A 65,524-nucleotide genomic window follows, 5' to 3' on the forward strand; every position below is an offset into this window, starting at 1 on the left:
TTGAGACTAAAAAGTAAAATACGTAAGCCCCAAAAGAATAGGTATAATCAAACTTACGTCTTCGGGTAATATCTATATATATGCAAGACCATATCTCGAGTGCAGACGCCATATCGAGGAACTTCTTTCTTCATCTAATTCCGAACTGAAAAAATTGAGATTTTTTATAAGAATTACTTGAGTAGAATGAAATATGCGAGTAAATGTTTATTGTTGCCTTACACATCGCTCTTTTGTTCAATGAAATTGTTAGAATTGTGAATCGTCTCCGATGAGTGACGACGATTGGCTTTTGCCATAGATGATAGATATTGTAATGGTAATACTATACATATACCATAGACGTGCCACGCGCCTGTCATCTTTCATCATTCTGTAATATCACGGAGACACATAACAGACCACTCCAGAGCATTTCTTTTATTTAAACAGTATTTAAATTAAATAAAGAATAAAATAGTAAGCCAAAGTAATTTCGTTTCGTGTTTTTATTTGTTGTAGTGTTGCGAAGTGCGCATTCATAACACAATAAGTAAGACCTTTAAAAAAGAATGTTATTGAGGTGAAATTTCTGGCTGGCTGTACCAAATTTGATATTGTTTATATTCAAAAAATACCAATGATATCAAGTGACTATCCATTCGAATTCAAGCACCTTCAATTTCCCATCAAACACTGTTTCGAGATAACCATTAACAAGGCTTAAGGCCAAACATTAAGAATTACTAGCATCGATAGTATACAGATCTTTGCTTCACTCATGTCTAATTTTATATTGAATGTTCTCGAGTAAGCTAGGAAAAAAATGTATTTATATATATGCTCCTTACCAAAGAACGGATAATATAGTCGACCAAGAAATATTATTATAGTTTACTGATATAAAATATAGTATATTATGTCTTTTATAAATTTTCGTAAGTCCATTAGAAATAAGTAATAACCTAACCTATTAACTTGTATGGCAAAACAACGTTTGCCGGGTCAGTTAGCAGATAATATAAATATATCATTATAACATGATAAATCCATAGACATTTTATACTTACTTAGCATTCGGTTTATTTATAAATCATAATATGTTCTTTTACAGAAATCTTTGTGATCAGATATTCAGATGTAATTTTTAAAATTTAAAATTTGTATTTAAAATTTCAAAGGATCATGAGATCCAAATATAATAGGTGTATAATATATTAATATAGTAGTACAAATATGACAGTTATAAAAACTGATGATAATAATAATAATAATAATGATACAATGATACAGGCTACAGCATTAATAAATAATAATAAAATGAATACGTAAAATATATCAATTTTTGCTATTGACTCGCGTCCCGCGTTAGACCTTGGTAGAGATGATGACGGGGTAATGTTATAGACTAACGTCCTTAACCCGCCTTAAAGGTAATTACGGGGTGACAATATGCGTATAAACCAGGTAGGTACAGGTTATACAAAATATAAGGGGGATGCGAAGCGTTTAGAGATGATAAGCAATTTTCGATTAATATAATATTGTAAACGAGTCTATTGATCCTGAGAAATACTGTGATGATATTAAGTCACGCTTATGATTAATCATTCGTTGGTGTATAGTCATCTCGAATACCACATAATAGATATTTGACTATACACATTGCGACGTCCAGGATGCGCACTCAGGAAAGTCGTATCGTGGCGTGGGCCGTTAGTATTTCCCGGTACGATAGTCGGCGGACACAGCATCCGTGGGAACTACACTCGTATCAAGAGGGCTGGCAGAAATAGAGGGTACCTAGGCCTATATAGGAGACCCCCGAATAGCCCATATTCAGATGTGATTTGACCAGATGAGCCAGAGCACCTTTAAGCTAATCAGTCTTTTAATTGTATTATTTTGGACTTGGAATAATATCGAACAGTTTATTATTTGGACTTAGAAAAATATTAGATTCAACTCGATATTTTTCTGAACACTCTGAATAACTATTTGTGACAAGTATTCTAGCACAAATTTATTTAATTCACAGTTTCAAATTAAACATTTGTTTTCTTTTATTAAATAATAATAAATACTACCTACCTCATACCTTAGCGTTGCATATTAATTAAATACACCTCATCCTATTCCTCTCAACGACACCTGTAGTCACCAGACCACTACATTATGTTAGCTAATGTCCTAATGACATCATTCTGTTAATACGTGAGGCTAAAATAAAATTTGTTTTTTAATAAAAAAAACTTTTATTTTTGCAAGTAATAAACGATCAGTATCAAGGTTAGGTTAGGCACAATTGCTAGACACAATGAGAATATGTGGTAAAAGTTAACAGGTCATGGAATTTCGTTGAAAGAAGCCCCATTGATAACACTTATTTTGGTTAGCTAGATAATTAAATTAATTTAAGAGACCGCGACACCACTCACGATTCAAATGTCAAAAAAAAGGTTTTTCTATTTCAGTTTGTTGTAAGCCAAATTGAAACAAACATTATTCTATAAGGGTTGAATTTTTGAAATGCATTCGGCCCCCAGAGCGGTATTTCCTATACAATTAAGGGGTATTTAACTTTTTTAGTAATTAAATTACAATACCAACTATTAACTATATAGGTATATCTACTGGTCTAAAACTCGACTACCAGGATTTAAATACAAAAATGTGATCTGGGTAACCTATTGATCCATTCTAAAATAGAAGTTTAACCTACCAATAATACCACATAGTAAAATAATTAAAATATGTAAACGTTTGAAAAAATATCCTATATAAAAAATTAAAAAAAACTAAAAAACCATAAGTTCGCGATGGCCTTTTAAACCCCAACTGTTTAACATTATTTAATTGAGTTTAAAATTATAGAAGTTATATATGCTATGTACCTTCAAATTAAATTAAATTAATCATTATGTATTATTTTATTAGTTACGTACATACCTACTTAATTTGGTATTGAATGTCTAATCATTGATTTCAAATTTTAAAAATTATTCTTCTATAACAATTAATAGTTGTATTTAAAATAGAATAATTTAAGGTATTGGCCATTTTGCATTATATCTCAATTTTTGTGTACCTTGAGTACCTAACTGTATTTTTAAAATTACTTTGCGTTTGGCAAGTACCAGCTTGACTAACAATAAATGTTGATGTTAGGTTTACTCAGGAAATTTATTTGACTATTTTAGCCTTAATATAAAAACTAAACGTTGATTGTTTCCAGCATTCATACCCCATGAACTAATTGATTATTTCAAAAAGGTTATACAAAAAAAAATTATTTGAACATAAATTTTTATTTTATTCATCACACTTAATTTTTTTTTAACCAAGATTTTGTACAATTACAATACAATTTTTATTGGTATATATTATAACAATATTCATACAATAAAATATGTAATACCAGATGATCCATTTAACACACAATTGTGTTAACTAGATCACCTTATATACATATTATAAAGCATAGAGTGCCCAAATGCCTCAAGTATTTGTTGATAGGAGTATTATTATTGTTATTATTACTTATTAGTAGTTTTAATTGGATTTTTATAAGTTTACATTGCATATCATAATGTCCTGAGGATCAAGGGACACTCTATATAATTTTTATGTATTATATATCATATACAATTACATACAAATGTTATAATAATTAATAATGGACTAGTTACTTTTATAAATATCACTTTAGTAATACATTATCATATTAATGATTAATACATTATAGTATTTGAACAACAATAAACAACATGTAATATATTTATTAATTAAAACATTTGAATATCAGTACTTTTGAAACAAAACAAAATTTATGTTATTACTCAAAGAAAACAAAGAGCTAGCTTACAAGTAATATTTGTTTGGTTCATCAAACATTGTCAATAAATTTTCTTTTTTTTCAATCTTACATCAAGAAAAGTTAATAAAATAGATTGATATTACTACAGTGATTGTTAAATTCGATAAGTGCCAAAAATCAAATCTGACAGAGGTAAATAAAAAATAACACCAAAGTGTCAAAGTTAAAAAGAAAACACAGATATAAACTTATCCTAAGATCACAAGATTATTAATTGTTTAAGGAATATTTTATATTTTTTTTTTACACTGGAGTCTCATGGTCAACTTCTTCAATCCTACTCAATTTCCAGCCATTCGGGTCGCCTATAACAAAATCGAATTGATTAAACAAACAAAATATTAATGAAGTATTGGCCAATATTTCTTGAACATATTGAACTTATTTTAGTTAATATTTCTGTAACTACAGCTAGATCTATAGAAAAATAAAATATTGTTTAACCTTAAGCTATAATATGGTCATTATGTATATTAAATCATAATATACAGAGGCAAACTAATTACATTCAGGCGTTAAGCAACAGCAATCCATGTTAATGTGTAATAAGTGTATATGTATATGTATATGTATAATATTTGTGAGTATTTTACTTTTAAATCTTTAGTTACTAATAATTATTGTATCAGTTAACTAATTAAGTACCTTTAGTATAGTTAGTTAGGCTCCCTACTCTCACCACAAACATTGATCCCACAGTAGGTATCAACATTGATATATTATTTATTCAAACACATTTGTAAAATTTTATACATAATGTTTTGATGTTAAATAAACAAAAATAAAAATATCTATCCAGTTCACCAAAGTATAATACAATATATATGATACACACACACACACACACACACACACACACACACACACACATATAGACGTGCCCGCAACCATAAAATGTGGTAATGAATAATTAAGAATAGCCAACAAACAGACAATATACACATTCTGTAATACTCATACTACACTTACTTAATGTTGCTATCTGTGCAGAGTTCTCAACACGTTATGTAGAGTCTGTTGGGAATACCACGAAGACTGGTCATTAATCAATGGACAGTGTTCCAGGCATGCGTTTTCATTCTCTGATAATAACACAAGTAAATCATGCAAAAACTAATTCGATAACATATTACTGTCAGTAAATATACATGCTTAAGAAAAAAAAACAATGTAGTTCTAAAAACATATTTTACAGAGCAAAAAAATATGTAACATACTTAAAAAAATTTGTCAAAAAATAATCACACATAAACTACAATAAAGTAAGATAAATAAAAAAAAAATCAATAGTAAATTCCATTTTGTTAAAGAAATAGATAATATTTTAATGTAAATTTAAATTTTTAATATTCAAATTCAGTTTTCCAAAAATATAGTAATAGTAATGATTAGGGCACATATGTTGTTGCATTTACAACTTTTTTTTTACTGTTACAATTTATTGCTAAGTAAATCTTAAATGCATTTCAGATTAATATGAATTAAAATCTAAAATTTTTCAGTGGAATTTTTTTGAATTTAATAATTTATAAAACAATTTAAACAATTGTTTAATTTTGATCACTTAAATTTTATTTTGGTTTTTACCATTTTGGCATGATAGAAGAATGTTTGAATACGAAAATGTTATGGTATTATACTCAATTTTTTTTTTTTGGTTTTCTATTTTACTCACAAAAATAAAAAACTAAATTATATAAACTAGATTTTTAAAATAACTATTATTAGATTATTATAGTCACTAATACCCAAAACCCTTAACACTATTTTTTATAAATATTATTTTTATACTTCTTAATTTTTTATGTAACTATCCTTTTTATAAAATTTCAAAATTGTAATTCTATAGATTACATCTTAATCCAGAAGAAGATAAAAATACAGTTCAGCTTTAATATGATTGGTAATTTGCAGTTGTTATAACCATGTCTTATAGAATAGAAAATACAAAATCATAGAAATGAAAAGCACAAAACACAAATGCTCCTTACCTTTAGATGGTTGAGTTTAACAATTAAATTGCAAAGCAATAAAATAATATTTATTTAGTTTCACACAATTTATTTGTTAAGTGATTAACAATTATTAAATAATCAATATATGTAATGAATACTCAACATATCTTGATTAAAAAAGAATTGTATTTCTATTTTTATTTCTTATACTATTTATAATCAAAATATTAGACAATTTGTACCAAGTTATAAACTATAAATACTATTATTTATTGATCTTAGTTTAATTTAATAGATAGTTTAATAAATGAAGAATATCAAATATATTTAATGGTAGACTTTTTTCAATGTTTTTTTCTGAACAAAATTTCAAAAATAATAAGTGAAAAAAATTATAAAGTAAGTTTTACATTTCTTAAATTTTATATAGATACATGGAGGTGGGTTGATATGAAACATAAATTTAATTTTAACACGCTCATTAGGTATTGGACAAAACAATGGAATTATAAATTTATATTGATATAAAGATTTTTTTATATGAGTATTTTGAATGATTATTTTATTTTTATGCGCCATAAAGATAAGTTACAACTTATATTACATTAAACCAGTGGCGCCGAAGTTTTGAAAATGTGGTGGGGCAATTTCGAAACTTTGCGGCCTCAATATATTAATTATTTAATATAGAAGTACCTGCTCTATTATATATTTACTCGGAATTACAGTGACGTGGATTTAATATACTCATGTACATAATAAAGTTATGATGTAAATAAAATGTGGTCGTCTGGCCACATTTTTAAAAAAAGAGGTCGGGCCGTGGCCCGACGTTTGCATGGACTTCGACGCCACTGCATTAAACTAACTTCAAATGAAAAATAATGAACATATACATATTATATAGACAGTCATTAAAAAACTGTTTATTTAGTTTTTTAATGAATATACATACCTTGTAGCTCTCGTTTCAATATAGTTTCAATGCCTGCTTGTCCATCACCATTACGCTTTAAATAAAGAACTGTTTGCTTCTCATCATTTACATTATTTGCCATTTCAGCTTCTTCTCCGTCATACCACTGATTAGGTAAATGGCCATTAGACATAGTTTCACTTACCTAAGAACGTATTAACAAGTCAAGTTACTTTTACACTTTCATGTGACGCACATTAATTAAAGGAAATAGTAAACATAATTTACATATTAAAATTATAGATACCTGCATAAGCTTTTTTACAACATCTCGACCAAGAATGTGATCAAAAATAGTGTATAAAAATTTATCTGTAATTATTGACAATCTTAATTTGTCTCTATGCCATAATAATACCCTGGAATCTTCTACCGCAGTGACTGATACCTACAATTATTTTTAATTTTAATTATTTTATAATTGCTATATCTATACAATATAATTTATTACTTGGAAGAATTCATCAGTAGATACACCAAACCACTCTGGAGAGTCTAGAAACTGATAGGGGAAGACAATATGCAGAGCATTGCCGTTCTGTGATATTACTAATCTTTAGCATAAAATAAAACAACTAATGTAATTAAGTGTATACTAATATTAATTATTAGGACGTATAATTCCAAAGACATCTTAAATCATACAAATAATGTAAATTATTATGCACAACATTTACATACTTATTTTTATGTTGGTTCAAATTTCAGAATTCCTAACAATATCTTTTATTTCCAAATTAAAGTTCCTTCAAATTTGTGTCTCTTGGACTAAGATTTTCAGACAATGTAGTTTTTTATGTCTTGAATACAAGAATATATTTTGTGATCAAAAGAACAAATCCGTAGTCAGTATAATCTTAATTAAAAATAATTATTTTTGTGATCCTATGATTAACTACCTCCTTCTTGTCATAACATTTATTTTATTTTAAGAAATTTAAGATTACATCCCAATGTTGAAGGTTAAAAATTAATATTTCATGTATTTAATCAATTAATTTAGTTATTTATTAATTACCTACTTTTTTAAAATAAAAAATAATTAAGTTAAAATTTGATGTGTCAATACAGATAAATATGTACAAGCACTGTTATCTCTTCCATAAACTTAGGCTTTTGGAGACAATAATTTTTACCTATTGTATTGTAAATATGTAAAAAATAAAAAAATAATTATCAATTTTATACTATTATAATCATTGTACACACAGTCTAGATATAAGTCATGGAACTTGAGTATTAAACAATTAATAATTATTCATAAGGAAACTTGAGTTACACTTACTTTCCTGAAAGTACCAATGATAAGCTGTCAACCCTCGTTACTTTTTCTTCAGCAAATATCTCAAGAGTTTTTAGAGGCCGTATCATTTTCATGCAGGAAATTATTTTCCTAAATTGTTTACGGCTAACTTTTAAAGGGTAGAAAAGCGTTTCGTACACCTAAAAATGTATAATAAAGTATTAAGTAATTTAAAAGAATGTCAACGCATAATTTATATTCTCTCTCTGACCCACATGCAACATAGCAAATTTGGGTTCAGTAGAACCAACCTAGTGTCGTTAGCTTTAGTATTAGTTACTTGACGAAGGATAAAATTTAAAGTCAAGAATACTAATTGTGCATCCATATATTATAGAGTATTTTTTCAAATGTTATCATATTTTACTAACATTTGCCTAACTTATTATTTTTACTTACATATAACTAATACCTCCAATTAAAATTGAAATATCATAAAAAAGCCAATAAAGGAGAATAGATGTTTTTAACTGTAAGTTTGATGATAAGTTAATTCACTATTATTCTAAAATGAATAACACATGGTTGGCTCTGCTTAACACAAATTTGCTATGTTACGTGTGGATTAGAAAGAAAACTTATCCACTTATGAAAAAAAATCAATGAATTTACTAGTTCTAATTCATCGTTAAATTTGATTGGCCTGAGTTGATAGAATAACACTAAAATGTGTACGACATTGACAGTAGCAGAAGCAGCATTCCATAAAAGGCTATCAACCCAGCACTGGACATTCCTAGCCCATAACGCCATAATGGTAGTGGCACCGGCCAGGCCAATGCGAATGAGGAGAATCAACTGACAAGGAGATCCAAATGGTAGCATGTAGCAAATAAACATGATGGCATGTGAAAAATGAAAATAAGGATGGTTGAACACCGAATGTAAACACGTCTGGCTGAGCATGGCCACAGTGATAGAGTCCAGCACGGCACCCAAGGGCGCTACAGCTGTGTTGTTTCCGCAGCCTCCGCCGTCGTAACAACTGTAGTTACCTGAAACACAGTAATCATTGTCAGACATAGGCGTCAGTCAGACGGAAGGTAAACGAGTAAACGACAAATAAAGGTAAGGCCCTACCTTCGGTCTGAGCAGTCCCGTTGACGTCGTCCAAATCCATTGTCGTTGTGTTATTTTTTCGCTACTATTTAACGAGGGAGTAGGCACCGTCGTCGTCGTCACTACAGTTTTTGTCTCCGACGTTGGCACTCTAGAAGAAACGGTACACCGCCAATTTCGATCATCCTGCGTCGAGACTGATACCTTTCGTCGATGATCGTGCGAGATCACGAGCGACAATCGATAACACCGCGTCGTGTTTACGATCGCCGGCCACGGACTGTGCAGTAGTTGTCGCCGTTACCCCGGACGGACACCCAATCGCCACTCGCAGATTCGCCCCTCATAGATCTAAAGACTGTCGTCCCAAAGCGTCGTTAGTCGTTATCGCAATCGCAATCATGTCGTCGCCGCCGCCGCCGTCGGTCTGCACCGCCGTACATCGTCGTGGTGCATGCAGATTGCCGCCGATTAGAGTTATCGTACGCGACGGTTTTCCCGACAGATGACGAACTATCTATATACCTAGCAACGCGGATTCCTGTCGGCGGACGACGTCACGACTCGCGACATTTATAAGCTATTACGTAATTAATAATAATAACGATTATAACGATATCGCTTCGCGTTCGCGCAGCTGCCGCTGATGCTGAGCCTGCTGCCGCTGAGGGGGAATGGGATACTGGGAAAACAACGATAATACGAGACCGACAATCACGCCGGACACCGCGGCGACTGGCGCGCGTACTATAATTGTTGTTTTTTTTTTTTCGCGGTACCCGGTGCCTGGTTGAGCAGCAGCTGTAGCCGCCAGCCAGCCTGCAGTGCCTGTGGAGGATAGTTTTCGGGCCGCGGCTGATGGAACAAAGCGGGGGTTCGATCTTTGATGAATAATAAAAAAAAAAACAATGACGACAGACGTTGGGGCTCGAGGGTGTTTTATTATTTTTTTAGCATGATCTCGTACAGAGGGTGGCATACTGGCATTATGAGTTCGCCGTGACGGTTGTGGGGAGAAAGTGATAGTACGACGCGCGCATCGATAATGCAGAGGGTGTCATAGGGCATATTATAACGTAATATTATTAAATTATTACCTATAATTATCGTTACACCTTGTAGTGATTTTATGAATTATGATGATGATGCGCTGTGCATACTGACTGGTCCCGGTGTAAACGTACACCATCGGCTGTGAATGTATATAAATATTGTTAATTATTATTTCCGGACGGAAAATAAAATTAAAAAATATATTACTTACAGTTATGTAACATACTGAGAGAGATTGGTACTCCAAAAATTCGTTAACCGGTGTGAAAAAACAGTCACCAAGATGTTTGGACCATATCGTTGACATGGTTCATTATCCCGGTGCGGGATTACGGGGGATGATTTTTAACCAGTTTAGCCCATCGCATTCCAAAACTAAGATGTAACTACTAACTACGCACGAGTTCACAACACACATGACTCCAAGTTTCAAACTATGTATAAAATATCGTAGATATTAAACTCGGGATCAAATTGTTCAACTTGAAAGATGAATCATTATTCATTGTAGACTTAGCTCATTAAGTCATAAGTCATTACTAAAATCATTAATCGGGCCCTAATTGGGCCAGAGAAATTCCCAGAAAACCTTGGCGGGCTGCTCTGTATATCTATGTAATTTATAATTCGTTAATACCGGAATTAATACGCTGAAAAAATAATTAATTACATTAATACATGAATCGACAACATAGTCACAAATTGTATTAATTCGTTCGTCCATTGGTTTAATATTCATAAAATCAACTCCGAAGCAATTGCCGAAGTTTTCGGTTTTAAGGAGTGGTAAGCCAAACATCCACTTTATCAAAATTAACGTAATTATTGACATTCGAATATTGATCGACGCAATCGGAGTATACTTTTTTCAACCCCATGATTTTTCTTTTTTTACCTACAGCGAATTTCGACGCAATCGATGCATGCCCGGTGTAACAATCCCACGCATTCCCTCAGATAAAATATAAAATACATACATCTGTACATCGTATATTTTATCTTTTATTTATGACGAATTTATTTATATTTAATTCCAATATAAAATAACGTACAGTATTATAAATCTTGACAATAAGTAACTTGTTAATATTTATTTCTTCGTTATTGTACAATTACCTCAGTACGTACATTTGATAAAAAGTTAAATATTTTCTTATTGATTTTATTATATTTTTTATTGTTAGATTGTAACAATGGCTGATGGTATAAGAAAAGATTAATTTGATACAAAACATTGTCAATATTTAAGGACGAAAAACAAAAAAATATTTTAAGCTCAACTCCAAAATTGCATATATATGTATAAAAAAAAACTTAATAACTGTGAAAGCATATATAGAAATAAAAACTCAACAAGTCGATCTAAATACAACCCTTCTTGATGATTCTGAAAAAAAATTAGACGTAGTAAACAATTTTAGAGAATCCGAACATTTATTCCCAATTATTTTAAACCGATCCCGATAAAATTTTAATTAATGAATATTTTGCACTAAATAGCAAAACAGCCATGGCTTGAATCAAAATCTTACCCATGATTTTTCTTCCCCCGGTTCGAAAATATAATGACAAAACACAGTATTAACAAAACAGTTATTTCAGAGAAAAATTGTGAACTTTCATTACGTTCTTGGATTAGTTGGATTGTATATTCTAATTATTCTAAATTTATAAAAGCAAAGGTGTTTATATTATATAGGCCACTTCGTTTATTTAAAAATAATTTAATCGAAATTCAACTATAGTAAGTTGTAAATCAACGTTTCAATTATTATTTGCATAGATAGGTATAGACAAGAACATAAAATTTAAATAATTTTAACTTTAAAACGAGGTAAAGAACTCGGAAGAATTGATAATAATTTGGTACGTAAAATGTATTTAAAACTTTAAAAAGCGCAAATAATAGAGCACCCCCTCCCATCTAAAAAAAATCTCAAACAATATATAATATATATATATATACATATATACCTATGTAGGAATAAAATTACGAAAAGAAATTATTTACTATGGATATTTGGAGCTGTGGTTGCTACAATAAAATCACTAACTTTGTGTGGCTTATTGTTGTCATAACTCTTATAATTATTTAGGATCTAATCACAATATTTATTTAATTGTTCTTATTAATTATGACTTCTCAATATTTAGTTTAAAATGTTGAGTTTAAAATGAGATATTATATTTTATTTAATTTTGATATAGTTATGTAATATGCATATGGCATGTATGTTAATTTTAAAAAATAATAGTACTTAACTCAAATTTGTACTGGACTTTTAGTCTTGGACAGGGGCGAACGCAGGGGGAGGAGGGCGCTAACCCCCCCCCCCCCCGAAATATCAGGGACAAAAAACAATTATCTGACATACGAAATATGTTATACTAACAAATAAATAAAAACAATTTATTTAAGGTATTTAAAAGTTCCCCATGACTTGTAAATTGACATTAATTATAATAATCAATTAATATATATATGCATATAACTTTATGTAGTTATCTGTATTACTATACAAAAAGAGAAATTGTATAAAACGGTGTGAATAGTAAGACATTTATGAATATTTTAAACTTTTTCAATACCATTGCAATGTGTGTGTTGTATTTGAATGCAATGATAAACCATAATACCGGTATTTTTTTTTTGTTTAAGGCAGAACAATTTGTGGTAAATCTTCTATTGACATTTTTTCTTTTGTTAGCTATGAAAGGAAAAACTTTTATGAATTTATAACTGAAAAATAGTTTGAAAATTTTGAAAATTATAGTTCCGCAACTGCCCTTAGCTACCTATTTATTTAACAATCTATGTATAGAATAAATAATAATCGTAAGCGTAAGCAAGCCTTGTTCATATGATGGCCCGGCAGCTAAATGTAATTTAAATAATAGCCCGTTTCCACTATAAATCGGGGAGCCAAGTTAATATAGTTAATCTCTATCGGTATGTCCATTTAGCATATAGTGTTATATTTCGTGGACAAGAAACAACGGCCCTGCGTATCTATTACATGGTCATACCGATAGGGGCCCAAGCTGGGATCCCTGCCTTCCTGCCATTACTAGGCTGACACTAGAGCATTGCCTACATGACATTATTTGAGGAGCGAAGCGGTTCTTTTGCTGCTCCTATAACCAGTTAACAGCATGAGGTAGAAAATTTAATGGTTCATGAGTGTTCCAATTTCCAATGCAATTTTGTTTTATCGATAACAGTTTTTTCGAATTGCATCTCTGTTTTTAAAATATTTAATTTTTGCACCTCATAGTAAGTGCTTACATGCAGGGACGTAGCCAGGATTTTATTTCGGAGGGGGTCAAACCAAAAAAAATAAAAAAATAAAAATAATAATAACTAATTTTAACCATTCTATTATTAATCAATCAAAAATTAAATTCGTAATGACTTACTAGTTACTATATTATGCTAGCTATGTTATGTACATACTACATATTGTAAAAAAAGTATCGTATAAATAAAAAAAATGTAGGTATAAATATAACATAGATATAATAAAATTTATAATAATAATTTTCTTTTTGATTTTGCCATTATATTCAACACTTCTTTTTCTTTCTTTCTTTCTTTTCAGTGCTGCACACTGGTTGATTATGTTCTTGACTTTCATGTTGATTTAAAAGCGCACCAGTAAATGGTTTTTTTGGTTTAGGTTTAAAAAAATTGTCAAGTGCTCCTCTCTTCATATTTGATTATTATAAAACAAAAAACGAAACAGAAACGAGCACAGAAATAAAACGAAATAAAATTTACCGTAGGTACGTTTATATGAAAGTAGACAAACATCGACTGACGACAGACGAGTATGGTATAATATATTTTGCTTTAAATTGTATACACGATACGATTAGTATAACAATAAAAGATAAAGTTTACGATCTAGTCAGTTGATAAAGGACAATCATGATTATTATATTACAAATCTATCTTAACTTAGGTACCTACTAATTAGTACTGTGTCATTTCTTATCAACATGGTTATTATAGAGATTATAGTTTATACGATTATACGTGGGTTTATAGTCATCTACCTCATACCCAGCTATTTGGTATACGTTTAAAAAAAATTTCGTCGATGACATTTCGGGGGGGGTCCGGACCCCGTGGACCCCCCCTCTGGCTACGTCCCTGCTTACATGGGCATCAGTTACATCTAATAAAAATATATGAACAATAAAACATTTTCATGTTTTCTATTAATCTATAATCTTTGAGTAGTGAGTGATGAGCACGAATAATAATATAGAATAAGTATAACTTAATTCGTGGTGGTGAGTGGGAAATGTCAAATGGATAATGGGAACTGCAGAGTGCAGAGCATTGACAAGTTCACCGACTACATAACCGGGGCACCGGGCCACAGAGGCAGAGTGCAGACTCCAGTCAAGACTAGATCAGAAAAGTTCTGGAAATCTGGCATTGGCGGTTTTTAGGGAGGGGGGCGAAGGGGGCGCTCACCCGCCCTTGGATATTTTGTGCATGTCCTTTTTTTTATTAAAATTACACTAAATGCTTGAATTGCTTTAATTATGGTGGGGAGAGACCCAAAAATTGAAAATAGTCCCCCCCCGGCCCCCATTGATGTTCTATCAAAACCGCCACTGAAATCGGGACTGTAAACATAGACATATATAAACAACAATACACAACTAGTCACTAGACAATATTATAAATATGTCTATGACTGTAAATAACAACATATGTTACTGATAATTTGATAATGTTCATGGTACTATTATAAACATATTTTCGTCAATAAACTTACCACGGTAGTCATTTTGGGAATTTGCACTTTCTCCTCCACGATGTTGGTATAGATAACAAATTAAGAATGTTCCAGAATCGCTAATAAATAATAATCCCAGAATATTGTGCATATGTGTTTTTCCTTGTGAAGTTTAATGTCTATAGTGTTTATGCTCTTTAATTGTTCTAATAGCTTTATGTCTCTATAGTAAAATACATTTTATATATTGCAATACACCATAGTCTATACTGATTTAAAATAAAACAATTGTTAATTCGTAATAAAATATTTATTAATTTTTAATTATTATTCTACCTCTTCAGGTAATAGTTGTGTCTTACGAATATCGTGTTGTGGGCGATAAAGATATCTTTATTATCTATGGTTGTAAGTTGTTTAATAATTATTATTACTGTTGAATAGATTATCTCATAGTTCTGAATCGTGTACACCCAGACAAAATAATCCATCTATAATGGTTGATTATAGCAAGTGGAAGAATATTGAAGTATGTAATCTCATATCTATACATTTTGGATCATTCTTATGTTTATTGTTCATATGTTATAGGTGTCCGACGATGAAGATGAAACCCACCCTAACATTGACACACCGTCATTGTTTCGTTGGAGGCATCAGGCCCGTGTCGAACGCATGGAGGATATTAAACGTGAACAACAAGAATTGGAAATTAAGAAGAAAACGTAAAATATTTCATTAATTTAACAAATGAGCAGTAGTAATTTGTAGCGATATAATTGCTTTAGTTTTCAAGAAAAGTATGAACAAACTAAGAATCAACTTTTGGCAGCTGAACAAGAAGGACAAAATAAAAAAGAACTTGAAGAAGCATTAAGTGCATTAAGTGTTGAAGAACAAGAATTAAAAAAACGAGAAGAAGAGTTCAAAGTTAAAGAAAAGGTATTAACATTTAACCATGAATATCTTTTACAAATTTCATTGTATTTATGAGAACACGTCTTTTGACTGATTATCTATCTGTAGTTGACTACTTTATACTATTTTGCAACACCATAGATATTATATTCTAATTATTTTTCATTTAACCATTTTATTTTTACTCTTGATAATGTTATCAGTTGCTATGGTGACATTCATTATTATTATTTATTGGTGCATGCCTGATTGATCAACAATTGACCATACAATGATGAGAAATGTTTAGGCTTGGACCTCAGTGACTGGTACTTACATTTGATTGCAGCGTGTTTCAGCCTGTTAAGTTGTATTTCTCCAGTCTGGCCTAGAAAATTTGTCAACTTATATGTTTTTTTGTAAATGAAACACTATCATTCAGGATGAAGTATCTCTTTTATCGATAGGTGTCGAATTTGTTACCAATCACTTAAAATTCAGTAAACTTGGTTTCTAAATTATAGTATTACAAGGCTAAAGTCTGTAATAATAATGATAAATTCATAAATAATATATCTGTATATTTCTAAGATAGAGGATTTGTCTGATTGTTAACCTTTCTTCACTTAACACATGAATCATCATGTATGTCCTTTTGAATTGCTTCTGCTCAATGTCGGTGTCTGTTTACTGTATATAATAAATGTTTAACATGACACTATATATCAATATCTTGTATTGTTTTTAATTTCTTGTAATTCAAAAGATGTGTTCACAATCTAATATTCCCAATGAGGGAAAGGTTGTCTTTATTAAATATTTTATGCTTAAAGCAAGTGGTTTATTAGATAACCAAATGGCTATAATAAACTAAATTATAATGTGTGTTTTGAATTAATATATTATATATAATTTTTATAAGGTAATGCCATGGAATGTTGATACTATAAGTAAACCAGGTTTTACAAAGACGATTCTGAACACCCCTAAACCTCCACCAACCGAAGAAAATATGACTGAAGAAGAAAAAGCCAAACGATTAGAAACATTTATTAATGAAAATAAGAGTAAATTGAAAGTATTTGGTATGTTCAAAAAATATAAAGACAGTCAAGAATATTTGCAAAAAAATCCTCAACTTGTATGCGAAGACACGGCAAATTATTTGGTTATTTGGTGTATTGATTTACAAATGGAGGGCGTAAGTTCTTTTTGAAAATCAATATTATTAACATATATTTATTTGATTCATTTCCCCTTTAGAAATCGGATCTAATGGAACATGTAGCACATCAAACAATTTGTATGCAATATATTTTGGAACTGTCCAGACAACTAAATATTGATCCAAGAGCATGCGTACCATCCTTTTTTTCAAGGTACTTTTATAATTTGTTTGTTATCTATCACACTGCTTAATTGGTATATTTCTAACATTTTTTTGAAACTTAAATTGTATGATCAAGTGTATGCTATAACCATTTAAAATTAATTTTATAATTTATAGATTTTTTTATTTAAGTTCATTACTTATCTTGTTGTGATAATTAATAATCAAACTCGTATACTCTACAATAAATTTATGTTTGCAATTATAAAATTAATATTGATGCATAATTTAATCAAATTTAATTTTTAAGAATACAATTAGCTGAGAAACAGTACAAAGATTCTTTCGAAGATGAACTTAACATGTTTAAAGATCGTATCCGAAAAAGAGCCGAGGAAAAGTTACGTATAGCTCAAGCTGAAATAGAAGAAGAAGAACGAAAAGCAAGAATAGGACCAGGTGGTCTTGATCCAGTTGAAGTTTTTGAGAGTCTTCCAGATGTAAGAAGTCTATTGATAATTATAGACAGTTAATAAGTTATTTATGTACAATATTTGTTTTAGGAGTTGAAAAAATGTTTCGAATCGCAAGATATTCAGTTGCTGCAAGATACGATTAAAAACATGAACCAAGAAGATGCTACTTATTACATGAAGCGCTGTGTAGATTCTGGATTATGGGTACCCGACGCCAATAAAGATAAGAGCAGTGCTGAAGACGATGATAAAACACAAGAAGAAAATATTTATTCTGAGATAAATAGCTCATAAAATAATCTTATATTATCCTATACATTGAATAACTTATAATTATTAGATTGTAATAATTTTTCTGGTTCTAAATTTATCTGTTTTACATATGACAAAATATGAAATACTTTTGGTTGCATTAAAATAGTAAAACTAATTTTTTTTTTATAATCAAATATTGTTTGTTAAGTGTTTATAATGATAATAATAATAGTATTTATAATATTATTCAAAGTAATTTGTTTATTATGATGTACATAATTATCATTTTTTTTCATTTTTTTCCTTATTACTGCTTTTATCACATTCTTTTTGTAAAAATGGTAAAGGTATGGGTATAGGAATTGGTATTGGTATTGGTAACATAATAGGATATGGGACTAATATCATAGGTGGTGGTAATAACGATGGTGGCAAGTTCAATGGGTAAAGTGGCGAAGGTGTTGGATCAGCATTTGTTGGTATGCTGCCATTTGTCGACTGGGATTGTGTGAATGCTGGAGACCTACAATTCGGTGGTGTGCAGTAAACTGGCGCATGTGGTGGAAATTTAGGGTAAACAGGTGGCACAGTGTCTTCGGCAGTCGGTCTCTTGCGTTTTCGGTTTTGACGGTCAAAAAGTTTATTGGATATACGTAGCTGAGGAACTGTCGGTCCAGGTGTTGGAGGGGAATGAGACCTTTGAGGGGACGGTGACCGGTCTGGAAGTGGCGGTGAATGACAATCGCGTAGCCATAGGTCTGGTGTAATGAGTGGCAAGTTCGGCTCTATGGTTTTACACAGGTTTTCTGGCAGCGAAGTGTTCTGTAGGTGAGGGTGCAATTCTAGCTGGGCTTGAGTTTCTTTGCAGAAGATGTTCATCTTATACTGGTTCAGACATTTATCACTGTTGATACGAACACAGAAATTGCAATTATTTTAATATTACGCGGTGTGTTTGAAATAAAATCAAATTAAAAACTCTTTACGTTTGTCACCTGCAGAATTGTAGCTGATGATCGCCGTCTTGGAAATCAACACAGTTGACTGTGTGTCTCAGATGTCTGCACCAGTCGCATGTCTTATTTCGTTTGAAATTCGCTCTACGGTAGTGCGAGAAACATTGTTCGGAACAAAACACTTTCTCGTTGTCCGATTCTGCCGTGCGGAATGTAAACGCTTTGGCTATTAACGTTTTGTCACACCATCCGCATGTCATTTGCTGTACTGGTGAGTCTATTACAAACATTTAAATATTAATATGCATTTAGTCATTTATATTCTATTAAACATTTAAAACTCATGTTATATAATAACTCATAATTAATAAGTAATAACCGTAGACAGTTAACTACTGCACTCTGCAGTATCAGATCACAATTTATAACATTTTATGACGAATGGTCCTAGTGTATGGCTATTTTGAATTTGAGTATCCGATTTATCCAATACAGGTTAGATATGCTAATTAATTATTATAACTTTTTTTCAGTCTAAATTAGTGTCTTAGGCTTAAATATATAAAAGAACAATATGATATTGCTATAAAGTACGATCTAAAATTGAATAAAATAACATGAAGTGAGAAGTGAGTCGTGAGATTTCTATTTCAATAGTTATAAGTTATAACTTTTAAGGAATCGGGTATTAGGTAGGTAACTATATTCCAAAAGAGTGGTGGACAATATCTTAGATTCTAAAATCCATAGGATTATTTTATAGGAAATTAAGGATTTAAATGTCAAACATAATAATGCCGACGGGGTCTAATTCTTGTATATTTCATGATTACACGAGTGTTGAGTGGTGATAACCTTTACATTATTAAACATCGTCGCGGTAGCTGCAGCCCCGCAGCAGGCGACTATATTTGATTTACCTCCACTATAGGTGCACTATGTACATAATATATTTAATATAATATTATACACCTACATATCATTGTAATCGGGAATTTGAAACTAACCCGGCAATATAGGTGTAGGTATAGCCGTATAGGTACATCTGAACGTAGCGATTATTACCCCGTCGCATATTATACACACGCGCGGAATGATGGGCTGCAGCACACACTCGGCTCTCACCGAGACGAGACGAGATGACCCTTATTTTCGTTATACGAGACATCCGAGAGCGCTTTTTACGCCCGAACGATATTGTATTACGACGAGACGACTACACGGACGAGTCTTTGTGTTATACGCCGTGCCGGCGAATGGATGTATATATATAAATTGTACCAAAGTATATACATATTATTAATATATTGTATACATATATATACGCGCGCACACACACACACACACACACACACACACACACACACACACACACACACATGGCGTTTAATATAATACGAACACTGCGAGGCTGCGTTTATTATTATGGTACATTATATATTATTTATATATTGTAATATACGCGCTAGTCCTCGGCCGGAGTCGACTCGCGCAGACTATATTATATTATACGCTGACTTGGGACATTCTCTGTCGAGACCGAAAATAACTATATGCAATATAACTACGTATAACCGCGGCATTTTACTACGACGCACTGACGGCGAGTGTTTTAGTTATATACACTTGTACACGTCTTGTGACTTGAACATATGTTGTACACCGTATATAACCCCAACACCCATAATATTATACGTAAAACATTATGCGCGTGTATATACGATATTATTATTATTATAATACATTTCCGCGCGAGCCAGTCCTGATGCCGTGAACAGTGTACCTACCGTACACTAATATCATCTGACATCTGGTTCTTTTGATTTCTCATATAATATATTGCTATTGCATTGTTAATATGTATTATATGATCGCTTATAAGAACTATCGTGGCCAATCTAAAAAATTCAAATTTATGTTTTATCAATGCATCTATGGATTTGTAACTATCTTTAAATTAGTTTTGCGGTTATCAAAACATGTTATCTGTGAAATATTTAAGTTTCGTCACGGCCTAGATATTTAATGAGCAAATATTTCACTACCGATCTATGTATTTTTTATGGAAATATTGTGTCATCTAAAAAACAAACAATCTTAGATACCAGGGCCAATCTAAAGTATGAATATTAAATTATCGGGATCTTAGGCCATGGTTTTTGGTAAAAATAACTTTTCAAAAAGACCTAGATACACATTTGAGCTTTAATAATTGTTCAGTGGCATACCTATACTAACTCGAAATTCTAAAATCAAAATCGTTTTTTGTTCCCCCTGATTCCTGAAAAGTTGGGAAAACTAAGCTTGGCTATGAACCTTAATATATTATTATATATTATTATATTTTGTTAGGCTATATTATTATATTATTATATTTGTTAGGCTATATTATTATATTTTTTAATTGTGTACATATATCACATATACAAAACATCTGAGCATTTGAACCAAGAAAAAATTGTTTCGCTTCACTCCTACCATCCAGCTCCGCCAGTGTGGTCGAACTTAAAATTGTATACCGCTAACATCAGTATTAATAAAGCTGTACATATCCACGTTCAAATATAACTTTTATTAATAATTTATAGATAAAATGAATTCCTTTAAATTTAGTTCTGTGATAAAAATGTATCCATTTAACTTCAAAATAAACTTTACAATTTTCATCTAAATTTAATTTTTTTTTAAATTCATAATATACCTACCTACCGAATGGTGTCGTGTGACAGACGGTAAGTATTCAGTAACATAATATAGAGTTTCTCCGCACACTTTTTTAATTTAATTTTTAACTCAATAACAAACTAAATATTATACTATATTTGAAAAATAATTTATCAATTACCTAGCTTGATCGTTTGTTTTTTTGCGTCTAAAAACAAAAACCACTATTTATTTGTACCTACCACCAGTTAATGGAACTGTGGCATGTCAACTTACGCACCAAAAGTATTTTTAACATTGACGTCAAAAACTCAAAACGTAGGTATACCTACAGACTACAGCTTTAGAAATAGTTAATAGGTAAGTTTTTATTAGTTTTAACAAAGATTAAATATACTTAGTAGGTATAGGTTTTACTATCTATATCTACATTTAAAACAGACATAATTAAACATAAAAATATGAATTAGATATATCTATCATATATATGATGTAGTTATGTTTTATTTTCGTCATCTTTTTTATAAGTCACCATAAAAACGAAACTCTTATATAGAAAAGAGCATCAGAAAGTAAGTGTGTATTTACAATTTATTATGAATTGTAGGTATAATATAATAAATCAAATTACTTGATGTTGTTGGTGATTGTGGACTATTGTATTCGTCTGACGAAGTTTCTGGTTCTGTGCTTTTTGAGCGACCTCGATATTTTTCCCTGAGCTTAACTAAATTCATACTTTGCAGTGAACAGTCTTTGGAATTAATTTTTTCATATCCGTACCAGCCGAGCATCTCGTTCATTGTGGTTTTCACGTACTCCTACAAATTATAATACATATTATTTTTCATTTATTATTAAATATTGAAAATATAAAACTATGGATAATTATAACTTGTACAATATAGATATATCTTTTACTTTTCATTACTAATTTTTAGTACATTTATTTATACGTTTATCGGGTTTATATATAGTTGTACAAGCAACCGTAATACATATATAGATATAATATATTGGTGGTATTATAATTTATAACTGCGTAGTTATAAATGATTTTTTAGACTTAATTACTTTAGAGTAAATATTTTGTACAATTGCTGGGGCAATTATTATACATTTTTTCACTGCAGTAGCATAGTGATGACTACATCACTAACTTGCAACTTTCAATTTACTAGCGTTACAGCATTCCTCTACCTGGACGTTAGCTGTAGATTTAAGATTTTCCATATTATACAGTATATGTTTTTAGGATTTAAAATTATTCCGAATACATTTGATATCATACATTTATACGCCAGGTACCTGTAACCAGTACGGCTGTGACATTTTTTACGGGTGATCATTGTTAGCAATATGTTGGATTCAAAATTAAAAGAATGACGTAGGTACGACGAAACTCGTGGAAGTGTGGACCAAAAACAAACGTCAGAACAGTCAACAGCGTAATCACGCGATGCCACTAAATTAACCAAATTAAGTGGACCAAATACAATGAAATTAATAATAACTGTAAAAGTATTCTAAAACATCGTAGAAATGTAATACTCGCCAACAGCTTCAACTATATTATAAAACTTTCTAATATAATAAATTAATTGAACAATTTAGTTGTGTTCCTGACTACTGCAGTCATCATAGATTGTACAGTGCTCATTACGCTGACGAAATCGGAATCCGGATTGTTGACTTTTTCCTCGTCAACGGGTTCATTGGTTGAATAGGCTGAACGGAGAATGGTAAGTGGAATGTCGATTATCAGATGTGGTAAGTACCAATATTATCATTAAGAAATAATTGTAAAAAATTGTCTAAAAAAAAATGTGTGGATGGGCAAGTTTCGAACGCAAGTACTCTCAAAACACATGAAGTATAGAGGCTTACTAGGCTTTTTTAATATGTATGTGATAAGCGCTAATTTATCGATCAATCGATTGGTATGAATATTAGAAAGCGTAGTCGCGTAAACCAAGATGGAGCATGCAATAATATAAAGCTGAAGGAAGCACCAAAAATGTGAATTTATAATCATACCTACTCATATAGTCATATTATCAACCACATTATTAACAAAAATGCTAACAATTCAAAAAATTGTATCACAAGGATTAGGAAATCAAAACATTTATACATAACATATAGGTAATAGGTGCCTACACCTGCAAGTTTTTTTTAGCTTTCATTTTTTTTATTAAACGATTCATAAAATAATTATTTACAGTTAGTAGGCGCAAGCGTCGTACGATGGGTATCGATAATTGGTTTTTGATGGGTGAAGAGGGTTTCCATTAAATGCACTATTGAGAGTTGACTAGTTGAGCTGCATATTATAGACAAGTTAAAAAAAATATGGTTACCTACCTAACAATAATAGCAGTGGCCGAGCATGGCGTCATCGGCTATGACATCCTTAAGTCATAACTTATAACTTATATGTCTTATAGCCTTTATAGGTACTTACTATATCTACTTATACCAATTACTAGTTTAACTATTATATTATACTATACAGTTGTATAACATTCACCTAACCTGCACGCACACGTTGTTATATGTTTTATGCACCTACCTATATATTGTAGTGTATATTTCGAAATATTCAAAAGTTAACTTCGCGTTGTATACACGAAACTACTATAGGTATACATACGGATTATAATAATTCACCGACAGTTCACACGCGGGCTCACATAAATAATTTTGTCTGGAATTCTTGAAATAACATAAAACATTTGAGTGGTATACCTCGTACCTGTACAATATATAATAATATGTACCTATACAATAATAATACGCATCACGCTTGTGTGCAGTTATGAAGGAGAGACAAAAATGGATTGATTAAAAGCTGTTCTCGTTTTTCCACAGACATTTATACCGTGCTCCGCTGACGTCGCCGCCCGGGTGGTATTGGGTGACGCACAAAGGATAATGATAGCTATAGTGTGGATATCGGGTGAAATAATGAAATATAATGTGTAACTGTAAACCCTAAAGTGAGGACACAATAATGTGATGTATACCTATATACATGAATAGTGAATACATATTACATTATATACACATACGAACAGTATATTATATGTATGTGTTTATCAGCCACACACACACACACACACACACACACACACACACACACACACACACACACACACGCACTCTGTTTGGCCAGAAAATATGAGATATATCATGTACACAATATTATATATCTATTTATATATATATCAATAAAACTCGTTTATTTAATATAACGAGTGTTAAAATTGAGTTCCTTATCACCTATTCAATTAATGATATTAATATTTATGATTACCTATAGTATAATGTTCCGCGTTCATAATATTCATCATATCAGGTACTATTTTGGAATTTACACGACTCCATACATTATTTTATAATTAAGTACAATGTGATTGTGTCACCTACTATCCCTTATCAGAAATGTTTATACCTACAATGCAATAAAACTAAAGGAGGGAAGAAGCCCATACAGCAGGCACATATATATTATATATGAATATATCATATATAGAGGTAGGCACACGCCTATGTTTCCAACTGCATTGTAGTTTCATCTGAACATATATTGCTAATATAAAATCACAAAACTATATCTATACAAATATATGAGTAACTTACATAAACTTAAATTAGTATTTTAATATTGTCAATGCCTTATTTTAGTATCAGTGACTCTAAAACAATTAATTAATTTTATTTTTTGAATCAAATTAAGTAGTTACTTAAGCAGATTGCTATTCCTTCTAATGTTTGTATTAATATAATTTTTGTATAACTTATTTGAATAGTTAAATGTATAAACATAATATCACAAGCAATAAATCATATGTCTTGGAATGAATCCAAATTCTGATGAAAAATTAAAATTCAAAATAATTTGTTGTAGGTACTATATTATACGAGAATCGTTTCAAATATTCTATATAATATGGTTTTATAAACATTGTAATTTGTTTAATACTCAATGACAATGTTTACTCGAAACACAACAGATAGACTCATCTGGTCTTTTTGAATAATGTACTAATAATGATATATATATATTTAAATGTATTAAGGTTATAATTATTAAATTATTTAAGGAAACAACGTTGCAGGTTTTGGCCATTGAGAATTGCAGTATATTATATGTTTTATAACATTTTTATATGACATTTTAATCAACTCTATTATAATTGTATGACCAGTATAAGTGTATAACCACGCGTTCGCCGATTTAGTGAACATTCAATTTCTTAGCAAGATTACGTTGGATTAAATCTTTACATTTCGACAAGCTAGGCTGCTTAAGGAGTAATTTTGACACTTCAAAACTAGCGTTCTAAATTCTAAATTCACTATTTTAGAGAGCCATTTAAGACGTAATCATAAACGTATTTTTCTTGATTTATTATCCGTGTAATTGGCTAAACCACTACAGCTAGTGTGCAGTTGGCAATTATTTATAAAAAAAATACTAGAATGAATTTTTAACATAATATTTAGTTATTTAAAGTATTGAACAATTACTGTGTGTGACCCTGGTGGTAATTAAAAAACTTCTTTTATCTGGGTTAATTTGATACTTTCATTTTTTCTCCGTATAAACTTTAAAGCTTTAGAATGTCTTATCTATATAGTATACTAGTATAGTATATTATAATTTACATTATACATTTATTTGAATACTTAAATTAATATTATAGACAATTAGGATTTTATCATTGATTTCATCATCACTAATTGTTTAGCCTGATCATCACCTCGTAAGATAAAAAAACGTATATAGTAAAACGCAGTATTATTATTATTACTGTTGATGAAGTAATATACAAATAATTATCAAAACCATGAAGGAGATTGAGATTTATTATTTTATTATACATAATAACAACTAACAAGTACTGAAGTACCTACATTTATTCAGTGTTGAATTGTAAGTAGTCACGTAAGTGGGTACTATTATATTACTTAATATAAATTAGATTATCTTCATAAAATTATATTATTCATAGAACTTTATATAAGTGGGTATAGAAATCTCAAAAATATATTATACATTATACATCTGCGATTTGTATTTTGAAGACGTCTATAGGTATTCGATATCCGTACCTATAATATTTGAACTTTGGGCCAAAGTATATATGGTTTGACGAAATATGGTCACATCGTCGTGGTCTTATTTCATGACGCCTGTGTATGTATATCCCCCCCCCCCGCCCAAAAATACAGTATAATTTCATATAGCTATAATCTATATATATATACATATGTAAGTATACGTCGGCAGTGTTGGCACCCGTCCTGCACGTACTCCTGTGCCGCCGCCATAAATCATGCCTGCACCCTCGATCACCTGGGCAATTTTACCCGACCACTGCTACACTATATCTACATAATATAATAGGTACCCACCTCGACTCGTCATCGTCGTCGCGAGACTTCGAGAGGATACAGCGGGATAGCCCTCGACGGTGCAGAGGCTCTGCGTACACGGCAGACGTAAAGTGTGGCGAACGGACGGACGCTGCTCGTGTCGGTAACTCGATAGCAGTGTCAGTTTGCACGCCTTTAAGCCCCTCGCCTCCACCGCTTCCCGTCCCACGCCCCGTGTATCGCGCGCGCCAAAGAGAGAAATCCGATATGCATATATACATATATATACGCGTATTTATACATATACATATATATATATATGTGTGTGTACGATCTATTGCTCGGGACGCCGCCGCTCCGACGTCTTTCGATCAATTTTACATCACGTCGTTGTCGTAGGCGAGGTGATGGGGGCGAGGGGGAAAAACCGCGGGAAAAATTAGAACGGACGCGCAGCGTAGCTGCCGAGGCACTTATATCATGTTAAATTGCAAAATACATCGAACTCGAGTACCTATAGGGACTATATATATATATGTACGTATGTATAGGTAGGACCTCGTGTATATTATTATATGCTATATAGTACCATCCACTGGCCACTTGGCAGTGACTGCTGCAGGGTCTTTCATATTTTATAATTCCGGTGTGAAACATTATATTTGAATTATGGAAAACTGACCGGTGAGAGAACGATTTGGAATCATCATACATGAATAATACATCATATTGTAATTAGATTAATATTTTATAATGCAATTAATTCATTAAAAATGGTAGATTCTAGGCGGAACTTTTAAGGTTGATACATTTATTAATTTTATTTATTTAAAATTGTAAACGGCCAACGATGTTTAGCCATAATTGTTATTATACTTCCATAATGATATAATACAAATTTAAAAATAACAAAATTTAGTCAATAGGTACATGAAAACAAACAATTTTAGAAATTTGGATGTCAAACAATTGTTGTTGTCTTACCAAGTATACACTATATACGTGGAATGGCACGTGAATATAGAGGGTGGAGCTTAGGACTGCTTAGCACACCCTGGACCATCAAAAGCCCTCGCGCCTTAACATATTTTACTATATTTAAATATTTATGTCGTATAATTTATAATGACAATAAATACAATTTTATTATAAATTTATTTGATTAAATTATTAAATTGTTAGTTTTTATTAGGCATATATTGTTACATTACCAAAATTTAGTGTTTTGTAGATAAGTTCATATAAATGTTTTAATATCGACAGTGTTAGACCTATAAATAGATTTTCTTTTGTATTTCTCAGACCTCATTGAATTCTACTACTGTCTATCAAGTATACTGACAAACGTATCATATTTTTTGTACATTTAGCTAACCATATTTCATGTGAATTATTCACAAGACATGTTGTTTATTACAGATAACCTGTTAGTAACAAATATGAAATGATTATTATGTTTAGCATTTTTAATATTAAAAAAAAAAAAACAGGAAATCGCTTTGCTATATAATAGCTGTATGTAGTCATTGAGTAGGTCAATGTAGTTATGAAATTGATTAAATTTGAATACAATGATAGATCATTGTACATTTGTATATGAATATACAATGATAGATCATTGTTACGAATATGCAATGAAAAACGATTCTGTTGAGCGAAGACAGTCTTCAGAACCTGTATTCCTAAGGATATTTTATTGTATTATGTTTATAGCTTATACAGTTATACTGCTATATATTAGTAATTTAAATTAAAATCATCAATAACGTATTTTGAACTAATTTTTCCTAAAAATAAATTTCATATTTTATATACTATATTATAATATTAATATTTCGCTGTAAATGTCAAGTTGTCATAGTTTATACTAGAAGCTTATAAAAAACTTGAAAAAAAAATATTTGTTTATATACTTTCGAGGCAATACCGTAAGACGGATGATATAGGATGGTAATGAATATATTCATAGCTTAAATGTGGTCCAAATATGTTGAAGATGCTGAAAAGTTCCAAAACCCTACAAAAATATAATAATATTTAAAAAAAAATTGAAAATTCAAATTGCAAAAAAAATTGATTTTTTTGAAAACTAGGTTTGTGAAAAATTCCCTTTTTTTAATAATTTCTATTTTGTTTTTCCAGATTAATATGAAAGCATTGAGAGTTTTTTCGTTTTCAACCACCTTCCCCAATCAAATAACTGAAAATCAAATTAAAGGCTTATTTCATGTTTATGCAAATCCAGTTTTTGACCAATTGGCACAATATTTTGTAGGTACATGCTATTTAGTATTTTCTTTGATCCCTCGGACGGGTTCTGCCCCGTAGTCTGCTGACTACTTTTTATACCGAAATTTAACCACTAAATGTTGGCTTACAGTGCTTACACATTAATTTTTTTTCTACTCACGAAAATAATTATCCTGATTTTGTATTTAAAATTAAATATGCATCGATGTAAAAAATTAAAAATTGATAACGTTATTTGAAAAATATGTTTTTTTTAAATGTTGTATCGTGTAATATGACTGTAAATTATGCAAAATAAAAAAAATATATTTACAAAAATGTTAACATCATTTTCAAAATAGTGTTTATCTACAACACCAGGTATATTCTGCAGAACCCCTGCAGTACAATTCTTGGATTTGTAGTTGGTAAACATTTTACAATTTACAATAAATTATAATATGTCAAACTAATAATGTATAATTTTACTAGATTTTCCACTAAAGACATACAAGTATATGCTACTATAACTACTACGCAAAATAGAGGTAAGGTAATAGTAAACTAATCAATCTTATAAATATCGACTTAATAAGCATATTTTCCAATAATTATTAAAAATTATGTAAATTTTCAAATGATCTTAATAGTATATAGCAAATAAAATATACTATTATGTACCTACGTGAATTGTATAAATTGGCATTAGTTTATTGAACACAGATTAGTCTATTTTTAGGATTTATTTCTCATTGGATTTACAGTAATTTTAAGACGTTCGGTTAGGCAATGTAATACTATTATAGTGTGCAACTTCAAAGCTCTATTTATAATTTGTTTGTAGTTAGTGTTTCACGATAGACTATATACTGTCCACGTGTTGCATTAAAACACATGCGCTGCTGTATGGGGTCCTATGTAAGAATAAAAAAAATTGTATTGACGAATTAAGGTCAAGGCAAATATAGCTTAGGCACAATATAAATTAGAATAATTATGTCATGATAGAACATTAGTAAATATGGGAAGTATACGATTTCAATAATGATAACAATTTAATAATTAAATATTAGGTATATGGTTCACTGTATAGATTAGTGATTTATATGTTTAAGTAGGCTCTTATTAATGTATTGTACAATTCTCACTTAAAATGGCACGAAAGCGGAATGTGTATGGGTAGAATAATTAAGTTGACATACACACGTAATGGGTATCGACCTAGGTATCTATACAGAGAAGAAGATGACCAGCGACACTATAATACTAAATACATATGGTATTACATATGGTAACACTAAATACTATGGTCTATGATGAGTATTAAGTTATATCGTTGTGTACATGCATGCAGTTGAGTACAACTATAATATTATACATTATTCATTATATAGATGATGGCAATCACTATGTTACAATCACTGCTTAGTGCTTATGCCTTATATTATAATATATTATATGTATTATATTTTGTATTTTAATTATGCCTATTGCTTACACATTAACGTACAGGTCACAGATGTATAAATATATATATACATGTGTAAACGTCACTTAAAATATGTTTATGCAATTTGTTTGTTGTATACCATTGAATAGTGCAATATCGAGATGCGTATTTTCACATAGTGCAGTTGCCAATTTCTATACGCACACACGGCAGTGCAATAGCTATGCATACATAGGTGCATATTATAAATTATTCCATTATATATACCATCTATATGTACACTTGAGTTTATAGTATATAAAGTATGTATTATATATGTATATACATTGCAGACGAACCACGCTCATAAACAAACAGTTAATAAATCATTTAGTCACGTTCGAACAATATATAGGTACGAAAATATTTACGTGCCTTGATCTCTTCGTCCGGCGTTTCGTTTTTCACCAACCCTGCTTTGGAGTCCGCGGAATCCTTTCGTACGTTTCTGTTCATCTCTCCCGGTGGAAACTGTAGCAATGGTCAATTCGATCTCAAATCGGTCTGCAGGCGCAGGACGAAGACGACGACGACGACAGGCAAGTGCGAGTCTTCAGACGCCGTGGTATAATATTACGTCCAAACACACGCATGTAATTATATCGCGCATACAATATTCTACTATTTAATATTATATTTATCACTATATTTTATAATAACATTATGCCGAAATGAAACGTATAATTCGGTATAGGTATTATCGTTTTCGCGAGTGCGCGCGGCTGAAGATTCAGGACGACGACGACGGCGGCGGCGGCGGCGGCGGCGGTGTTTGGCGTGTCGAAAACCGAGGCGGCGGCAGCGGGAAACCTATATACTCGACGGTACGATCATAATAATAATAATAATAATAATAATAATATTAAATAATATATTAAAAGAAAAAGCCGCGACCAGCTCAGACGACGGCTGTGCGGTAATGTGGCCGTGGCGCGAGCCCGACAGAATATGATGATGATGATGATGATGATGATGATGTCGGGAAACCGGCGCGCGTCGCGTGGCGTTCGGCCGCGTAATAGTGTAAACGCGGACTTCTGAGGCTTAACCGACTTATAAATAGGCGTTCACCGGGCTAAGCCTGCAGGGTGGGTCGGCCTCGGTTTCGTGACGAACGACCGTCCACGAGTGGGATAAAATATACGCGATGGCGATAGTCGTCTCGACTGCGTGCAGCACACGAGTATAATTCCCATATTATGATTTAATATTATTACGGTACCTATTTGTCTGCGTTATTGCAGCGCGCAGTGGTCGAAAAATGCCGCCTTCGCCGTTCCTGCAGTGTGCGCGACCAACGGTTTGATACGATTTCCGAGTGCCGAAGGGTTGACACATTTTACCTCGACCCAATGCTCGTATACTGCTCTTGTGACAATGTGCTCGGACGACAGTGTGACGAATCCGTCTTATTACTTCTATATGAAACACGCTGACAATAAACTACGACAGTAGTGATCATTGTGATCATGTTGAATGTTACACTGCACATCGATGGTATTTTAACGTACTGTTTTCTAAGCCACGCACGGTGTGCTCTTTTTGTTGCAAATCCCTTTTGTGTATGTTTTTAAACGCAATATTTTATTTGTGTTTTTGAGAATTTTATATTTGGATGGGTAGCGCGTTGTATTGTATAGGAACAATTTTGAGCGATTTAAGTTTTTAGGACGTTTTACATTGAACCCAATCAAACGCGTTAAATTTAAGTTACCATGACACAAATTTCAGAACTTATTTTTAAATGGATTTTCTGTTTTAAATTTGAAGCTTAATATTAAATATTATTTACTATTTTACAAAAATTGTATCATGTTTCATTAACAACTAACAAGTGACAACATACGTTTTTATTTCTTATTAAAAGGTTTTTTAATCTATAAAACTAATTTTGAATATTCTTATACTAAAACATACACGTAAATTGTAGTTAAGATTAAGAATAAATAAAAATAAAATTAATATCAATGAAAACATTTCTATTTTCTATATTTCAAAAAAAAAAAAGCGGGTAAGCGGGTAACGCTCTGCTGTACATTAGGTGTCTAAAGAGTCACTGTAGGTAATGGATGTGATAAATTTGAATTCAATATTTCAATATCTAATCATTGTATATGACAAACAATTCTGAGCAAAGACCTGTCAGCGTTTAATATTACTACGTGAATTATATGATATTATTATAATTAAGGATTAATTTATTTTACTATTATAGCCTAATCTATACTGTACAGTGTACCTACCGTAAACCGGGGTAACTTTGCGCCATTTTAGCGCTTTTTTCAACTTAAGGGCAAAATTTAACTAGGTTGCGAGTAAAAAAATTAAAAAATAACAATTTTCACGTAAAGGTGTGGGTGCAGACATCCCTTCTGCAAAATCAAATTAAATAATAATGAACTCTTAAAGTTTCAAATATCCACGAAAAAAATATTTTTAAATTGGAATAAAATAATACCTACTAAAATCGTTATTCTAGATTTTAATATGTAATTTTGTTCACACGACCACATTTGAACTTAAAATTTCTGTAAGAAATAACTGTGTTCAGACTTTTTTCAATTCTTATCAATAAAAATTACATTTTATAATTTTTTAATTAAAAAATAAATTGTAATTTTCTGAGATTTTGAGAAGTTGTGCCAAAATTTGAACTTTAAAGAAACTTATTAAAGAAAATCATGCCAATAGATCTTTAATATTTATCAACTGCTATTATAACTACTTCTGAGGAGATTTGTATTCAATTTTCAAGCTTCTTACCATTTTTATAACATTTTATTGTCATTTATAGAATAAAAAACTAAAAAATTTCAAATTTCAAATGTCTATAACTAGTTAGAAAAATGTATCATATATAAAAAATGATAAAAACATTTGATGAACATTTTCTGCGGTAAAAGTACTTACTGTTAATAGTTTTTGAATTACAACAAAATAAGATAATGGTTGTATGAGAATTTGTTAATTTATGGATGAATATCCAATGTCTAACTTTTAATGCTTAGAGAAAACCTATGGAGAATCTAATATTAAAATTTCGAAACTTAGAGATACATACATTAAGAAAATATTGTGAATTAAACACAACTTTTTTTTTATTATTTCCACTAATAACATCTTATAAGGAATGTTATATTAAATTTTCAAGTATTTTGACAAAGTAAACATTTTTTTATCAACAATAATTTTAAAAAAACTTATATAATTTGAAAATAAAAATGTAAAAATAAAGCAACAAGATTTTCGCAATATTTCGAAAATTGTTTGGTGCGTTGAAATTATTACTATAAACATTCAGTAAAAATAGATTTACATTAAAAAAACAAAATCAATTTTTTTCAAAAACCAGTTTTGGGCAAAAATTTCAGTTTTCCTTAATTTTTTGTTTGTTTTTCCTCACGCTTTTAGGAGTTTTGAACCCCCAAGCTACCAACTGTATTAATTTTTTCTACCAGAAATGATGAAGAAAATCGAAGTATTTTTATCGTCCTAAAAGGTGATGACACTATGACAGACATAGAAAAAAACACATCACTGTAATATCAATACATCTATCGCTCCGCAAAGAATCTAAAATTATCTAAGTATATTTTTAAAATCAATTTTCATTGAGCCCCGAATTATGACATAAAATTAATATTGTTGACCTATTACTATTTTTGTGTTCAATAATACTATTAGATTTTGTTTATAAATAAACTTGTTACTTGATGTCGGAGGAAAAACATTATTAATCAATAATTATCATACTTATTACTTGTACCTCATAATAAACATATATAGAATTAAAATATACTAATTGCTATTAAATACATTGCTCTTATTAATTTTTCGTCGAGACTTCAGCTACCCATCCAAGATGTTGGTTTTTATTCTTTACTGTTTACTCTATACCTAAACATGTAAGTATATTAACATCAAACACAGTATATATTCAAAATATAAAAAACATTTTTTCTTATAGGTACTTTTAACAAATAATCACGTGAAGCTTGAGAGCCTGCTTCTACAAATGGCATAGGCGCTTACCTACTGAAAGCACCACGTCACGAGCTTATTAAAATAATTTGAACATAATTTTGCAATGCAAATGAGAACCGATTAGTTTAAGATTAAACCAAAAGTTCTATGTCGGTGTTGCCGTACCTTACAACACCAGGTCAGTGATTAATTTGTTTGCAATTTTTTCCTTGTTGGTGGAGAAATATTGTTTTACATTTTTCTAATAAAATATGTCATTCACTGCTAGATGTGGATGTGTGTACTAAGTAGATGATAATAAATACAAACAATAAGAACCATACATCTTATATATTAAATAACATTGCACGCAGTTATAATATTAAACTGTATTATAGTTTTACATTTGTTAATGATTTATTGGTAATAACATAATAGTGACTTAAGTACGCCAACAGAAAACAAACTACACACAAAAAGATTTGATATTGACAACTTATTTCAATACAATCATTATAATATTATTATTAAGTTATGTTAAATTCACATCCGACCGCAATTTCTAATTACTATAATTATTATTAATATAATATTTATTTAATAAATATGTTTTAGTAGAGCTGTTGTATTATTCAGACGCAAAGATTACAACTTGAGATTACAACACAAGTATGGAGAGGAGACAAATCATCAAAACATTACAAGGACACAATTGTTTTGTTTTAACAATAAAGTACATAAAAAAAACAAACAAACAGGTTGAAGTTCTTCCATTTAATTTGTCTACAGCAGACATACAGGTATATAAAAATGAAAATAAAAAATATCACATATTTTTCATTTTTACATAACAATAATATTTTAACTAATATAATAATAATAACTTATATCTAATGAAAAAAATATTTACATTTGAGTATTTTTTTTTTTAAAAAATAGATAATTTTGTTTGATCAACACTTGACTAGAAAATATGACTTTAAATGAGTTTAATATTGATTATGAGTTAACCAATTAAGACAAGAAGTAACAGTTAAAACATAAAACAAAATGATAGAAACAATAATATTAACAAATAAAATAATATATTATTTAAAGGCAATAATATTAGCAGCCTAGATTTTGTACTGAACATTGTCAATATGCTCGGCACAGCCTTTTTGATGATTGGTAAGATACAAGATCTCAACATTTAATAAAATAAAATCTGTACAAATATAATAGTACAATTAAAAAATAATAATAAAATGGAAATGATTAATATTTATAAAATATAATGGACAGTATGGAGAATGAAAATAATAAAATCAATAAAAAATAGGAATGTGCTAGATTGGTAACAATACATAAAAATGTACATACAAAGAACCTAAGACAAAAGACAATGAGACAATAATAGTGAGGAATATTATAGTTTCAAAAGACAACAAAAACAACAATAATGACAACAGCTTACAACAATCATACAGTAACAATTTTTTTGATAAATGCACACAGACATAATTTACGCCGCTGTCATCAGGAACCATCTGAGGAATGGTGTTGAAAACACGACCAAGAACAACATCAAAGGTTATCATATCTTTTACTGCTCGTGGATCTGGTCATCGAACAAATCGGAAACGATGTCGTCCTTTTTGCAGATCTGTTAAATTTTTTTTAATAAAAAGATTTTGATTAAAATAAATTGAATATGATGAATACAAAACATACAAGGTACAGTATGTGGTCGTTTCACAGAGGCAATAGTAAACAAAGTAAATGACCATGTATATAAAATATAATAATAATAATTGTATGTTTATGGTAGTGTATGGATGAAGTGCAGGGACAATCAAGCATAGGTATACTAAAAGTTATCAAAGGATGAAAAACAAGGCAACTGAAAAAATATGATTAAGTGTATCAATTATTGAATCCAGTGTAATTTACTACAGTCATTTTAGGTAGACACAAAAGCATGGAAGGGGTAAAAAAGAAATCAATTTTACTAGAGTGTGCACAGTTTTTTTTTTTTTTACATATATCAGAAACAAGAGGTTTTTTTTTGTTCCACACAAAGCACATTCTCATATTGTTTACCTGACATTTACTTGCACCATAATATGCGGTCAAGTATGGATCAATTATTGGAACCATGTGTATCGCCAGATCTCTTCTCGGGACACCTGATCAAGACAAGTTTAGGTCATGATAATTTTAAGAATAACCGCTCTGATGGTTATTTTTTAAGAATTTAATTGTTGATGAAAACCATAAAAATAAATGACTATATCTTTAAAAAAATGAATTGTGTTTCAAACATATTGTGAGACACATTCAATATCACGGGTTAATTTAACTGATATTTAAATTTTAATAAAATTTGTTATTTGTTTAGTGAAAGTTTAATACGAAAACAGAAAAATTTAAAAAATGAATTATTTCTAGTATATTTTACACACCTTTTAAACTAAAGATATTTTAAACATAAAAACATATTTTGAGTACAGTTGTGATCGATGTAATTAAACCAATGATTTAACAAAAACGTCACTAATGTGCAAGACCGGTCTGAACATAGAAAAATAAATATTCAAAGAAAAAAATTCAAACATAGCCCTTACAATTGGTATTGTATCTACCATCAGTCTGTAATATCAGTTACATTTTTCTGTGGTAAAAATTAGTAGTATAAATTTTGAAAAATTAAATTTTTTTTTATATTTATCATTGATTATTAATCTTGTACACTAATATTTAAAAAACAACAAATACATATTTAAAATACACACCTTCTACGCCTCATTGAAGCGTTATGTCCAAAGCGTCCTCTTGAAGTCGTCAAAAGCATCCGAGCATTTCCTTGAGCTGGCCTAGATCCTCCGTGACACTGTAAGGCTGATAAATGTGCAGCATAACCATCGCTCAACACAGTTGCCATTGAGTGATGTTTACGACCCACTTTGCCTATGATAAATATTTGTTTTGGTTTCAGATCCAATGCACTGTAGACAGAAATATCTTTACTACTTCCATAGGCCGCATGAATTATCATTTTATGATCCTGAAAATAAAATGTATACAAGAAAAATATATTAGTGTTGTTGGAGGAATAGACCTTTCATTTCACTATATTCTGTGATATATTTACCTGCACAAGGCTTTTGAGATATGTGATTTTGTGAGCGAGGAAGTCTGTAGAAAGACCATCGGCAAACGAAACTAGTCCATGAGGAAAGTTATGTTGACTCAACCATGACAGAACGCGTTGTTGTTGCATATCTGGTCTTCCCGTAATGTAGACTATTAAATAGCCCAATTCTTGCCAGTGTCTATGAAGTGTCATTTAAATTATTCAATTTATTATATAATACATTTTATAGATATATAATATTTAATCAGATAAAATTGAACATATAATATTATTATGCAATAACTTTATAGATAAGCCAAATTAAGTAGTACAGTTTTTTTAATCTACTATATAATAATACTCTTTTTTAAATTTTACTGATTATATCAATTTATTGTATACTGATAATACAATTAGTTTCATTACATTTAATTTTATTGAGTTAAGAGGAAAATAATTCATGATTAAATAAGTGTAGAACAGTTGTATCAATTATGTTTTAGTATAGAAGCAAAAATTAAAATTTATGATTAACTACAGGTTTTTACTAAAAGTATTTTTTATATAATCTATACATAATAATATGTTAATGTCATTTAATTTTTTTCAACATCGATTTTAAATCAGTATTTTTTTTTTTTTTTTAATCATTTAACTTTGTCATTATATATTTATAATTTATTGTATATAATAAATGAAATATGCTTTTTAAATTTACACAAACTATATTTTTAACAATGACTATTATAATTTATATTTTGGTAATTGACATGAGCCAATTACATATTATTTAAATATAATGAACAAGTTTGCCAAATTTTGACACCTAGGTGGCTAGGTGTATCAAATATGTTGGTACACATTACCTCACTATGTCAACAGCGCCTGGTCGAACTTTTGGGTCACGGCCAGTAACAGAGACACTGGCAGAAAATGATCCATCTATGCTAAATACAACGGTTTCTGTTTGAGTTGGAACAATAGCTAACAGAAAATCTACACTTGTATGATCTCCTCTAAAAAATATAAAGTTATTTATTATAATAGTTTACATTGGAATTTGGAGTTATATAACGATATATTTACCTAACAACCATTTTAACTGGATATATTCCAAATCCAAGAGATTTATTTTCTGGTATTGTATAGGTGACTCGTCCATTTTTATCTGAATCTTCTGTAGTTAAATGTGTCCATTCACCATTACCAGGTTCCCTAATAATATGGATATCAACTTTTTCCCCTAAGAAAATATTATAATATTTTAACAAATGTAAAAAATAAAAAAATAAAAACAAATACACACCAGCCAATGAAAACATATCAAATGGTCCATAAATAAAACGAGCACTAATTATCTGTGGCAAACCTTCTCGAATTATTACATCATTTGCTCGATGGCTTGCAGTAGAGTTCTGTATGTGATTAAAGTGATTAATACTTCTACCAAGATATATGTAACAGTTTATTATTAATTACTTTTATCTTAATGAAAGTCGTTTTACGCTGCCATTTTTCTCTAGGTTGACTGGGGCTAAAAGTAGCCAGTTCCTTTTCCTCATTTCCAATCGAACTATTATAGTCAAATATAGCAAACTGAAATTAAATATAAAATCAGTTCAGAATTTACAAAACTATTATAACATCTATTAAGTTTTATATTTTATTTTTACTTGTCTTAAAATAAATGCAATGACATCTGAGGATTCCCAATAGCTAGCATGAAATATATGAGGCAAAGCATTTGTGGGGAAATTTGACAATCCGTCAGGACAATACAAAGCATAGTCCAATCTCTTAGAACCCCACCATTTTTTTGTCACTAAAATAATAGACTCATTATATTGGGCAATGACAGTAGTTTAAAAATAACTTACATTTATTTATTGCTTGAATTGGAAGTGTATCACCTATCCCAGAAACTGTACTCAGAATACTTGCTTCAGACGTACGCCTGGCATGATTGTGTTCGGTAAACAATTGCGGATTTGTTTGCACTGCTTCTACTACACAGAAAGAATAATGAATAACAAAATATTTTAATCATTGTTCAGTCACTTACATAAATAGTATGGTTGTCCTGTTCCAAGAGGATATTTTTGATATCGAGGTATGTTAACAGGTGGCAGAATTGAAAATTTTGCAGAAATTAGTGGTTCTAATCTAGATGCGATAGGGTCAGATGGATGAAATAAATTGTAAACTTGTTGCAATGCTGGACGTTGAATTGAAGCTGCAATGGAATAAAACGATTTCAATTTTTTTGTAAGAAAAATACAAATAGAATACATTTATTAAAAAACACAGTAAGAACTTACTTGACTTATCATATTTATGTGCTGAAATTTTCCTAAATGCTAATACAAGTGACAACGGAGATGCAAACATAAACATTTCGTTAACTTCGAAGTCCAGGCATACATTACTGTCACTGAAATAATAATGATCATTAGTTTATATCCATGTAATACTAATACAATCTTGATTAAAAAAAAAAAATACCTTGTGGATGATGATCTTCTTCTAACTGGTGGAGTAACTAAAACCTTAAAAGAAGAGTCCATACTCCCTAGGGAAGTGCAATCATCTGAAATAATTTATTTTATACAACATTAATAAAAATCTTGAGTGTTTCATAATTTTTGTTTATACCATTGTCATTTTTTTTCGGCACATGTTCTGGAGTGCTATGTCTACTTGCATCGTGTGACGAATGAGAATCAGGACTTCTACACAAAGCATCATATCCTATTACAGATCCCATAGAATCTCCTATGGTCAAATTAAAATAAATAGGTAAACATAATAAATAAAAACTTATAAATCAAAATTAATTTTACAAACCTATAAAATAAACTCGGCCATTAAATCCAAAGCCTTCGTCTGACTTTATAAACTCTCGATATACTTGATTTGCCATACGGATAACATTAGATACTATGTCTTTATAATCATGCGAGCAACCTGCTAGTATAGGAATAGCACCTATTGGGACGGAATCATGTGTAATATTTGTGCATTCTATACCAGACGGAGATACATCAAAACTGTAAGGACTCAACCTAAAAATAATACATAAATTGTTAAATAAATTATTAAAACATAGTTAAAATGTATAATATTACTTTGATAATACACTAAGTCCTTCAGCACATATAGACGGACAAGGAATAAGTCTCATCGCAACATGACCAATCATACTTGGGTAGTGTTGTCGCATTACTGATTCAAATGCTCCCCTAAATGTAGTGAAATCTGATTTCTTTGCCATTATATCAGAATTAGCATCTAAAATATTAATTATTTAAGTGAATACATTTATTAATTTATATGAATATATTACTTACCTAGAACACTACCAGAATGTATAATCATCAAAAGTGTACTTATTTGACAGTTATTTTCTTTACCAATTACTGGAGAACCTGGACATGTGTCAACACTGTGACCACGCTGAATGAAAGGAGAAGACTTTTTATATGTAGGAGAAAATATACTATCTTCTGTGAACAATACATTTTTTAATGCATTTTTATTAGATATTAATAATTTCTCATTAAAAATATTTTCCAATGACATAAGTTTAAGATTTCTAATAGTACCTTCTTTGTCAGGAATACTGGATGAATCATATTCTTGTTCATTAAGTATTGTTAAGGAACTCCATTTAGAGAGAGAAACAATTTCTGAAGTCGGTAATGTTTCTGAAAATAAAAGTTTAATGTAAACAAAATAACATTGGGCTTTTATAACTATACAAATTATTTTCTAAAGTTATCCATAAAAGATGTTACCATAAAACATATGCAATGTTTCTCTATTTCAGGTTTGTCCCACTGTTGGGCCTCGAACAAATTTTTGGTGGGTCACAAGAAGCTTATTTTTTTGTATAAACTATAAATTATAAAGTATTATAAATCCCAAAAATTAGACAGAAAACTTCATACCATTCCTATCATAAAACGAATATCAAGTTTGTTCAAATGATGGCTATAATTGTGGGTACATTGTTATCGCAAAATTATTGCCATAAGACAATCAATATTATCGAACTGGAAACAAATCAGTTTTTTCTGTCACCATATTTGTCTTCAACATAGAAACGAATATAGATCAGTTGCTTTTATTGTCCTGTCAAACCAAGACCGCGATACATTTTCTGGGTAAAATTTGGTTTGCTGTGCTAAAAAGATTGAGAAGAATTGGTCTATCTCATGTCCATTATTTCTATTTCTCATTTTGTTATTAAAGTACAATTCAAATAAGAAAAACATAACCTACTATAAAAATTATTGAAAAGAAAAAATCTAGTACCCTACAACATTTTACTTTTATTAATTTATTGAACATGGAAAAGTATTTACTATTAGTTATCAACATTAAAAAACATTTAATGATAAAGCAAAAAGTTTTAAGTATGGACGTAGTTTAGTTTAAAGTGTATGAATTAAATTAAAAACCACAAGTGTTGCATTTAAAATGCCACACAACAAAAAATAGTTTAAAGTAGTTTGTTTTAATTTGTAAGAAAAAAATTTTTTGATTGTTGACACAGTGTTGAAGATGATTAAATTATTGTATTGACCTTACCTTGACAGTCAAAAAATTCATCGTCATTACTCAGATCTGAATCTGAATCTCGAATCAAACTTTCCATTCTCCAATTAGGAGCAGTATCAAAACTTTGAGTAGACCCTGGTGAAGGTACTTGTGATTTTGGATTATGCCAATTCTTTTTCACAGGTATTCGCCTAAAATGAATAAAAATAAAATAGAAAAATCACAAGTCTATAGTTTTAATTTACATAGATGATTAAAAATGTTATAGGACTAACATGCTTGATGATTGTTGAACACTACTTGATATGGTATCAGAACTGCTAGAAACACATGGTGCTGGAGAATATAGGGTTGGATCTTGCATTCGTTTTGATGTAACAGGTGTGGCTACTTCTAGATCACTTTTCTCTATACTACCCATAGTGGCAGCTAAATTAGTGGAAGTTTTTGTATCATCTACAGTGTTATTTCCTTCACAAATCTCAGAGTCACTGCTACTACTACCCATTTTTCGTTTAAGAGCTTCTTGAGTTTGACGCTCAATCTGACGTATATCATCCATGGTTAGATTTACCCATTCATCTTGCCATGCCCATGCTTGACGATGTGCTCGAACCATAGTTTTTCTCAGAGCTATTCGAAATAATATTTTTATAGTAATGCGCAAATGTTATTACTAAATTACAGTTAATACTTAAATAAATATATAGTAAATATACAAATAGAAATAATGAACTCACCAACTTCATGAATGAATTTTTCAATTTTTGTTTGCATACCCCAATAACGAAATTCTACTTTGCACAATTTGTATGCACACATAATAGATTTTCCTGACGATGTGGGCATACTTTTATTCTAAATGTAACATTACAAATTATAGATTCCATTTTTATATTATATGATTTTTGTTTTAATTACTTGACATTCTTTCCAGTATTCTGATATCCAATTTTCTGATAGTGGGCCTCTACCTGTTTTATCACTTACATAAGATTTTGGATCTTCTTCTTTAATGTAATCTGCCCCATATAATTGGTCTTTCACTATGTCTATTATATCTAAAGATACATATAAATTATTATAAATAACTATAATAGTAATTATTGTACTGACCTATTGTTGAATAAAATACATTACAAAATCAAACTTCTTATTTTTATACATTAAACATTCAATATCAGAACAATTAAAAAAAAATTAAAACTATTATATAAGATATACATACCAACAGAAACATTTCGAACTTCACTTTGAGACATTTTGAAAACATTATCATGAGTTCCATTATCGGGATAGTAATAGGTTTCAATTTCTAATGAAAATTTTTCTACAAATGGGCAAGTGTATCGAGTTTTTGTGTATGGATAAGCATTCCATGCTTCTTCTTCAACAGATAATGCTGACTTTGGTAATAGTCCTTTAAACCAGCCTATAGATAATTCATCACATAATTATTTACTAAGACACTTTTGACTTAATATCAATTGTTTTCTTTGTAATTTTACCTGGTAAGTGGCTCCCAACATGATAAATTTTTCTTGTATACTGTCCACCACTAGTATTTCCATCACCACCAGGGCCACCTTCATAAGGTTCGTTAACTAATATTTCAACTCCACTATCAGCTCCTTTGCTCTCTTCTCTACTTTTTTTCTAATTGAAAATATCCATTAATAGAAAAGTGATTTGTTCATAGCAATTTATTTAACATTACTTACAGCTATCATATAAAGCTGAGCAATTCTGTACTCTTCCACACTGAGAGGGAGCGGTATACGGTATTCCTTGATCAGCATATTGAATTATTCTCACCAAATGTTTCAAACTAAATTGGATTCAGCAACATTTTTAACAATACAAATACATATTAAAAATTTTAGTTATGGTATCTGAGAAAAAACAGAGAAACAGTAAATACTTGGAGTTAAGCCATATCTCAGAAATCTGAGTTAAATTTACAAAAGTGTTGATTATATACCTACCTAGACATAGATGCTTAATTGTTTACAGATTTTTTTTTAAAATTAAGTACAATATAGAGCATGAAATAGTATCTCAAGGCCATTAAGTATTAAAGCGTATTTGCACTGATATGGCATAAGGTTTCATTGTATGATTAGTTTTTAGTTTGGCTTCCTAAATCAACAGACTGCTTTAAATTCAAGACACATAACTAACAATGATATTGGCATTAAGAAATCATAGCCTTGATATTACCATAAAATATAAAAGTTTCTGTAAATAATAGTAAAAATAGAATTTTACTGCTTGGCTTGGCAAATAAATCAAACATTTGAGATAAATCTAATAGGCTTCAAACCAAATAATGGAGTACAGGGTACTAGTATATGGTTATTAAATCGTTAGAATAACAATTTTATAATGATTTCAATTAAAATAAAATAAAGATGAGGAAAAAACATAAATGTTTGATTCATTTGAATTATTATAGGCAACAAAATGTTTAAAAAAAAACTTGTAATACTCATATCTTATATTGGAGCTTTAAATTAAATTAACTTAAACTATAGTTCATTTATATTAATATTACATTTTTTGAATATATAAATATTATAAAAGCAATATCAATTTATACAAACATTATTTTTTTTAAACATATTTATCGATTAAGTGAGGTGAAAAATAAATACAGTCATTGAAGTGATCAAGATAATACATAATGAGCACCTATTATAAGTATTATACCTAATAATTATATTATGCAGCTTTGATATTATCTTATAAACGTCTCATTGCACTAAACGAAATTCAATGTTTTGGTATCTACATAATGTAAGATTTTTACACAGTCTTAAGAATAATGAATCATAGTAGATAAGTTATTTTTTCTAAGAAACACTCATGTATGTGTAAATAAGTAGTATAAATCTAAGCAGATTTAACATTTCATTTGTAATTATAAAATCAAATAAAAATAAAAGTAATAAAATCAATTTACTTATATGGTTTTAAGAGAACAAAAAAATGTAATAATCAAACAACCATTCATTTTAATTCATGGAAAATCTATTATCTATATAAATATCATATTTTGTACTTATAAGGATGTCAGTGCCCTATTTATTGTCTATCTCAGGCCTACATGCTACATAGTAAATTGGCATTCAAAACCAGTTTTGTGTTATTAGCATTAATAGTAATGTGTATTGACATATTATGAAACTTATAATGACACATTATCTGTGTTTGTATGCAGACTGTTATGATACTTAAATTTTTCTGCAATATATGAGCATTTTTAAGTTGTAATATTCAATATTTTAAATGTTCATAATTTACATAGCAATTGAAATATCTTAAAAAAGTCAATGATGAATAATGCTCTTAACTTTAAGTTTGATCATAAGCTCAAATCCTTAAAAATTACAACACAAGATTCTGCTGAAGCAAATTTGTAACATGTGGGTCAGAGAGAAAATAAATAGTGTGCTGACATTCTCTTAATAGGATATTTAAAATAGAAAAATATACAAAATATAATTAGGGCAAATACTATTTAAGAATGAGAATTTTTGAATAAAAGTGAACTATGTTTTAGGAATCTAGCAATTATATTAACAACTATATTAAATAGCAATATAGGTAGGTATTCAAATTTTTAAATTGAGACATACATGTTTAAAGTTAAACCAGAAGTTAACTACTGTTTTACTAAAATAAAAGTTTGAACAAAAACCAATTTCAATGTTGGATGTTTTTACATTGTAAAATTAAAGCAATATTCATACATTTATAAATTAAAAATGACGTGCACATATTTGTTTTATTTCAAAGAAGGCATAAATTAAAAAGACAAATTAAATAAGAACAACTGCAGCTGTATAAATATTAATACAAGAACTTTTAACTGCCTATTCATATGAAGGTGAATACAGGGTATTACATGCAGGTGTTTCAGTATTGAACAATTGAAACATTTTCAATTTGACGTATGTTTGAAATAAAACATTTTGTTTTCATGCAATCATATACTTTTTTTACATTTTGTTGAAAATAATATATTTCACAAAATTTTAAAATTAGATAACAATTATCATACCCAGTGACAATTTGGGTTTCAATCAGTGGTGGATCTATGGAGGGGTTGAGGAGGTCAGCAAATCTATAGTGATATATGATTTTAATAGGTACCTAGATCTACTAAATGCTAGTGGCCCCTCTTAGCTTCAGAACATTACTCTCTTGATGGGTCAAATTAAAAACTATTGACGTTGGATGACCCGTAGTTTTCTAAATCTGACTAGATCCACCACTGGTTTGAGCTCCAACAACGCAACCGCTTAAGTCCTGTGTCAACATGTAGAAAAGAAGAATTAATGCATTGCAAATTTGTGTTACCTGGGTGAGGGAGGAAAAACAAACAAATGGAAATGTTTGAGGAGAAGGTGCATGACACAAATAATTAGGTACTAAGTAGGTAATGATTTAGGCAGGTCTAGTGCACAAAAAATAAAATTAAGTTAAAATGTCGAGAAGAAATGAATCGATAGGTAGTGTAGGTAAGTACCCTAGGTACGATTCCTCGGGATATTTACCATTTTTCTCTGCGTCAGATCGAGTCCGAAAACCGATGGGAATTCTCGCGAGGACGACGGATCAAGCGATTGAAGGCATATCGATCGACCGACGACGACAATCGCGAATCGAATACGTAGTGAGTCCCTACCTACCAGGCGGAGAATAAAATTAAAAAACCAAGAGCAGGTACCGTCAAAGGGGTATCGGCTTTACAAAATATAACGACTGTGAAATTGTAACATTGCACGAATGCGCGGTCGTTTTTGTACGTAACGGCAAACGCAACGATAATAGCGATAATAATAATGGTAACAATGATCGGCAATCGGTGAGCTGGTGCGGACACGAGAGCGTTAAAATAATGTCATTACCTATATTTTTTTTTATGGAAACGCGATCACAACACACGTCGAGGCGACGCGCACGGCAAGAGCAGTCTACAAGAACTTCGACCGCGCACCTCGCCAGCAGCGGCAGTCGTCGACCAGCCAATTTTTTCACGTTAACAACAACAACTACTACTACTACTACTACTACTACTACACCTTATCAGATGAGCCGCGGGCCGCCGACAACGCCACCTGTCGGGCTGCCGCGCAAACGGCGCCGGAAAACGCAGCTACGACAAATTCGGTACCGGGTAGGTAGGTGCACGAGAACGCGCGATGATGTGTAGGCGAGTACATTTTTCGTAGTGGTTTTCATGTCCTCCAGATTTTCAGAAATTACTCGTGTACATTGTATACGGTGAGTATGTCGGAGATCCACGTGGATTTTTTTTTTATTTAATGGCATTTAGCGAGTTGCTGGGGAGGGGTGTTGGGAGACGAACATAATATTGAGTTTTGTTAGATGCCTACTGTTAAACCTAGACTATGATGTATTATACTGTCTAGATTTAGGTATGGTTATATGTTTTAGATATTTAATTCACAGGTACCTGAAGTGATGGGTAGATCTGAATATTGAAAATCGAATAAAGTTTTGAATAACCTCTCCTCCCGATATTTCGCCCACGGACACTCGTGTCCTATCCTAACCTATAGGAAATATATTTAAATATTGTATACGCTAAACAATTTCGTTTATTTTAAAAACCTATGATTTCATAAAAGAATAAAATTAAAACATATCCCAACTAGTCCACAATAGTGGACTAGCGAATCCAGTTTTATTTCAGAGACGCTGGTAAAAATTATTAACAATATGTAAGTTGTAGGTATGCATATTCATAAGGAACAAAGTATTTAAAAAAAAATGAATACACTCAGCATTATGCAGTCTAAATTAATAACGAACTTAAAAGATGAGATTTGTAAGAGAAAACAGAAAAAATATTATCAAAAGTTAGTAAGGGGTTAAAAGCAAAAGTATAAAAAGTGTATAAAAAATAATTTTTTTTCGATCTTTAAAATACTAGGTATATGAAAAAATTATAAGGTTAATGCATTTTAAGAAGAGGAAAAACTTTATGAATGTATACAAAATTAAAGAACCATAATAATATAGGGAAAAAAACAGGAATGGGTCTGGGGGCATCTGCAAGTAAATACTAAAAACATTTAGTCGGCCGTACTGTAGGTGTCAACTGGTCTGAGTGAACTGGATCACTGACAGTCACTGTAATGAATGCGTTGAATTTGAATTTAATGATGTATCATTGTATACAAAAAACGATTTTGAGTGGAGATGGTCTGTCAGCCATATATCAAGCTTATACTATATATTTCGTATGTTTTTTGATAATGCTAATAAAGTAAGTCTCTACTGTTAGTTTTATGATGGGTTGATTTAATGTTTGCCGTAAATATTGCATTTATGTTAATTAATATTTAGTTATTTAAAAGTGTATGTGTATACCTATATTTATAATGCTATATTATTGTTATTAGATTTTGAGTCAATACCAGGTTATCGTAGAACAGTGTGATTAAGTTTATGGTTTAATTCATTATTAAATGGGTATATTTTGAAAATGTCATTGCATATACCTAGTAAAATGTATAACATACCTAAAATTGTTGACTTTTCGAGTTCTTCAAAAATAATGTTTTTGAATTACAACGTAATGATTAATACCCCTATTTTTCGTTTAAATATCTAACCAAATCAAAGTTGAACTTAAAATGTCTATAAAAAAACCGTGTTTATAATGATTTTTTAGTTCTAATATTAACATTTGAGAAACTTATTAAAAACTACTAAATTGATAATTAAACACAATTTTTTAGCTAAAATAATGTTCGTGATATTGAATAATTTTGTCAAAATTTGAATTTCAACTGTTCATAAAATCTTATCTAAACTAACTTTTACAGCTTTATGAAAAACTTAGATGGGATCTTGCATTTAAATCATTTAATCATCAACTTATTTCACCAATCAAAACATTTTTACCGGCAACAATTGGAAAAGAATTAAGAAACTATACATAATCGAAAATGTCTCATGCCTATAAATGTCTCAAAAAGAGTCAACATATTTTCCATATAATTTAACCATGTACATAGAAAATGATGAAATATACATTTGGTGAAAATGTCAAGTATTTACAGTAATTTATTTTTGATTTACAACAAAATAAGAGAATCGTTATTTTACGGATGTAATTATATCCAATGTCGTAAAAATTTAAACTTCAAACGCTCATAAAAGTTATTGAAGATTTACTCCTAACTTTTTTAAATGACACTGATTACAACTGAGTACGGACAACTTACGGAAGAACCTTGTATTATAAATTTTCAAGTTTTTGACCATAAAAAAAATTATTTACATGAAAAAAACTAAAAAAACTAAACAATTTCTCATGGATGTAAGAAAACTCAGAGTCAAAATATTTGGAATATTTTAATATGTACGAAAAATGTATATATTATACACCTTTGATGATACGGTTACTAGTTTTTAAGTTACATCATAAAAATAAAATCGATTTTATCGAAAATTAGTTTTCCGAAAAAATTACAGTTTTTCTTGACGCTTTTGAAAATGTCTATGAATTATTTACTTTTGATAGCCAAAATTTCAAATAGATTCACTTTCTTACCAGAAAAGACGCTGAAGTAGAAAATAAAAGTATTTTTGCTGCCCCCTAAAGATGATGAAGTGATGACAGATAGAACTACAAAAACATACAAAACACACACATCATTGTAAAATCAATACATTCATTGCTCCTCTCAGAATCTAAAACAAAAACATTTAACTAACTATTAAGTATACAAGTATGTTTTAGTGGAGGTGGAGACTGTAGTCTGTAAGTGAATTTTTAGTTATAAAAAACAAATAACATTTAATGAATATTCAGATGTGACATGATGGGATTGGCTGGAAAAAGTACATACAATAAATTGATTTATAGTAATATACGAAGAAAAAGATGGCGGGAGGAATATAGGTGCCCGTAGGCAAATTCATTTTAAAATGGAAATAAAATAAAATTAGATATAAAATGTATTAGGTTGTAGTGGAAACGGAGACTGCAGTCTATATTTGGGGTTGAATGCAAAAGGATATATATTTGTTCATATCAATTAAAGAACTTAAATATTACACCAAATAAAAAACGGTAAGTGGTTCGGGAGTGCTCATGGGAAAATGCATTTTAAAAATAAAAATAAAGTTCTTCGGCATTTAGTTTGTATATAAAATGTGTGTAAAATTAAATAAAAATGTATTTTAACACCTTCACGAGCTAATGTCACATTTTGATAGTCAAGTATATGCTAGACATATTATGGTTAAAATGAAATCAGTATAAACGTAAAGAGTGTAATTTGTATTACAGGGGCAAAATTACTGAGCTGAATATATGTATTCAGTTCAGTGGGCAAAATAAATATTTCGCCTCAGGTTGCTTTAATGTATAGCTACTGCAGGTACCTTTACCTTGGAAAATGCTGGTAAAGAATCATAATTAAATATTGACAAACAAAGATCAGTGGCACAACAATAATTGTGGAAATTTCGGAGTACTCGCACTCAGAATTTATTGGTGCAATTAAAAGGGCAGGAGTGGCCTTGGACAAACTGAAATTTAGCCATCCCCACATTGCTTACGGTTATAAAGACTGATGGGAATTTTTTAGGTACAATTACACTATAGAACATTACATTGCCGGTATTATTTTTTTTAAATATATTGGTTGAACCTATGGCTTCTCTCGGTGGTAGACGGGGTACCCTGCAAAATGGTGTTCCTATAATACAGCGCCTAACCATATTTATAAAATGTAAATACTTTTTATTAACTACACGTTTGGTATTCGAAGTTAATGCACACAAATTACCAGGAAAATACTCTTCTTCGGAATATGAAATTAAAAATGAAAGTTGTCATATAAGAAAATAAAATTTAAAAAAATTACAACGATAAAAATAGTTAATATATAGTTTTTTTTAAAATGTTTTTTAAAAATGATTTCAAATTATTTAACAGAATTTAAAACGTAAATAATTTTCTGGATTATGAGTGTTCGCGTCATGACTTATAATCGTCAAATTTATGTTTCACTTTTAGTTTTGGAATCGTGGCCTAAACACCACACTTTGGAATTTTGGTCTTTGGATACGCTTTGGGTATAACTGAAAGGGTGTGTAATTGAGTAACTGCTAGTAGTTCGTCAACGATAATATTACAAAAATAAGTGTTATTGTCATAACGGAATTGATACATTACAGTACCTATATGGGGTACTTATATTAAAATAATTTATAATGATTCGAAATACGTATAGATTACAGGCGTCTAGCTGACACGACGTAAATTACTCATGTGCGCATACAGGTACGTTGTGGTGTTAAATGCAGGTCAAATGTCCTAGAAACGCACCCGCAATTAGTTTTTAAAATAAATGAATATTTATTTTTGCTAGGTTTTTTAAAGTAATTTAATACCACAGAAGTTTGCAATATGTGCGTGTGTGCGTATGCATTTATTTAGGTTCGTTTCTGTCATTGTCAAGCCATACACATTTCGTTCGGATAAGACCGAGTCAAAAGCTAAAGCACTAATAACAAACGTTGCAAATGACCTGTGAATATTGTGATACAACCAACAACCTACAGCGGTACGGTATTATATTATGCAATATAGTGTATGTATGTATGATTTATTTGACTCACATATGTATAGCTAATAATAATATAATGGCAAATGCCAAAATCAGCACTGGCCGTAGCAGAGGTTTCTCAAAATAATTATTCTAAATCTATATATTATAGAAAATAATATATACTATTGTGATTTGTGATAGGTAATCCCTTAACTCGGAATAGAACGAATTTAATGTCAGTCAGAGCACTCAGAGCCAAGTATATTACACTATTGTAATTAAAACAAAATAGATAGACGGTATATTAATATATTATTATACTAATCAATAATCATGTAATCATCGTGGTGAAAAATGTCAGGAGGTCTATTCCAATCGTACGATAAATTATAATATAACCTTATCTATTGTAATTCCGAGAAAAATGATTTTCGATACGTTTATATCGACTGTCTCGTGTTAACTTTCACTTGCATTAAGGTGGATACCCAAGTTAGAGATAAATATTATATTATTATACTAATGGTAGAAAAATAAAATAAAGTATATCATATTATAAAGCTTACATATATGTACGAGTATAGTCGGAGTCTTATTATAAAGAGAGCACCATTCAGTAAGCTTACACGTTTATAATATTAAAATATCGTTGTATTATTCGTACATGGTATACTATGCACATTACACATTGATATGATATATGTTATATGTATTAAATATTGTATTCATAATTAATAGTGTGCGGAAAAAAAACCGAGATTTTTTTGAAGGGGAGGGAACTGGGAAGAGCACTTGTCTGGATATCGCACCACAATACATAATATAACATTCTATACACAAAGGTACTCGAGTGTAAAAAATTATATGCGAAAAAAATAAATAAAGAGTACGGTACCGAATGTTTTAGTCGTTTTACAGTGATATTTTCTCTTCGTAAATATGTGCACACACGCATTCAAGGTTAGCTATAATGTAGAATTAAGAGATTATTATTTTATGTAGTGAAAAATAATTATATTTATACCAACATTCGACGTACTATAATTACTATTCATTAATTAGTTCTGTCTCACCAACAGTCAATACAGAAGAATAATAATTATCTATATTGATATACCCATTACCCATACGTTGTACGATGTAAATTATCGTGAAATTTGGGAGTTTTTGTATACCTTAAATATATTATGTTAATTAACGTGCGTTATTATACATGTTTAAACATTTCCGCCGGGAATATAAAAAAATCATACGATACAACGTAGAAAAGGTAACGTAATCATGGACGATTTGCGTGTGCCCTAGAGAGGTAATTTTTTTTAAAGTATTTCGTTTGGCAGTGTTTTTTATTTATGTTTTAAATTATTTTATAGGGACGTTGAATTAATATCTTTGAGTATGATTTTAGAAATCAATGTTACATAATATTATACCAATTTAACGATCAATTTAACATTTTGTAATTTCATAAATTGAAACAGAATATTTTTTCATGAACTATACGGCTTAAAAACATCAAATATTGAATTTAATTTTTAGGAATTTAAAGTTTAGTATTTCCATTAATTAAGTCAAATTGTAATGATAATGGTTCTTCGAATATTTTTGTTGCATTAGCTTATATAGCTAATGATAGCTATCAAAAGAAGCTCAAAAATAGTTTTTATTTCAAGTGAAACGAATCACTTTGAACACATTTATTTACTATTCAATTGATAAAATATGCTTAATTTGGAAACTGCATGTAAATATGTATATACTATCTATTTGATAAATATTTGTCTTCGCGCTAGTAGATCATAATCATTTATTATTAATAATAAAACATATATCAGGTATATTATTATTCATATTATGGCAATAATAAGTATATAAATTATTTGGTACCTATGTAAATATTATATTAAAGTGTGTTTATCTACGTATTTTCTATACTTATCATAATATTATATACGTAAATACTTTTACAACTATGGATTATAATTAGATAATTTAATAATTTTGACGGGTAATGATAGTCAAAAATTCATCATACGTATGAGAATAAATAATAATGTAGTACTTACTTATTTTAAAATAAGTGATCAAATAATAATATTTAAGTGACGTTGGTTTTATTGTAGTTGCCGCACGTGATACGTGAATGATTGCTATTTAGATTTATCAAAATGAAGCAATTTCATTTATTTTTAAAACGTTAATAAATCACAAAATATACACTATAATGTATGCATAAATTTGTTATTTTGGACATGTCAGTCGAATAATTTATATCACTGAAAAAAATACTGAAATGATCCTAATGAGCACCGATTGCAGCCAGCAATAAAACGTATGAAAAATTAAATTTTTTAAATTTTAAAAATTAATCAACAAACAATAATATTAGTATTATTAGTGAGGTATTGTGGTTTATTTAAATGATTATTCTGAGGGCCGAGGGGTGTCTTTTTTTGTAAAAAAATGGGTTTATAGTTTTAACTGAAATTATAATATTTTTTATTACATTCTTATTATTAATCTATTAAAACTGCATAATAATAAAGCAAAAATTAATTAAACTGTATGAGATGTTGATGTACCTAAAAAGTAGCAAGTATGATAAATGTAGTATACTTGGTGAGACTGTTTTTTGAATGTATCTAGGTTCTTTTTTCTACACAATAATACATTACATTAAATTGTTAATATTTTAATTATTTTTATACGAACCATTATAAACACGAGCTAACACAAATTAAATTAAATACATATCAATTAGTAATTGGTTGAAATTGTAATTATCTTATTCTAAATATAATGTGTATTGCATTCTAATCAATGAATCACGTATGTGAGTCATCGTGAACTACAAAATATAAAATTTCCATCGATTATATATTACTTAAGTCTTAAATAGTAATATATATCACCAATCAAATATTTAATACCGATGGCTAACAAGTAAACTGGTGAATCAAGTTAAGATGATGTGTGTTTGACATTGGTCATAAGACAAGTGATAAATTCTAGAATCTATAGTATGAAAATATAAAAAAATAGGTAAATAATTAAAATAAAAACTGTGGTTAAAATTACAAAATTAGCTGTATACTTTGGCTACAATACAGATAATTTTGATCAATAATATCAATTATTTCCAACTATCATATTTATTTATCTGCATAAAATATTATTATTAAATCAGTGAATAAAGGTAATTTAAAATATTCATTTAACAATGAGCGATTAGAAACCTAACCTATAGTCATTAGGTATATGAACAATTAGTTTGATTTTTAGTGTTAATTTGGAGTTTTAAGAAAAAAGTAAACCATTAAAATCAGATTAACAATATGAATCATTTTTTTTTTGTTTTTGGATGCCCCTCAGGACATTCAAAAAATACATTAGGTACAGGACAAGGTAATATTTCGGTACTTTATATAAATATAAAGTAGTTTAACTTTTTAATGAAATTGTATTTTTTTGTTTTATTACGTGGTGACTATTTAATCATAAATATATAAGTTTTACTTTTACCTATGTTTATTGTTTACAGATTATAATAGATAGTTTGAATAAAATTTGATTATAATTAAATATGATACTATCTAGTAATTATTGTGTAACCTATTCATAATACAAAAATGTACTATATTTTTAATTCTTACCAAATCAGAAAAATACCTGATGACATTATTTCTCAAGGAATAATAGTTTTAATTTTTTGTTTGACTAAAAAATCCTAAAGCAAAACACGCTTAATTTAATTTTTTTTAAGAGTTAGTACCTTTAATAATATTGTGATTGTTGAATATTGATGGTGGTTATACGGTCTAATGGTCCATTTCAAACGAATTGATTTATATAGATTGATATATAGTAAAATTATGCAAATATTGATGTCCTTCGTGTATGATGAATACTAAGTACACGGTTTACACTGCTTGGATGTATGATTGGAAAATTGTGAAAAAATTACCAACAAGAGCCAAAGACTTGTGTCGTATGTAGTTATGTTACCATCATAATAAGGTATTTAAATGTGGGCCGAGTGGTTGTTAAAAAAATGGGGAAGCTACCTAACTAAACTATATAGACTATAGTACAGTTATATAGGTGCTGTGCTGGTGGTTTAATCGGCTAATAATGATAATAAGTCCACATATTAAAATATTTTCGTGAGCCGCACGAAGCATTATAATTCTCTATATCCGTTTGTAAAATAACTGGTGGTATTTAAAATGTACTCTTCAATATTCAATTTGCGTATACATCATTATTTGAATATTACTGAAAAAAAAAAACCAGTAGTAGTAGGATAGTATACTAATATTAAAACAAATATATTTGTGGACACATGTTTACTAATTAGAAAAAACTAATTTGTTGAAATTATATGTATATAATAAACGACATTTACTATACCTACTACGTATACTGCTATGATACTAATAATAAAAAAAACCACTCTACTTAACCGCTAGTCGTTAGGTATAAGTGTAAGCATATGACCATTTACCACTGTATATAATAATTGTAGAGTAAAAAATTGTTTGTAGCTAGTTTGTCAGTTGCCATTAAAGTTTTTAATTGTGGACAGAGTTAGAAATGGTACTTATTTTTATTTTTAATACATTTGTACACATATGATATAATGATAAGCACAATAAGCCACGTAAGCCCTCTATATTAATTATTAATTAATACTTAATGTTAGTAATACGAGTATGCCTGTATGCGTACATGTTATATTAATTAATACCTAATAATTAATATCAGTACCTATGCATACAATTTGTGATTAAAAATTAAAACTACATGATCAGATTATCGAGTATATTTTATTGTGTATTGAATTTCGAAACGATTTCATAGGAAAAAAGCTATTTTGTCGGGTTAGTATTGTAAAGTCAAACGTGGGTTCCAATTGTCAGTTGTTGTTGTTAGGTATAAAATAATGTGCAATCGGGTGCAAAAAGAAAAAAAACAACTCTGCTTCTATACCGGATAACGTTTTTGACACGAGTATAGCGACTGTACAATATACTGTATTATAATAGGTATATAGTTACGAGCCAGAAATCGAAAACCGCGTTAACCTTCACTTTTTTTTTTGGATTCCGAGCTCGGAGCATTGAGAAACTATCGGTTTCACAACTGTGTGGTTTTTTTTCCAAGTCAGACGAGGAGGGGCCCTGAAAGTTTCTTTAACATTAGCTGTTTTTTTTTGCATGCGCCATCTGTAATTTTCGTCAAGAAGACTGTACAAAAACTTTACCGAAAGTCAATACGAGGTCAGTCATTCACCTATATAGGGTAAGTTTACAAAAATATCTGTATTTATTTTATTTATTCAGTTTATAATGTACGAGCAATGCGCATTAACTGCAAAAATACAGGTGTACATATTTAGATTTTGTGATTACAGATTAAGAAATCGTAGAAATAAAAATAGGCCACATAATATTGGGCACAATATAAAAATCGGTTTTAAAACCGTTTCGAGATTGAACGACCATAATAATATTTTATTCACGTGTCCCGTATAAAATATATAATATATGTATACGAATACGACCCTGTACGGTCAGTGGGGGTCTTAGGAATTAATAAAATATGGGTTAGGCGTAAAATATATGGCATCTCTAAGTGTAAATAGTTAAATACTCGTAATACGAAAAGGCAATAATTGAAATTAGGACACACATTAAAAAAAATCGTAGGCGCGTTAGAGCGATTAATTACTAATAGCATTATAATACGCACTTTGCCATTTAATAAATCAACTGTAATGAACGAGAAGGGTAGGTATCTTAAAAATAGTGTGTTCAGCCTCAATATCACACCCCTTTGTGTATCCGCCCCTGTCATACGGTAAATTTATTATTTTGTACGGCATAATATATATTATTATTGTTCGAATATAACAAGCGGCGTAACGATTTTCGCCATGTCGTTATCACGATATTAATATTATCTCGTATATAATTCGACCGGAAGTAATCCCGGGCCAATCCTCTCTCAACAACCACTCGGGAATAGACATATTATACAATATAATATTAATAAATATATATTATTATAGCCTTCGCGTAACGTATGCAGTGCAAGCCCTGCACGTTGGCCGCGTTATTCGAGGGACGGAGAACGTTTTCGTGGCTCGGAGAAAATAAATAAATAACTAAATAAATACCGCGTTTAACTATGAAGTATATTGTACATATATACCAGTTGCAGCAGCGATGCTCAGTGACGCCAATTGAAGTTATAAATTATAAAACATAATGTATACATAGTGCGCGCGCGTGCGCACACACACACACACACACACACACACACACACACACACACACACACACACATATCGACATATATACTAAACCGTATGGTCACTATTACGGTGTAGTATGTATGTACATAATATGCATCATCGTCTTATCGCTGACCGACTTTCACGGGTAAACATTTTCGTACGAGCGACGTGGTGTTTACATCGACTATGATATTATTATTATTTTTTTTTTTTTTTACTTGTCAAGCATTTGAAATAATAAGTACATATACCTTTTCAAAAATACTACATGTTTAAAATTATTTTTCTAAAACAACTCACCTACAGTCAGATCCCGGTCGGCGAAGCGCTCCCATCTCACCCATCTCATGAAATAGACGATAAATTCGAAATATTTTTAAAAAGCATATAAATATACAATATTAGCCACTACTATTAGGTAGGTACTCGCCCATTAGACATACATTTTCAAACGATTTTTTTCATAACAAGTGTTATGGTCAAGTGTGCATCCGCGTGACTACGTTGAAGGTTGAACTTTCGTTCAATTATAATAGTGGGTACACGCGGACGAAAGTCGTCCGTCGTCACCATAATAAATATTACAATAATATAAACGCTCTCTCCATCGTTTGGCACATCGTCTGTACGTGATTATACGAGTACACACTACACACGTGTACCGATATTGTATACAATAAGTATAAACTAATACGGTGTCGACGATAAACTGCAGGCCCATGGTAAATAACGACATGACGTGCGTACAGACCATATCGGCCCGCGTAGGTGTTCGCGAAAACCCGTGAAAACCGTTTCCAGCGGTGTATATTTTTGATTATTATAAGAATTTATAGAAACCGACCCGAACGAGTATAATAATAATAATAATAATAATACGATACTATACGAAGAACGAAATGGAAATAGTCGCCGAGGTCCGTCCGATTTCGATTCACCAGCTGTCGCGATCATTGACGGAGTAATACGCGGGAGGAACCCCGCAGAGGTGGGGGGGGGAAAGGCCTATATATTTATTTATTTTTATTTCATACAGTATATTTAATAATAATCAGCTGAGCGCCAGGGCACTGCGAAGACTTTTTGAGGTCGCAAGTTTCAGGTACATTATAATATATACTTGCGGCAGCACATATTATAGGGGTGACATTTCGGTGGATGCGCGGAGGTTGCAGCTTAAACCCCCGGTTTTGAAATCCGCACCCTTTTAATATTTGGTTCAACTATACTATACGAGCTGTTTTTTTGTATATATTTTATAACCGACTGCAGTAATACAGAACCGGACACGAGGAACGGCTCTAAACAGTTTTGTAGGATATATATATATACATTATACATAGTAGGTATATATTTAATAATGATAATCAGCTCAGTGCGATGCCGCGATGCACAGCGAAGACTTTTTGCGGTCGAAGGTCTCTATATTGTATTATAAACAATATTAACAGTGAGGCGACGATATTACGCGTCGGCAGCATAAAATATAGGCGCAATTTCGGAGGGTTGAGGGTGCTTTAAACCCCCAGTTTTGAAATCGACACCCTCATAATCTTTGGATTAACTATATAAGTTGTTATTTTATATATTCAAAGCCCTTATTATTAAATATGTGTTTATTGAATGAATGGATTCGATAAAATGAATAGAGAAAAAAATACTTGGTTCAAATTATTGCAGAAAGGTATATTCCGCATTCGGTGTGAACTGTAAGCTGATTGCACGTAGTGAATTCTAGCTATTTTCTTTTTTTTTTTTTTTTGATTTGGCACTTTATCATATTAGTCGTTTTTCTGGCAACGAATCGGGTCTCAATTTTTTTCTCACCTTTTTGGACTCGAAACTGCTGCGGCTGGTGACAATATCACAAAACCATAAAGTGCGTTCATTCGTACTATATATATATATTATATATGTATATACAAATATGCATGAAAATATTATACATAATTATATAATAATATCATGGTAGGTATATATACACGTACACCGTATACTTCCGAGAGCCGCCACCCGAGGGTTTGCTTAGCGCTGATCGTTGTAGCGTTGGAGAGGGTAGATGGCCATCGAAGGGGTGAAGAGGTGTGCGGTGGGGTACGACATTATTATATCACATTATATATATATATATACATATTAAAATGTAGGGCACGCGGATGTGTCGTATAGCACAGCAGCCATTATACACGGGTCGAAACTCGGGTCGATGAGGCGGCGGCGGAAGTGTGCGTAAGTATGCGTCGTCGGCGGGTCGAGGGGGCGGGTGGTCGTCGAAGGGGTTGGCCGTACCCCGTGCGCGGCGCGTGTGCCCCGGACAGCAACATCCGCGTAAACACGTCACGTCCGTGACGTCAGCGGTGCCTGTACTGACGTCACTCCTGACCTCGTTCCGCAAAAACCCACCCCCGCCGGCCTATTGCTCGCCATTCTTGCCCGGCTTTTCATCCGGCGGCACACAATAGATATATAGGCCCGTCGAGCGCTATCGTTGTGTGTGTGTGTGTGTGTGTGTTTATATATATATGTGTACAGCGCTTTTCCGTCCTGTCAGGTACGCATGTACACGTATATAATATAAAACGTTATCGACGAACGGTCCTGGAAACGTTTTCTCCGTTTCCTTTTTTTTTTTTTTTTCTCTTTTAGTCTTCGCCTATCTCCGTTTCCGAAAGCACACACACGCAGCACCCCTCAGCAGTATACGTGTACCTCATTCAACTTCCACACCCTCCGGCGCCACTGCGGGGACAACAGACCCGATACTGGGTTCATTATATATACTATATACATTTTATATTATTCGATATATATATATATATATATAGCACACGCTGTCCCAGAATTGGCAGGCAGACGAATACTTTTTCAAACTGTTATCCGGCCATTTATATAGGTTAACTTTTAAATAATATGTCGAACAATTCAATTACTGCTGCAGCTCTCATTCAGTAAACAGGAGAATCAAATGTTGATAGTGTTTAGTAGCAAAGAACAAATGTCCTCAAAGTGGCTATTTTAAAATTTCCTGAAAATAATAAAATTATATTTGAATGAAAAATATTTTATCGTTTCAGAGGAGGTGAAGTGATTTTTATAGGTTTTATAATTTAAACGTAATGGGACACAATTTATAATAATATATATACCTAAGTATGAAAAATCGATTTAGAAAATAACGTTTTTTTCAACGCACAACTTAAGAGTGACTTTCCTATTTCCGATATATTCACCGCGATTGGCGGTTAAATTATATACCAACTGTAATGTACAGCACACACACACACACACACACACACACACACACACACACACACACACACAAACGTCCGTACACCTTATACATATATATATATATATATTATATCATTATAAGAACGGCGGACGGTCGTATTATTAAAATCGACATTTTTTCAGGTGTGCTCCAGCCCTTACACCCTGCACCCCCACGCTACATTTGTGCACGCCTGCACCAATCGTGGTCATCTACAGTTCAATTTGTTTATTAGCATTTCAATCAGCCACGAAAATACATAAAACATAAATAAATAAATACATAAAACGTATAATATTATAATAGTTATGCGCCGCCCGTTAAATCCTACACGAGGAAGAGACTTATTATCTCGTCGTTACGCATTATTATAATATTATGACACACATAATATTATTTATGTTATCGAGTCGTCTGTATTACAGTTCATTCACCCGCTAATAGTACATAGTTAAACAATGACTTTCGATATCATATTAATATGTACGATCGTGATGCGGTCTATATTGTCGACACACCGCCGCGGCTTTATTGGTGTTCGACGTATATTCAACTTATTGTTTGTACGCATTATTATGTAGGTCACTGTAGGTGTATAGGTACACCGCGGGTAGAAATCCCGATTTAAACTTAAAAACAATTAACAAAATATTACGTCTGCGTGATCCGTTACATTTTACGGTGTACATTGTAAAGCACGTGATGAGTATTTAACGCGAAATACCTAAATATATGTCAGATTATCATAATATTATATTGTATGTGTATAGTGACGTGTAGTGTTGATGTTATCATGCTCCGTTTATATATAATATAACATAACGTCGTCATTATATTATTATGTAGGTTAGTCAACAAGTGTTTTTTTCTTCTCGTTAACCACGAGACCTGTAACATAATAGTTCAATATAAATTATCAATTTTTTGCCCCGTTTACACATCATCAACAACACACGCGTCATATATACGGCGCAGTTCATATTATATTTTATACTTACATCCATATAGACATATTTTGTATTATAATATAAAGAGTGATGAACCGTGAGTGTTAGCCGTTTTTCGACGTACCTGCCTTTCGGTACGTCGCTTTCTACATTTTGACGATAAAACCATAATAATAATAATAATAATAATAATTTATATTGCTAAATACTTTACGACGTTTATTGCAAATATTTACCATCGCGTTGCACATTTTACATTTTACTCTAAGCATTTCCATGAAGTATTTATTTGATTAGTTTATAAAATAAAACCATGTTGAAAAAGAATGATAAATATTTAGGTTGGACGAAATGCATCGTCCATCGGAATAACAAAATTCTTTTCAGTATTCCTTCATATCTCAAGTTTTAATTTATAAAATGTGGCATGTGGGTTTACATATTTCAGGTGTTTCGACTTAATGGTAATATAATATTGATATAATTGAGACGTTATTATTAAAAGCAACGGTGGTTATAATTGTCTCAGTTTACAATAATGTGTATGAGCTAATAGCCATAGTTGCCGGACTTAAGATCAATGAAAAAAAAATATTAATGTACCTATAAATTTTATTTATATTACAATATAAAAATATCATCATAAACTACGCAGCTAATTAATATTTATTAACATCGTAATTATCAAATGCATGATAAGAAAATAAAAATATTAACATATACAAAATAATTCTTTAGGTATGTGTCCAAACATAATGTTTGACGTTAAAAAACAAATAAAACATGGACGGTAATCTTGAAAAAAATCCAATAAAAATATCTGTATATGTGGTTGTTTTGTATTTTGATTTTTACTTTTCTTTAAAAATGTTTTCCTGTCCCAGTTCAAAGTAAACCGATACACATAAACTTAATATGATGAAATACTATATTTCTCTCAAATCATAATATTTAAATTCTACGATGCATTAAATTATAAGTTATTTATAAAATAGTATTCGGTTTTCAATGGTTAGGAATTGACCAAACTCTTCTATATAATACTTCAAATTCTTTTTTATATTTCGAACAATGCAAATGCAAGTACTGTAGCTACTATTGTTTTTAAAATAATTTTTTGTGGGCATTGAAACGATATGGACATATATAAGTTCTAGATATTTATAACGACAAAAAAATCATGTGAAAATAACATGCAATATGGGTCACAGGTCTTCGAAAGAAAAATTCTAAGAAAGATTTTTGGACCATGCAATGATGATCTATCCGGATATTGTGGGTAAAGTCACAATCAACAACTCCAGGACGTTTTCCAAAGTCCTAATATCATAAAGGAAATCAATGTTAAGATACTGAAATGGGCAGGACTTGCTTGGAGAAAACAGGGATCAATAATAGGGACCGCAATCAAAAATAACCTGACTGGAAAACCCCATTTAAGATGAGAGGACTGTACAAAGTTGGAGCGATGGAACTTGGAATTCGACGGAAAGTAGTAGCGGATGGCATAAGTGGATGAAGGGATATGTGCTTGAAGAGCTGACCTTGAGACATTGCCCCCCCCCCCCAAAAGTAACACAATAGAATATTAATTATTATCATTGCGATGTTCATCAAATAACTATTTTTGTTTTCCATTAACATTTGTGATATAATATTGTTCTGTAGACTAAATATCATATTTTAATTTTTAACACTATTATTTTGAATTGGCGTAATAATACTATTCTATTAAGGTGGTTAAAATATTGAGAAATACGGATAAATAACACCGGTGTACCCGAATTGTCTATCCATAACGCCGTGTGATCATAATTACATATTACCGTACTTTATCAGCGAGAAGTACGAGTAGTACGACTACAGCGGTCATTGGTAAGTTAAAGACGTCCTACTCGTATTTGTTGTCTCCGTTGTAGCAAGTTTACATCCAACGGTACTCGATCGAACCTAGTAATAAACGATTTTAAGGTAAGAACTTCATAAAGATTATGATAGAACTACAACTATAACTAACCACCTAACTAACTGTTTGTACAATAATAATAATTAATTGTTTTTATTGAATACAATATTCAACTATCAATATTATCTGAATTGTGCCTACAAACAAAATTAATTTAATTACATTCAACACCATTTTATTCGTGCTCAATAAAGCTTTGATTTTTATTTAAAACGAGGGTAAAGAAAAAAAATCGTAAAATTATACATATGAAATAATCAATAATAATTAAAAATGCGATATTTTATTTTGCTAAAAATATTGCTAATTTATGTTTAAAGTCGTGATTTAATATTATAAGTACGGTATTAATAATATTATTTTGAAAATAAATTCTATTTTTTAATGCCGCACTTATCACAATAATAATATATAAATATATGCGGCGCCTGATTTTTTTTCTCTAGCGAACAAAATATGATATTATATCCTCAGTAGTAATCCGCACTACTTGAAAAAGTTCAGGCACACGAAACCACTACAATAAAACATATCATTTGTATTATATACGAGTAATAAATAAGTGTATTACTATAGGCTTTCGTCAATATATAAGATAATATACATATATTGGTCGACAACTCTGTGAATATTTGAGTTTTTTTTTTGTGTTCAAGTTGGAAAGTTTCCAACAAAGACACCGAGACGTACTTTTATTATGTGTCAAGATCATCAGTCCTGTTCCGGTTAATCGTGAAGAATAATATTGCTAATTTAATCGTTATTTTAACGTTACGCACTGGATACGTTTATTTTTTTTTCTCCGCGCCATACTACTACGCGTGTTATTACACTTTCGTGCTAAATTAACGGTTATTGGCCTTTTCGGCTACTGTGGGTTCCACCTCTCCCCCGCACGCACATGGCATTTGACGTACCGTGACGGTTATAATATATTAAGCTTAAATTTTTAATATCCATCTAAGTTACGTGTGGAGGCATTTGTGTTTAGTATTTCGATGGTACGAGCGATCGGCGATTTTACGTACCAACACACGCACTCGGTTCGACGAGACCGATGTATTAATATTATTACGACGACTAAAACGAGTTAAAATATTGTACCTCAAGTCATAGGGTGACACGCGCACTCGGTTCGAGGAGAGGCCACCGATACAATATTATTACGGCGGCG

At 30.5% G+C, this 65,524-nt stretch overlaps 4 protein-coding genes and 3 long non-coding RNA genes across 16 annotated transcripts; 4 read left to right on the top strand and 3 right to left on the bottom strand.

Annotated features, from left to right (window-relative positions):
• Positions 1–3,515: 3,515 nt before the first annotated feature.
• Positions 3,516–9,869, bottom strand: LOC111037249 (blood vessel epicardial substance-like). 2 transcript variants are annotated; one of them, XM_022319660.1, is made up of 8 exons: positions 9,171–9,862; positions 8,703–9,085; positions 8,073–8,230; positions 7,239–7,341; positions 7,035–7,175; positions 6,767–6,932; positions 4,826–4,938; positions 4,092–4,161 (listed from the first exon to the last, which is right to left on the bottom strand). In XM_022319660.1, the coding sequence occupies exons 1-7, from the start codon at positions 9,208–9,210 to the stop codon at positions 4,835–4,837; spliced, it is 1,095 nt and encodes a 364-aa protein (XP_022175352.1). In that variant the 5' UTR covers positions 9,211–9,862; the 3' UTR covers positions 4,092–4,161; positions 4,826–4,834. The 2 variants fall into 2 exon arrangements, with proteins under 2 accessions (XP_022175353.1, XP_022175352.1); XM_022319661.1 differs by lacking the exon at positions 4,826–4,938 and having other exon boundaries at positions 3,516–4,161; positions 9,171–9,869.
• A 5,196-nt stretch (positions 9,870–15,065) lies between these two features.
• On the top strand, positions 15,066–18,064 carry LOC111037253 (hsp90 co-chaperone Cdc37). Its single transcript, XM_022319673.1, has 8 exons — positions 15,066–15,297; positions 15,398–15,482; positions 15,545–15,678; positions 15,742–15,895; positions 16,773–17,051; positions 17,114–17,229; positions 17,491–17,680; positions 17,744–18,064. Exons 2-8 carry the CDS (start codon positions 15,450–15,452, stop codon positions 17,948–17,950), a joined length of 1,113 nt encoding a protein of 370 aa, XP_022175365.1. The 5' UTR covers positions 15,066–15,297; positions 15,398–15,449; the 3' UTR covers positions 17,951–18,064.
• LOC111037251 (sine oculis-binding protein homolog) lies at positions 17,963–31,388 on the bottom strand. Of its 2 annotated transcripts, none has more exons than XM_022319671.1 (4): positions 31,007–31,388; positions 22,163–22,352; positions 18,907–19,144; positions 17,963–18,815 (listed from the first exon to the last, which is right to left on the bottom strand). In XM_022319671.1, the coding sequence occupies exons 1-4, from the start codon at positions 31,085–31,087 to the stop codon at positions 18,194–18,196; spliced, it is 1,131 nt and encodes a 376-aa protein (XP_022175363.1). In that variant the 5' UTR covers positions 31,088–31,388; the 3' UTR covers positions 17,963–18,193. The 2 variants fall into 2 exon arrangements, with proteins under 2 accessions (XP_022175363.1, XP_022175364.1); XM_022319672.1 differs by lacking the exon at positions 31,007–31,388 and adding an exon at positions 26,953–27,060.
• Positions 29,446–31,040, top strand: LOC111037255. The gene is made up of 3 exons (XR_002604859.1): positions 29,446–29,570; positions 29,635–30,827; positions 30,925–31,040. It is a non-coding gene; the product is annotated as an uncharacterized LOC111037255 (long non-coding RNA).
• Positions 31,349–35,976, top strand: LOC111037254. The gene is made up of 2 exons (XR_002604858.1): positions 31,349–31,455; positions 35,213–35,976. It is a non-coding gene; the product is annotated as an uncharacterized LOC111037254 (long non-coding RNA).
• LOC111037250 (protein retinal degeneration B) lies at positions 35,526–47,326 on the bottom strand. Of its 8 annotated transcripts, XM_022319670.1 has the most exons (27): positions 46,829–47,326; positions 46,425–46,580; positions 43,991–44,097; positions 43,778–43,925; positions 43,498–43,701; positions 43,191–43,330; positions 43,010–43,127; positions 42,545–42,902; positions 42,300–42,460; positions 41,312–41,413; positions 41,057–41,212; positions 40,835–40,997; positions 40,554–40,771; positions 40,362–40,481; positions 40,212–40,296; positions 40,028–40,140; positions 39,772–39,942; positions 39,587–39,715; positions 39,383–39,531; positions 39,189–39,305; positions 39,016–39,124; positions 38,796–38,952; positions 38,576–38,725; positions 37,728–37,908; positions 37,369–37,640; positions 36,677–36,762; positions 35,526–36,239 (listed from the first exon to the last, which is right to left on the bottom strand). In XM_022319670.1, exons 3-26 carry the CDS (start codon positions 44,066–44,068, stop codon positions 36,717–36,719), a joined length of 3,645 nt encoding a protein of 1,214 aa, XP_022175362.1. In that variant the 5' UTR covers positions 44,069–44,097; positions 46,425–46,580; positions 46,829–47,326; the 3' UTR covers positions 35,526–36,239; positions 36,677–36,716. The 8 variants fall into 8 exon arrangements, with proteins under 8 accessions (XP_022175362.1, XP_022175358.1, XP_022175355.1 ...); XM_022319666.1 differs by lacking the exon at positions 36,677–36,762 and having other exon boundaries at positions 47,183–47,326; XM_022319663.1 differs by lacking the exon at positions 36,677–36,762.
• Positions 36,155–36,621, top strand: LOC111037256. Its single transcript, XR_002604860.1, has 2 exons — positions 36,155–36,310; positions 36,405–36,621. It is a non-coding gene; the product is annotated as an uncharacterized LOC111037256 (long non-coding RNA).
• Positions 47,327–65,524: the final 18,198 nt, after the last annotated feature.

The sequence above is a fragment of the Myzus persicae genome, unplaced genomic scaffold, assembly GCF_001856785.1.
Source record: "Myzus persicae strain clone G006 unplaced genomic scaffold, MPER_G0061.0, whole genome shotgun sequence".
Taxonomy (NCBI): domain Eukaryota; kingdom Metazoa; phylum Arthropoda; class Insecta; order Hemiptera; family Aphididae; genus Myzus; species Myzus persicae.

Bases quoted from the DNA above. Each gene is read 5' to 3' on its own strand.
- LOC111037249 (XM_022319660.1), bottom strand. From the start codon at position 9,210: ATGGATTTGGACGACGTCAACGGGACTGCTCAGACCGAAG. The intron at 7,176-7,238 runs GTAATAAATTAT...AAATAATTGTAG, and splicing joins CTACTGATGAATTCTTCCAA to GTATCAGTCACTGCGGTAGA. The intron at 4,939-6,766 runs GTATGTATATTC...TGTTATTATCAG, and splicing joins ATTGAAACGAGAGCTACAAG to AGAATGAAAACGCATGCCTG.
- LOC111037253 (XM_022319673.1), top strand. From the start codon at position 15,450: ATGGTTGATTATAGCAAGTGGAAGAATATTGAA. The intron at 15,483-15,544 runs GTATGTAATCTC...CATATGTTATAG, and splicing joins GCAAGTGGAAGAATATTGAA to GTGTCCGACGATGAAGATGA. The intron at 17,230-17,490 runs GTACTTTTATAA...TTAATTTTTAAG, and splicing joins GTACCATCCTTTTTTTCAAG to AATACAATTAGCTGAGAAAC.
- LOC111037251 (XM_022319671.1), bottom strand. From the start codon at position 31,087: ATGAACAGAAACGTACGAAAGGATTCCGCGGACTCCAAAGCAGGGTTG. The intron at 22,353-31,006 runs GCACGTAAATAT...TATAATTTGTAG, and splicing joins CGCCGGACGAAGAGATCAAG to GAGTACGTGAAAACCACAAT. The intron at 19,145-22,162 runs GTAATTTGATTT...TGTTTGTAATAG, and splicing joins ACAATCACCAACAACATCAA to ACTCACCAGTACAGCAAATG.
- LOC111037250 (XM_022319669.1), bottom strand. From the start codon at position 44,068: ATGCTGATCAAGGAATACCGTATACCGCTCCCTCTCAGTGTGGAAGAG. The intron at 43,128-43,190 runs GTAATTAAAACA...TGTTACATTTAG, and splicing joins AATACTGGAAAGAATGTCAA to AATAAAAGTATGCCCACATC. The intron at 39,306-39,382 runs GTAAAAATAAAA...ATTTAATTTCAG, and splicing joins TTGCATTTATTTTAAGACAA to TTTGCTATATTTGACTATAA.